We start from the raw sequence: 72089 nt of genomic DNA, 5'->3' as shown, positions 1-72089 counted from the left end.
ATAACAACACATTTCGATTCAGCAGATTTATGATGTTATTAGTGCTATAGCTGTCAAATATCGAACTATTCTTTCTTATAACTCCGGGATTAGCACTTTAAATTTAATTAGATACTTCCTTCGCAAATAATAAAATATTCTGTATGCTTTACAGTAAAAACCAAACCGTCATTGACAAGAGTTCATAAATGGTAGTTTATTAATGGACAATCATCTCCGGTAATTGGTATGGAGTTAGCTGTCATGGGCTGGATTAGTTATAAGAGCGATAAATGATCTCCCCTTAATTAAGTTAGTATCGGTGACATTTGCTCGATTTTTTACCTCCCTTCATCAGTCGGATTACAGTTGTTTGTTCATTTATAGAAATTTGTGAAGAAATGTAGTATGGAATGGCATGTTTGAACTCAACAGATGGTGGACGGCGTATGTTTCTGTATGTATGTGCGTGCGCGTCTGAGTGTGTGCTTGTGTGTGTATGTGTGTATACTAGCTACTAGTATTAGGTTAAAGGTGATAGTGACCTAAGCATAAGGTATCAAACATTTACTTTATAGATATCGTTAGCAACCCTCTCAGAAGTATGAATAGCAAACAACGGTATTTTTAAATAAAACATTCTAAAATATATCTTTAAACAAAGAACCAAAATATTCTTCAACAAAGTAGGGCATACTTGAATGTGTGCTTTAATAAGATATCAAAAAGCATGCTTCTACAAAGCACTTGAATTTATGCTTTAGTAAGAAACAAAAATGTATTTAAAAACAAAGTTTAAAAAGTATGCTTCAATAAGAAGAAAAAACGTATAATTCAACACATGCTCATGCTTTAGCCTTTAGCCCTGAAAAGGAAAATTCACTCCCTTTCTTTGGAAAGCTTTATTCAAACACACAGCCGCAGGTAAATCCATGCATTCAAAGTTTTTCACACAGCTCCAGGTAAGTCCATGTATTCAAAGTTTTTAAAATATGTATTTTTATTTGAGTTCTATACATCACTTGAACAACATTCTATTGATCAGAATAAACCAATAATCGATCACTAGCCTACACATCGATACAAATGAATCGCACCGTGTCTTTGATCCCTTAATAAACCCGATCACTATCAAACTTCACGGCGAGTCACACTTATGAGACTCAATGATTCATGTACGGGAAACTTTTACATTAGACTTGTACGGGTAGAACTAGAATCTTATAATTAGACGATGATTGGTAGTTAGTGGAAAAAAAAAAGTAATTAATGATGTATATTGAACTTGAATTTATCTCCAAATAAAAGAAATGTGCAGATGTATACATCATTATTATAATACGAGGATACAGGAACGATATAAATTTCATCTTTTTATAGCGAGGACGTAAAGATTAAGGAGAAATGTGTATTGGCCGAGGCGACATATAAGGTTATTTTTACAATAGTTTTTTTTTTTTATTTAAAATAATGCTAGAGCGAACTCTGTGATAAATTGAAATAGCTCAATATAAAAGTTTGCTATCTGTAAATTACGAGATAACCCACATTAGGCTGAAGATATTTAAATAAAGTTGTAGCAATGTTAACAGCTGCATTTAAAAACTAATGATATTTTTTTAAATTCCACAATTACTCATGCATTTATCTTTTTAAAAAAAACGATTATTAAAATATATCTGGGCATAGCGCTGACCACACTATCCTTTCACATGACAAGGTCTCTGAAACAGATGAACTCTACTTCGTCTGCCCCATGAATCTTGGGCACGAACTTGAAAAGAAGATGATTTAAATATATCTCAACATGCAAGATCTTTTTTTGGACCCGAATCAATTTAGATTAAAGTTACATTCCTGTATTTATCTAAGTCTATACATCTTTTCTGAATGAAGATCGTTAGGAAAAAAAGTTTATTCACATCATACACCATTCACTCCCAATTTGAGATCCTTTAATCCAACCCTTACTCTTGGCTAACCTTTAATATATCATCCAATCCAAATTTCCCCTTTTTCAAATGCTCCCTCTCATCTTAAACACATCCATCTTTTCCACGCCGTCCACCCAGCCCCTATCACGTGGGTTGTATAGATTTTAAACCCCAATTCGACTTCCCTGGTCACGTGGGGTGGGTATCGACTCGAGATCGCCAACATTTGATGGAAGCATCATGGAGAGGACACCGCCAAAAGATCGGACAAAAGCGAGAAATAGATTTTTTTTTCTCTATCCCGCTGGTCTAGAACTCCATGGCCAATTACTGGAAGGGGAGACTAAACGCTAGATCAAACCCATGTCGTATTGAGCGCGAGGATTATCCGAAAGATGAGAACTATTAAAAGGGGGGAGAACTCGCGAACACAAGAAAGGGGCGGTAACTCGGGGAGTTATTCTTTATAATTGATCTTTGGTTTAAAGATGTCTCGGGCTCAGTTTGGTGTGGTGATAAAGTTTTTTTGAGCTTCAATTATAAATGAGATAATGCGAGACCATTTCTTTCATACAGGTGCTATGATTTTACCTGTGACTTTATAGCTAGATTTCAAAAAGCTCTTGTCTGTATACATATTATATATATATATATATATATATATATATATATATATATATATATATATATATATATATATATATATATATATTGTTAGTGATAAGGGCATACTGTTTGTCGGTTAAAATGTATCTTAAGCCCAAACCTAAACCACACATTAGGCGGTATGGTGTTTGTAGCTATTATTAATTAGACTTTGATTAACTGAATAGTGACCGACATCAAGGTTAAATAAAAAGCAAGCGTGCTCTCTTAAGTTCAAGGTAAAACATACATTCTAAAATATTTAAAAAGTGTGAGCCAAAGAATGTTCGTGTCCATTTTTTTATAGATTTGCACTAAACAAATTAAAAAGCAATTACTTCTCTTAATTATTATTTTTTAAATACATAATAAAAATGACATAGTATAAAAAGGAAATGTATCAAAAACTAATAATAAAATAAATCCCAAAAACACATGAAAATAATCATAAGGCGAGAAACCATTACACATACAAAGCTTTTCTGCGTCATATTCTTTTGACCGACTTGTATATTAGGTAGAACTATGTCAGACATTAAAACAGAGAATTTCAAAGCAGGCCATTAGCACACACACAAATTATGTGATTTATCATATTTTAATTTAAAATAAAAACAAAGAATTTTTACTATTTTTCGAATTTCGGTCAAGCCCGTATTGAGTATTCTATGTACGTATTTCGTATATGTATGGGGCCCAAATTTTTTTTTTGCGGGGTGGCCCTTTTTTTCTAGTTCCGCCACTGAGTCTATATGAAGAGACAGTCTTAGTAGTCTATATGAAGAGACAGTCTTAGTAGTCTATATGAAGAGACAGTCTTGGTAGTCTATATGAAGAGACAGTCTTCGTAGTCTATATGAAGAGACAGTCTTCGTAGTCTATATGAAGAGACAGTCTTAGTAGTCTATATGAAGAGACAGTCTTAGTAGTCTATATGAAGAGACAGTCTTAGTAGTCTATATGAAGAGACAGTCTTAGTAGTCTATATGAAGAGACAGTCTTAGTAGTCTATATGAAGAGACAGGCTTGGTAGTCTATATGAAGAGACAGTCCTTGTACTCTGAAAGAAAAGACAGCCCTAGCAGCCCACCTATAGCACAAGACTTCATTTTCGAGATTTGTTTTTTATCTCAACATGAAAAAGTGCCGGCATGACTATTCCGGCTGAGAACAATTGATCGCCCTTAGATTAAACCCCCGACCATTTTTTTAAACTCCTGATTTAACTGTTCCCAGACAGGAAAGATCACGAGTTCAAAGACTCGATTGAAACTTGGCACTACAGGATTTCTCTAAGACACAGCCACAGAGAGTCTTTAGAGTTTGAAGATTCTTTGAGGATAAAAACGTGCGAGTTAATGTGTTTCACTTGGTCATAAGTCAGGATGTACTTATGTTTTAAGACTACGCAAATTGGAGTTGTGAGATGTTAAATGATGAATGGTTCTCCTGGGGACTGGTCAGTGGCGAAGCTAGGGGAGGGTGGGTGGGGCGGCCGACCTGGGCGCCTACCATTTGGGAGGTGCCAAAAGGGCGACACCAAAAAGTAAAGAGCTGGGTATAGAATTATACCCAGTCAAAGTTAACAAAGTTAAGAAAGTAAGATGGTATTACAACAAAAACTTTTACGGATAGTGACTGGTAAAATGCGACATCAATCTTTCCAACTATTGGGGTGGGGTAGGGGGCTTTTTTCACCAACTTGAATCACTATATGTATTATATGAATGGGCGGGATGCAAAATTGCTAGTTCGCCCCAGGCGCCGTAATTGATAGCTACGCCTCTGGAACTGATTTTTGAAAATTGATAAATCACATAAGCATAACAGTAGCCCAAGGTTCGCATTGCACCCAATATCTGCAACATAAAAAGAACAAAACATTAAGGTAATAAATTTCAATCAAATATTTAGCAGTAATCCTGAAGACATTGTCGCATTTATACAATGAAACATCCAAGTCCGCTGCGAGAAATGTCTTTATTTACGAGTTCTAAATTACCGGCTCGACTAATTTGTAACGGGCATTATTAAAGTAAACGGAAAACGTTGGTATCAAATTCAAATTATGTATCTCTGTAGTGTAACATATGTATTTTAATGTGTCGTTTAATTCAAATGCTGGTCCAATGACTAAAATAGATGGATATGAACGCAGAAAATGTCCCGTGTTCCTAAGAATGAACACAGAAATTGACATATTATATTCCTCGATATGTATGTTGAATTTATCATAATCTAACAACATCATTTTGTAGACACACTCTGTGGTGTCAAAAGCATTTATTAATTTTAATGCTAGGCGTCAAATTCTGACGCTATGAGGCCACAAAACATATACTCCACGACTCTTACATTTCTTTGCCGTTAAATGTTGACGCTGACTCACTAAACTATTTTTACGTATCAAATTCTGACGCTGCAAATTCAATAAACCTGATTCAATATAGAGATATTGGAGAAGATCGGACTGACTTCACTAAAGCGAAATTCCAAACAATTAGACTGTTTTACTAAAATATACAGTAAAAATCCAAAATAGCTGACTCTTTACTTCATTATACAGAAATTCCAATCCGACTCTTCAACTCCAGAGGAATCCAAGAATATCCAACTCCGCCGCTCCGTAAAATAGAATTCCAGAATGTCTGATAACGTTCCGTAACCCCTGGCATAAACACATCACCGGGGTGCCGGTTAATTGAAGCCGGAAAACGAGAGTACTCACCGTACCAAGTGGCCGGTTGCCGGTCTCAGCCGGTCGAATCAGGAGTGCTTGTCCACTGTGTCTAAACTCCCAGACACGTGTAATTGACCGCGCTTGACCACGGGGATGGCACCAACGTGGGGGATTATCCTAAACCATCCAGATAAAGGCCGTGATTGGTCGGAAAAGTGGAGGGAAATCTGGCCAGATTTGTGTTTCTACGTCATAACTGTTTACTTAGTTTGGAGGGTAGAAGTAATGGAGACTCTGACCGGTATCATCGTCTTAAACTTAGTTATGTTAAGGTCAGTTTCGGATTTTCAACCTACCTATAACGATTCTTTCAAGTAGGATTTAGTTTCGAATTCACAATTAAATAAAACTACATGACGTCTATTTTACAACATTAATTTCGAATCCTCAAACATAAAGCTAGTTTCTAATCTAAAAACACTTTTTAAAGAAAAAGCATAAAGGAATGATAATCATTTTATTTACGTATATCTAACGACATTTTGTTCACGTATATCTAACGACAAAAATTGCAGGGTGTAATAACGAGGCAATGGGAAATAACTTTCCCTAACAGGCTTTATACCCTTCAAGATGGCGGTTGGTTCAGTGTTGACTGATGTTTCACCAGTCATTATTAAAAGCTGGAATTCGAATCCATTTTCTGGGAAATCCTCAAGACCACTCAGCTTTAAATAACTTGCACCTGACGCCGGTCTAAGACCTGTCGTAGCTTCTAACAGACGACAAATCGATACGATAAGCCCTGATGTATGTGTCATACTCACCACCTATAAAAGCTACTTTGCTAATATTCACCTATTTCGTGGATGTCTTGTTGTCACTGAGCTGATTCTAATCTTTTGCGTGACTTGAGTACTTGGTCATTGTCCAACTACTGTTTAGTTGTGTCAAGTCAGGGTATGGTCAATGTTAAGTCTATTTTAGCTCCACGTACAGATAATGCCTATTCCATACAGTCATTGTCTAGTCAATATCCAGTCAATGTCTAGTCAATATCCAGTCTGTCTAGTCAATGTTTTCACAATGAAGACTCAGTGTCCTGTATTTTCTCTAGTAAATGTCTCTTCCAGTGTATTTAGTCTATGTCTAATCAATGTTTAGATCAAATAGAGCCAGTGTCTAGCCAATGTCCATCCAGTGTCCAGTCAATGCTTAGTCGATTCTCAGTTAATGTCCAGTCAATGTCCAATAAATGTCCAGTAAATACCCAGTAAATGTCCAATCAATGTCCAATCAATGTCCAGTCAATGTCCATTCAATGTCCAGTCAATGTTCAGTCAATGTCCAGGCAATTTCAAGTCAATATCGAGTAAACTTTAGTGTTAAAATTATTTCAAAAAACTACTCAATGGCTAACCAATCCAGTCAGTGATATTTTGTGAACTCTGCTCAGTGAGGTAAACAAATGTGGGTGGATTTGATATTAAGTTTTCAACACCCCAACCTTGCGTGTGCCGTGTAGATCTTGGCCCAGCAAGCCAATCGCCGTATCAGTTAAACACCTCGACTCAGTGAGTACTCAAACCTTACGTATTTATCTTCTGCTCAATGTTTGAATAGCGTCTCCGTGGAGGCCGACTAGCCAAGACCAACCAGGGTACGTGTGGGGGATGGGGGAGGGGGTGAGTTGGAGGAGGGTGGGGCAGGCCCTTCAAGCAGCCGCAGGGAGAAGCGTTCAAGTGTTATTAATTTCAATATTTGTCGGCGCCCAAGTGTCAATAATATGAGAGTTTATTCGGAACACACCCCCACTTCTCCCCCCACCCCCATCCTTCTCCCGGGGGGGGGGTAGATGTGTATCTCTCCACTCTGACATCAAGATATAGTTTAAACAGAAACCGGTCTGTATTCCAGCTCTGCCTCACCCAACCCCCCCCCATCCACCCCATCCCCCTATCGCTCCTCTCCCCCACCCCTCACATACCCTCAGCCTATTATCAAAAGAGTTCACAAGTCTTCCCGCGCCCCTGGTATACATCTGTTAAACTTAATTCCCCACGCCGCAGTCAATACCATCGTTATAAAAATATCCTCAAAAATTGTTCCCCTACTGTCCAGACATATTTGGAAAGCACTTTATGAATTTACCCACAATCCCATTCCATGGCTCCGGACCCGATTCAATATTGTTCCAAAAATGTGAGGGAAAAAAATTTGATTGATTCCTTTTTTCTGTCTTTGGTGAGATGAAAAAAATGTATACTACTCGGAAGGGAGATAATATAATTCAAAATAAATGAGACGTGTGCTGTGTTTTAATGTGTGCATGAAGTTACTTCCCCTTTTTACGATTTCTTTATGATTTACATAAAGTCAATAATTTTTTTTTTTTTAAATAAAGAAAATTTATGTTTTAGTTTATATTTCATGAAGTATTGAAAGTGAATTTTTATAAAGTGATTTCTATTGATTTGTTTATTGTGGCCTATCGATTAGACTGTATGAGGAAACTAGCTGACTCGGTTAATATATAAATTTAACCCTGCCTCCACTTATAACGTAATATAGCATTGACCACCATTTAATATATAACATAGCTGAGCACCCAGTCCCCTCCCCAACCCCTACAATTCAGGTGGGTGCTAACAAAATCGATTACTTTTTTAGGTTCATAGAATCAGATCAATACAAAGAAAAATCAAATATTAGCCAAAAGTAATACTATAATTTAACTCTTAAATGTAGTGCATTACTTTGTGCTAAAAAAACAAAAACAAACACGTACGAATAGGCTGACTCATATATAACTCACACACACACACACACACATATATATATATATATATATATATATATATATATATATATATATATATATATATATATGTGTGTGTGTGTGTGTGTGTGTGTGTGTGTGTTTGTGTGTTTGTGTTGTGTGTGTATCTATATGTGTGGGAGTATACGCCAGTGTAAATTTGAAATAGTTTTGGCCGACTATGGATGGTGTAGCCCTTCCTAGCGTTCTCTGCCTACGCTACTATATGTAACATTCCCACAGTAGAATAGACAGAAGTCTACAGTCCACGGTAACGCCAAACACCCTCTCTATTGTATTGTTATCCTGTCTCATATACTCACACACAACCGTTGTTTAAAAATATAGAAGAAAAAAACATCCTCTTTCAGCACGCCGTCCACTTTAATTAGCCGTACATTTGATGGCAAGTCCCCCCTCCCTCCCCTCCCCTGCCTCCACATCAGTAATCACTTGTTAAAGAAGATGATTGGAGGCTATAGATTAGACTCAAGACGCAGACTAACAAGACTGTTGATAGAGAGGAAACAACAGCTGATACGAGATGTTTTTTTGGGGAATCTCAGCCCGCTAGATCAACTCTCATTCTAGCGCTCTCTCTAGTGTACAGAGGAATCTCTCGAGAGTATTTACTTAACTATGAGACAGGTAATTATGTAAGTAACAAAGTTGACGTTATAGTGAAAGTAAACGTTTTAAAAAGTTATATAGTAAAGAAGACCATTGTTTTTTATGTATAACCCACCGTATCTAAGAGGCAAAGTAAGTTGTACTTTTAAGACTAAAAGATCCTAAGGGCAGGTGAGGTAGTGTTTATCTGTTTCTGTAACATCAATTTACATAGAACTTGTGTGATCAAAAGTTTGTTAACACAGTCAAGGGTGTGAGGTACGTTAACCATCCTCCCCCCCCCCCCCTTTCCCCCCCCCCCCCCCCCTCTCAAATCTTACCACCACGATCAGGAAATAACTATCTACAATTGAAAAAGCTGAACAGATTACTAAAACATCACAAATAGGTTTTATTAAAACATACCATTTTATATATATGAAATACAAAGACTTTTAATTATTTTCAATACAATTACAGATTTCTAAGTTTCCCATTGTGATAGACATAGCGACAAAACCTTGACAAAAATGTGTAATCTATGTGCCATTTTCCATTTAAGCATTTTTCAGAAAAACTTTAATCCCCTACTTCAGATCAAATTTGTACCAACGTGTGAGTCACAACAAGCAAAAAAAAAATTTAAAAAAATAAAAATTGTAGTTTAAAATTCAGAAAAAAAAGAATGAATGTAAAAAAAATTCGACGTTAAGGAATTTAATGCGTGAAAGCTCTGGCTATAATGAAAGAAATGAGTTATGTAATTTTTTTTATGTTTTAATTAACGTCCCGAAGTGATATCAAGGGACTGCAACCCTTCTCAACTCAAACACAGGTTCGCATTGATAAAACGAAAATCCCTGACGAACAAAATCGTTTAGAGTGTTAGAGAGTATAAAGCCCCAGGTAAAAAGGATTTTTTTTTCCCTTTTAGGTTTTTAATTGACGTGGTCGAGCTCTTATTCCTAATTGAATTATACGGTAGCCAGCGAATTATCTGACGGCTTAGTCATGAACCTAACGTTAAACTCTATCAGGTTTAACGTTACAGGATCGATTATCGTACAATGATTTTTTTTAATGCCATTGTGTGGGAGAGTTCCTGTGTGGTGTGGGTGGTCGTGTGGGGTTGGAGTATGTGTGAGAGTGTGTGAGAGATGTGTGAGGGCGAGGTTGGGCCCCACCACAGAAAGCAAACAAAACCTGATGCATTTGGCCAACATACTCGCTGTGTCTCGAGGCCAGTGGGAAGTGGGTAATTTGCCACCGGAAGCGCGCTATAAAAAAATGGCCGCCAGCGTTGGGAGGGGATTTCAATTTTGTCTACAGCGCACACGTAATTAGCGTGTTTATGTTTAGTTTACAGAGGGCGGGGAGGGTGTCGATATATCGCGTGAAAGAAAAAAAAAACGAAAAAATATTAAAATCAATAACTAAAAATCAATTTTTAAGAATGTTTGTAAAAAAAAATTGTAAAAAAAAAAATTGTAAAAAAAAAATTGTAAAAAAAAAGAAAAATCTATGGCACTTGTGAAAGTAATGCTGTCGTTTGCTAGAGCTGCTTGTTGTGTGTGGAAGTGACAGCTGAGATTATCGTCTGCTCTAGGGTCCGTACAAATTGTAGCTCACGTCTGTTGTGGGGTAACAGTCCTCTACTGCTCACGTCGCTAATAACCCTAGTTAAATATTATACTATGCAGTTAAGGTATTTTAAAAAAGTAAAGTAATTTTCTCTTTTTGAACCTGAAGGTCAATGTGGCAAGTGAAGTAGAGTTCTCCTGTTTTTGTGATCTCGTCCTTTGAAGGGATATCGTGGTCAGCTCGATGCCCCGCTGCCCTTACTTTTCCTGACATGATTTCGGTAATTAACAGAGATGGGTGGACACATGGATACTGACTTAAACTCGGATTTAAATTCGAGACTTTCGGGTTAACAGTCTAACGCTCTACCGCTAGGCCACGCCGTCCCATTGGTTAAAGTATATTTTTTTTAAATGTGCGCTTAGAAAAAAAAACAGGATAATCGACCTACAGGATGGCACAAATAAAAAAGGGGTTTTCATGGAAGGAGGGGGCAAGTAAGCAAAAAGTAGTAAAAAAAATAAGGGTTCTCGCTAGGGATAGATGAAGAAACTAGCTGAGGATTGAGTTTCTTAAAAGCATCTTGTATGTGAAATATGTCCTAGAGGTAGTTCAGGCTCTATCAACCTGAAGGGAATTAGACTCGGTGGTTGAAACTTCGTTTTTTCTGGCACTAACTATAGGGTTTGGTTAATTGATAAAAGCTCCAAACAGATTACTGTGTCCCTCAACATGTGATCGTACTTACACATTCTGATGAACACCGTATGCCGTATAACGATAAATATTTGTTTTTCACTCATTAGCTGATGATACTCTTTTCACTGTTGAAAAAAAAATACGAAAAAAAAAATTAAACTAAGTTGAGATCATGTTTGTAAATCTCAATGGTTACCTTTTCTACCTGCGCGGGATTCGGCTTAGGGGATGAAACATGTTTTTGCTTATATTAGCTGTATGAAAAGAAAAGGTTGGAGAACTGACACAAGTCCCATATAGCTTACATCCCTTCAGTACCTCAACAGGTCATCGTCTTTACAAATTTTGATGAACACCGTGTGCCGAAACATCCCTTCCCGCATTTAAAGAGAATACGTTATTTTATTGTTAAAAAAATCGCAAACGGAAAACACAACTAATGCAACAATTTAAGATTACTTTACATACATTTCAATGGATTTTTTCTAGCCGCAGTCCACCCATCCACCGGCTGTCCATTCAATATCCACCCACTCTACAGCTGTATGACTATTCATTCGTTAAAAAATAATTTAAAAACCCACAGGCAATTGTGTACCAGTTTTCATCATATTCATTTCTTCGTGTGCCGACATCACAGAAACAGATGAACTCTACTTCACTTGCCCCATGGACCGTCAGGTTCGAAAATGAAATTTTACTTTATTGTATTTTTCATCAGATTAAAACACGGTTTCAACATTTTAAAATACTCCAGATAATTAACACATCGATACTGCTCCCCTCTGGTGCTGTAATCGATTCCACGTGTTTGTTCTCTTGCCAGGGCCCATCAGCCAGTGTACTTCAGCGTTAAGTCACCGGCCAAAATGGTACTGTAAATAATCGATTACCTCCATCAAGCCAGCCCCCACGCCGGCTTTCATGTCCATGCGATACTGGGCTGACCAACGCTAGACTGACCAGTAAAGATCAGACGTTAATTGATCATGATAAATGTTATTTTTATGATTTATGGTCGTGATAAATGCCGAGTTATCCTCCCCTGATTTTCATAAAATTTTGCCCGATCTTCCATCAAAGTCATGGGGATTTTTCTTTTAACCGCGTCTTCGTTCCACCCCCACCCTTTCCCCCCCCCCCCCCCCCCCACTATGAACTAGACCGGAAATGGAATTCTTGTTAATTGGGATGTTCCTGTGTAAGAAGCGTTAGCCATGATCTAATGACATGCCTGCCAAAATATCGCCCGGCAATTCAAATTGTGTGCCGGTCTTTTTTTTTTTAATACGAGGCATCGCGAAAATAAAAATAAAAATTGACGTGAATTTTTTTTTTCTCTACACAACCCACCGGAGATGTTTGGTGCTTTGGAGCCGGTCGTGTTTGGAGCCGGCATAACTACCAGCCGGTTTTGTTTGGAGCCGGCACAACATACAGACGACTGTGTTTGGAGCCGGCACAACATACAGCCGGTTGTGTTTGGAACCGGCATAACTAGAAGCTGGTTTTGTTTGGAGCCGGTATAACTACGAGCCGGTTGTGTTTGGAACCGGCACAACATACAGCCGGTTGTGTTTGGACCCGGCACAACATACAGCCGGTTGTTTTGAGCCGGTATAACTACGAGCCGGTTGTGTTTGGAACCGACACAACAAGCCGGCCGTGTGTTTGCATTTAGTTTTCCTGCGATCAAATCTGTTTCAATAAGTGTTTAGCGTAAGATGGCGGGCAATTTTAGGTTAAGGGGGAAAACAAATGTTTTCTTTCACAATTGTCTTATTTGTATCGGGAAATCTGATACAGTTATATCAATGCAAGCATATTTTTAGTGCTGATACAGTATATCATAACAAGTAATTTTTCTACTCTAATCAGTTATATCACAAGCAATTTTTCCAGTCGGTTACAAATAAATTTTGATCTAATGTATTAGGGGCTATATTAGGTATTATACTTAATATGAAAAGACGGTTCGGGGTACGGCCTGGTCTAGTGGTAGCACACGTGCTTGCGAACTCTGAAGGTACCAAGTTCCGAACCTGGACAGGCGACCCAATTCGTCGTTAGACCTAACTGCTACACTTCGATACAATCACGTCGTAAAATTTGTACGATGTTACACAATCAATATTTGTGATTTTCGGCTGCCTTTAGTAATTTAATTCGTTTTTTACAAGCTTTTCAAACATTAAACGGTCTGTCAAAAACTGTAAATACCGACCCATTTCTATTAATATAATAATTACTTTCAACTCTTTTGTATGACTTGACTTACTATCTTATTTCTCTTTACTCCTTGTGGAGCATAGGTCCTCAACCATATACTTCCATTTTGTCCGGTCCCCGCCAGTTGATTTTGCAGCCTCCCTAAAACCCAATAAAATAACTAAATAAACAGATTTCTCTGTCTTTAGATACAGAATGTCATAATTAAAGCATTGGTCTGTGGTTGAATCTTTATAAAATATTTTAGCGACCACCGCTACAAATATTTCATGCTTTTATATCTGCGCCGACATATATTCCTACATAAGTAACCAACTCTTAGAAAACACTAAAAGTTTACAACCATATATAAAACACAAAAAGTTGCCAACCCTATATAAAACACCAAAAGTTGCCCACCCTATATAAAACACCAAAAGTTGCCCACCCTATATAAAACACCAAAAGTTGACCACCCTATATAAAACACCAAAAGTTAACCACCCTATATAAAACACCAAACGTTGCCCACCCTATATAAAACGCCAAAAGTTGACCACCCTATATAAAACACCAAAAGTTAACCACCCTATCAAAAGTTGCCCATCCTATATAAAACACCAACATTTGACCATCAGACACCAGTGCTAAGAACTGGTCAGTATCAACACGCCCCATCACGGCCACAAGTTCATCCCTTGCCTACAAATCTATTCACAAAATTGATGACAGATCTCACGATAGCCTCCCCCCCCCCTCCTCTCCCCAAACCCCCCTCTCTTTCAGCTCCACTGCCATTGGCTTCCCATCTTTTCTACTGATAGGCTTAACTGTTTCAGTACACTGCAGTACAGAAATCTCCTCAATTATATATATGCTATAATAATTAATTAAATGGCCTAGCATCGATGAAACAAACGCATCTATATATGAGCATAAGATGTATGTATACATGTATATATAACAATTATTTTTTTACTATGTTTAATCTTATGGGTATATTCATTTATTTTTCTTAATTGTTTATTATTCTATTCGAGCCAGCATCAAAATCCAATGAAAGAGTTAAGAGTTATTTATTGATTCGGGCAGATGAAGCTCGTTAGCTGGGGACAACATCTCTTCTACGAGAGACAACTCCAAACTCAAACAACTGCTGACTTGTAGTTTGTTCTTGGCTGGACAAAGACTATGGATGCAAATCCAAAAAGAAAAGCAGGCTGAAATCGGAGTCGTTGGCCTCAATTGCGCATAATCAGTTGACATGTAATACTTAATTGTGTTGGAGGTGATCTCTTCCAACCCTAAAATTAAGAACAAAGAAGAAGCTTCCATTAATTTACATGGATTGAACTCTTGTGTAAACTGTGTGTAAAGGTACACGCTCGACTAGATGGTGTACATCAATGAACGGTTGTTTTAATTGAGCACTAGTTTATCCATAGCCGCCTGCCTTTTAACGCTCATCATCATCATCACAATCATTATGATTGGCATTCCCGGTGACCCCTTGTGGAGCATATTGATACAACAACACTTCTCCATCGTACTGTTGAGAGTATGGAACTCGGTCGGTTTTTCTGTTCAGTAAACAGAACTAGGTGTTAGTACTTCTAAATTTTTAAAACCCCTCTTAAAACATTGGAATAAATGTACCCCTTACCCTCCCCTTTGTCAACATGGGAATGCTAAATCTGGCCAAACATTCCCATACAGTTGACAAGGTGAAAAATAGGAAGTCGGGCATAAGGTTAAAGAGTGCGTTACATTTGGGGTTAGCCGACATCGAGTTAATAATGGGAAATTCCCATTTTGTTGATATCGATATCTCTAGGCTAGATCGTTCTTTTTTTTTATACCTTTAAAAATGTTCGGAAGCTTTGTCCATTTATTATTTCTGTATGTCTCGTGTTTTTTTTATATTGTTAAAAATTATATCTGTATGCTTTTGACGTCCAGAAAATTTTTTTAATGTAATAATTCTGTATGGGGAGATACATCTGATCTAGATATGGGAATATGATGTATAAGTTAGGATCACATAAGCATGGGTGAGTTTATGCTATATGGTGCTATCGTATGAGATTTATAGACTTGTTAAAGGTTGCATGGTTTAACATTAGAGAACGTATACAAAAATTGTAGTGTCATTCATTTGTGTAAGTCCAGTAATAAATGCGAATTATTTTTAGAAAATGCTTGTTAGAAGAGATTCTTTTACTTGTAGTCTATATTGTGAAGTCTATTTTATGACCTGATATATCTGACATAAAAGCTTAATTTGATTATTTGTATGTGTTGAATTTTGGGACGGCGTTTCCGAGCGTTAGCTAACCCGAATGTCTCGAGTTCGAATCCGGGTTCAAGGCATCATAACGTCCGTGAGTACACCCAGCTCTGATGGGTACCTAACTCACGTTAGGAAAAGTAGTGGCCGCTGGGCATAGTGCTGACCACACTATCCTTCACGCTCTCAGAAACAGGCGACCGACAGGAAGCTCCACTTTTACATTAATGTAAATCTATCCCAGGTAACACACACTGCTAACTTTCTAACACGACGTATACATTTAGCGCCTATTATAAAAGTTAACACCCCCCCCCCCACGCTACAAACCATATAAAACGTTTTACATGAAATAATTTACTTTGTCCATTAAAGCCAACATACCCCACGCTAAATTCGCTACAACCGTGTAACATGCACATTTTAAAATGCCAAAACCACACTAAAATCTCAACGAGCATAACTAATATTATTATGGCCGGCTATGTCTAAAATTTACCTGGCACGCTAAAGGGCAACTTCATGTCGATGACGACTTGTTGTCTTTAAATAGAAGTCAAGTTTCGAAACGTGACACTTGGCTCGTTTTTGTATCGACTAATTAAAATAATGACCCGGAGATGTTTTGAGACTGAGAATATGGGAAGTTGGAGAGTAAACTATTGAATTCTAGTTTTATGCCAGATAATGTAAATAATGTAGGTAGACTTTAGAATAAAGGGGTCGTTCATAAATAACGTCATACTTCAACTTGTAAGGGGGAGGGTGCGTAATTTGTGACGATGTGTGATGAGGGTGAGGGGGGGGGGGGGGGTAACAGGCAGTGTGACGTCACACATTTGCATATTAGAAAAGTAATGTTTGGAACTGAATTTTAGTCGATATTTTCATTTTAGAAATCTATTTTAATAGATTGCAATTAGCAATTTGATTTAAATACCCTAAGTAGACGAGCCCAATCAATATTTTAGAAAAAAATCGGTTTTAAAACAATTTAACTGCAATTTTGAGAGGGGTCTGGCATTTTGTGACAATGTGTGACGGTAAGGGAGGGGGGGGGGGGGGGTAAAAATCGATTTAAAAAATTATACTGCGATTTTTACCCATTGAAAAAAATAACAAAAAAGTGTAATCATACGTCGGTAGTCTAAGTTAGGTATTTGGATAAACGGGTTTCAAAGAATCGGCCGTGTTGTGTTTTAATAGCAAGCACGGAGATAATTGTGATACAGGTAGGTTTATATAATGTAAGCGTTGGGTTTTTAGTTTTGTTATAGGTTGAATGTTGAGGGTTGGGAAAATGGTAGCTGGTAGATGATCTTTGTAAAGATGGGACATTGTAAAGTGTATAGTGGATTTCATGGAATGGGAGTATAGATGGAAAGTGAAATTTATGAATGCAGGATTCATTAACTGAAGTTTAGGAATTGGATTGTTGGAATGTGGAATTCATGTGTTTAAAGGTGAAAAAATTGTGTCGTAGTTGGAAGGAATTTCGAGGTTTAGGGAATGGCACAGGGTTTTTGGGATTGAGGCTTGGTAGTGGTGGGGATAGCTGAGTATTTAGGCGTGGTGTGTGGTAGACAGGTAGGCTTTGTGGTGAAAGGCTGGTTGATGTGTGATGGGCTTAGGGGATTGTGGGATGTGATCTTGGTTTCGGCTGTGGAGTTGAGAATAAAGTTAGTTTGGTAGCGGCACGTGCAGTGCTAATGAATGTACAATATCAGCGCTTTAGACTCTTAGCCACATTTATTAACAGAAACGGTTTAATCTTAAAGTGGAGAAATGTGTTTTCAAAATCGAAACATTGAAATCTTGAATCTGTATCTTAAGACACTAACAACATTTTTATTAACATCTTGTATATCACAATGTCTCTGTAGCTCACACTGTCCTATTTTCTATACTAGATCTTCAACGTAGTCCGTGAACCTCAATGACACGTATATGTCCATCTCTCACTGACCTTCTGTGTCCATCTCACACGGACCTTTTGTGTCCGTCTCTCTGACCTTCCTTGTCCATCTCTCACTGACCTTCTGTTTCCATCTCTCACTGACCTTCTGTGTCCATCTCTCACTGACCTTCTGTTTCCATCTCTCAATGACCTTCTGTGTCCATCTCTCACTGACCTTCTGTGTCCATCTCTCACTGACCTTCTGTGTCCATCTCACACTGACCTTCTGTGTCCATCTCTCACTGACCTTCTGTGTCCATCTCTCACTGACCTTCTGTGTCCATCTCTCACTGACCTTCTGTGTCCATCTCTCACTGACCTTCTGTGTCCATCTCACACTGACCTTCTGTGTCCGTCTCTCTGACCTTCCTTGTCCATCTCTCACTGACCTTCTGTTTCCATCTCTCACTGACCTTCTGTGTCCATCTCTCACTGACCTTCTGTTTCCATCTCTCAATGACCTTCTGTGTCCATCTCTCACTGACCTTCTGTGTCCATCTCTCACTGACCTTCTGTGTCCATCTCACACGGACCTTTTGTGTCCATCTTTCACTGACCTTCTGTGTCCATCTCACTGACCTTCTGTGTCCATCTCTCACTGACCTTCTGTGTCCATCTCTCACTGACCTTCTGTTTCCATCTCTCAATGACCTTCTGTGTCCATCTCTCACTGACCTTCTGTGTCCATCTCTCACTGACCTTCTGTGTCCATCTCTCACTGACCTTCTGTGTCCATCTCTCACTGACCTTCTGTGTCCATCTCACACGGACCTTTTGTGTCCGTCGCTCACTGACCTTCTGTGTCCATCTCTCACTGACCTTCTGTGTCCATCTCTCACTGACCTTCTGTTTCCATCTCTCACTGACCTTCTGTGTCCATCTCTCACTGTGTCCATCTCTCACTGACCTTCTGTGTCCATCTCTCACTGACCTTCTGTGTCCATCTCACACGGACCTTTTGTGTCCGTCGCTCACTGACCTTCTGTGCCCATCTCTCACTGACCTTCTGTGTCCATCTCACACGGACCTTTTGTGTCCGTCGCTCACTGACCTTCTGTGTCCATCTCTCACTGATCTTCCGTTTCAATCTCTCACTGACCTTTTGTGTCCATCTCTCACTGACCTTCTATGCCCATCTCTCACTGACATTTTATGTCCATCTCTCACTGACCTTCTGTGTCCATCTCACACGGACCTTTTGTGTCCGTCGCTCACTGACCTTCTGTGCCCATCTCTCACTGACCTTCTGTGTCCATCTCACACGGACCTTTTGTGTCCGTCGCTCACTGACCTTCTGTGTCCATCTCTCACTGATCTTCCGTTTCAATCTCTCACTGACCTTCTGTGTCCATCTCTCACTGACCTTCTGTGTCCATCTTTCACTGACCTTCTGTGTCCATCTCTCACTGACCTTCTGTGTCCATCTCTCACTGACCTTCTGTGTCCATCTTTCACTGACCTTCTGTGTCCATCTCTCACTGACCTTCTGTGTCCATCTTTCACTGACCTTCTGTGTCCATCTCTCACTGACCTTCTGTGTCCATCTCTCACTGACCTTCTGTGTCCATCTCTCACTGACCTTCTGTGTCCATCTCTCATTGACCTTCTGTGTCCATCTCTCACTGACCTTCTGTGTCCATCTCTCACTGACCTTCTGTGTCCATCTCTCACTGACCTTCTGTGTCCATCTTTCACTGACCTTCTGTGTCCATCTCTCACTGACCTTTTGTGTCCATCTCACACTGATCTTCTGTGTCCATCTCTCACTGACCTTCTGTGTCCATCTTACACTGACCTTCTGTGTCCATCTCTCACTGACCTTCTGTGTCCATCTCTCACTGACCTTCTGTGTCCATTTCTCAATGACCTTCTGTGTCCATCTCTCACTGACCTTATGTGTCCGCCTTGCACTTACCATCTCTCAGATGTTATCAGAATACCAGACATCCGTGTAGCAGACGACCATAATGTCCCTGTAGACGTGAGACCACCTCCCCACCCCCAACCCCTCCTAACGTGTTTTTTTACTCAGTACATTTGCAAAAAAAAATGATCTCAAAAAGGATTGCAGAAACTACTAGTATAATACATGTGTGATACAAGTGTGAAACGTGTGATACAAGTATGGTACAACTGTGATAAAAGTATGATACAAGTATGAAACAAATTATGATACTATTTTTAATTCAGTAGTGTGATTATAAGTGTGATTCAAAGCGTGATACCAATGTGATACAATGGTGATACAATTGTGATACAATTGTGATGCAATTGTGATACAAGTGTGATCTAAAACGTGAAACAAGGAGTGATACAAGTGTGATAAAAAGCGTGATATAAGTGTGACACAACTGTTATTCAAAGCGTGATACAAACCGTGAAATAAATAGTGATACAAATGTGATGCAAGCGTGTTACAACATGCTTAGTTTAACTACACCTGCAGAGTCAACCGTACCACAAAACACGCTATTTGAAACAGCCCTACCTGTGAGACATAGCCACCAATGAAATCAGACATATTGGTCCTAAACGGTTAAACGTCACGGTTAATTGAACCGCTGGCAACAATCTAAAACGGCGCTGATTGATTGGTTCATTGGAAACCGGAAGTGGTTTGATGAACAACATTGCATTTTATCGGTTTGGGTTTCCGGTCTTAACCTTCGTTTGATTGGCCCAGACCAAAGCAGAAATTTTAATGGGTTGTTGTCCCTGCTTCTATGACGCGTTACTTTACGCTTTGACCCCCCCCCCCCCAAACATATAAACTGCCCCCCCCCCTCCCTACCACTGCCCCTTGCGACCCTAGCAGGGGTAGGTTAACTTGTTTATGCAAGACGCTCGATACGGCCGTAACATTATAGAATAATGGGTGCGAATCGATTTCGGAGGTATCGATGATACTAAAATAATCGAATCACTCGTTGTAGAAAACCAGCCTCGATATGAGGTGTCGTAAAGATGAGGGGGGGGGGGGTGATAGTCACGATCACTGATATTTGTCTAACCATTTTATTTCCTCTCTCATAACTTTTGGGTGTGGGGAAGGGAGGGGTGAGGGAAACTAGGTCAGTTTGGTAATGGTTTTGTTTTACGTTCTATCAAATAGCCAAGTTATGTTTTTTACTCTAATGGACAAAAACAAAACAAAACGAATGGCAAAGATAAGACAAGATGGCGGTCCCTTGGTATATAGCTGCGTGAAATTGATTCCAGTGTACTAAGTCAGGAAGGGTGTTCAAAGAATAAGATGCTGTATTTTGTGAATTACATTGAAGCCAGACTACTAATTTACCGTAAGTGATAGTAAATAATGAAAAGCACTGTCGGTTATAACGTATCACATTAGTAATCTCATAAATAATGCTGTATAGTGGTATAGTATAGTTATAGACAGTACGCGACTTAGTTGGATTAACAGATTAAGAGGAAAAAACTTACGAGTATAGTTTTAATCTGGAGAAACTAGCTAACAGATGATGTTTCGCCGTGGAGTCTTTATCACAAAGCAACACTTGAATGGTAATCTCATAGTAATAATATCTTCTTCTCTCGAGACTTTTCAGTTTAGCAACCATGAGCTTTACCGACTCGACCACGCCGACCCCTACTAATAATATAAAACCATGGGTAATATTTAAGACAATAAACAATGATAATAGTAAAATAGTAATAATTAGTAATAATAATGATATCATTATTATTATTATTATTATTATTATTATTATTATTATTATTATTATTATTATTACTATTTTTATTATATTATTATTATTATTATTATTATTATTATTATTATTATTATTATTATTATTATTATTATTATTATTATTATTTATTATTTATTATTATTATTATTATTATTATTATTATTTATTATTATTATTATTATTTTTATTATTATTATTATTATTCATGTTGTATATTATTATTATTATTATTATTATTATTATTATTATTATTATTATTAATAATAATAACAATAATAATAATAATAATAATATACAACATGAATAATAATAATAATAATAAAAATAATAATTGTCTTACAGTGGGTCTGTAAGGGGCTCGTCCTTATAACGTGTCTGGGTCCACCCAGATTTGTGGGTAAGGGGCTGTAGGACGAACGGCGTCCCTGCGTCCCCCTGAGTACACAAAATGAGCTGCCACCAGTCATTGTGGCTGGGGCACGGTGCTGACCACATCCTCTTATTTTGCCTTATACAGCCTGTTTGACTATACCCTAGTATAAGGTCATTAACCGGAACAGTTTAAGAATCGAGCATTTCTGTCACGCATGTTACCAGCCACTAACCTCGTTTTCCTCCAGGATTTCGCTTCCTCCCCATATATCGCAATCAACCTGGTTCGGTCAGGGGGGGGGGGGGGGGGGGTGACCTACGGCCGACTTAACACTAGTGCTATTGCCCTTTTCGACTGACATCTGAACTAAAAAACTGTCTTAATTAGCTGGTGTCTTTTTGTCATTTTAATTTTTTTTAATATTTTTTTCGAACTCGTATGGAACTGTGGCCTCTATAAAGACGACGCCATGCTGTGTTTATGCTGTAGTTTCCTTATCTCATGATAATCTGTGATGTGGAGAGCAGAGTTTAAGCCCCTTCTGATCCGTGGTTTATTGCTCAAGTAACTCGCTCTCGTGAATAATTAATTGGCCTAAACTTCGGCGTTAAATCACTACAAACTTTAAAGAAATTGTTTCCCAATAATAAACCAGTTGAGTTTACAAAATAGCTTGTTCAACATAACCGCAAATCGATTTTCAGTTGAAGGATTTTATGATTACAAAATTTTAGAACACTTTTCATCCGACCAATATTCATTAAACTTTTCTTTTAACAAATGTTTAGTATGCCTACATTTACCATCTTGCTGGGCTGTTTAAGACTAAGAATTGATATGATTTTTAAAATGTGTTCTTGATATGACATATCATGTTAGAAACGAAAGGATAGTATTACTAAATAACATTTAGAAGCGAACCGAATAAGAAAACAATAATTGGAAACATTAGACATAATTAATGTCTTGGCCGGATGTAATTTTAGGCTATACAAACCCTAAGCAAAACAATAGAAAATGTGCAGCTGTTTTTACTGAAAAATATCAAGGAAAAATCTCTAAAAAAAATTTCAGAACAAGCTAAATAATATTTTTTTTAAAGTGATATCTACAAAGATATGCATTGTACGTATATGTATGTAAAGTTACCCTTTCGAACATGGCGTCCATGGTTCAGATGAAGCAGAGTTCATCTTTACTTTCCTAAACACGTAGATACTCCTAGATATGTGCAGTTCATTTAAAAAAAAAATGTTTTGCTTATGAAGATGATTAAATCAGAGGCGTAGCGATGGGGGGGGGGGGGGAGGGGTGGGGGGCAGGGGGGAAATATGTCCCCGGGCGCCGACCCTAGGGGGTGCCAAAATAGGTTGGAAAAAGTAATCAAAAGTTTAAGGGGTCGCAAATCGAAAGTTTGAGGGGGCGTGCAAATCGAAAGTTTGAGGGGGGGGGGGGGGAGGGGGTGCAAATCAAACGTTTGAGGGGGATGCAAATCGAAAGTTTGTCCCCGGGGCGCCGGGAAGGGCCGCTACGCCTCTGGATTAAATAGTACTTTAATGAAAATGAAGTAAATTAACCCTTTCTTATCTAAATGTCTATATTATTATGTTTTCTTTTACCTCGGCCTATGTAGGAGTAATATGGTCAATTATATGCCCAGCCACCTTTAACTTTCTTTAGCTGGTGTAAGGTACCCTTTAGAGCTGGGTAGACTCATCTTACAGACAACAGTCCGGGGTCTGAGATCGAGATATTCGAGATAGGAATCGTGCGCTCTATAATTCTACCTGACAATAGGCTAAAAAAAAATTTGCACATGCGCTTTTACTTTTACTATTAGCGAGTACAGCCAGGTACTCATTAAAGCTGAATGATCTCATTAAACTCTCTAATGACTAGAGTAATGATACTGAACGTGACTTTCTCTTAACAACTTTACAACGCCATCACTAAAAAGTAGAATAATTTGATTATTACTTAACTTTAAGCACTGACATTCAATGTTTCAAATTAGCTGTAACATTTTCTTCGTTTTCAACACAGTCACGATAAAATATACAGCAACAACGTTCCCACCCCACTCCCTACCCTCACCCACCCACGCATGTTATCTTTAAACCCCCAGATTTTTACTCCACCTCCATCCAAAAAACGATTTACTGTTTGCCCTCCTGATATGGATAACGGTGTTGTGTCCACGGCAAGCAGCCGACGTCCGAGAGAGCCAACATTTGTCCCCTGCCCGGGCTATTGACCAGCCAGTTATCAACCTGCCAACCCGGGTTGATTTGTTATCTCCAGGCTGCGCTGTGAAGTCCAGACAAACTGCCGGGCGATTTTTCATTGTCCGATGCGAACGTTGGAGCCATTTTGTTTGCTGACAGACGATTGAATTAAAACACAACGGCTGGGTGAGATACTGGGGGTGGGGTGGGGAGTGGGGGGGGGGGTGCTGGGAAACGGACCGATGGTCAATTGTGTCGAAGCATGTAGTCAAATTAAAAATTGATGATGTCAACAAATCATTGGATCAATAGCCTGATTCTAGGAGCTATGCCAGAGGTATCAACTTGGCACATTTTGGCAAAGAAATCCTTAAATATCAGTGTCGATAAGTCTCCTTACCTTCATTGCATAAATTACTGCCGAGTTTTAGGAAAAGATATTTCATCATTTCTATAAATAATTCATCTAATAAGTACTTAGTTACTGATCACATCTAAAATTTGTGTTTAAACTTAAGTTGTTTGCTCCTGCGTTGGTCTATTCCAATATATAAGTGCCTTTAATTATTTAAAAAAAAACGACCCATTCGTGTTTACACTAATGAACATCAAAATAGAAAGTGCAACCTTTATGAAAACAAAAGCAAAGCATTTCCCAAAAAAAAAAAAAATTAAAAAAAAAGTAAAAACTTCAGAACAGAGTTTTGTCAACTAAATTTGTAATTCCTGATTAGTTTCTCCCTCTCCCCCCCCCCCCCCCCCAACCTCCGCTTCCTTCTCCCCCCCCCCCCCCCCCCCCCCCCAGTCCTTTTAGTGTTCTACCATCTTTAACATCTTCCTTAATCTTAGACCCGTCCTTTATTTATAACTATCTTTACAGTTGTCTTCGTAAGGGTCTTTATAACTGTTTTGAATTGTCTTCACAACTCTCATTTAAAACTTTCTCTAATACTGTCTTTACAGCTGTCTTTAAAAAAATATTTGCGGGTATAAAAATATTCTCTGAGCTGAGGTTCGTTAAGAAAGCAGTCATGCGACAATTTAATTAAGACTTTAATTAGTTCATTTTCCGACCACTGAGCTGATTTGATTTTTTAACAAACTTACAAGAAAACACACCAAAATTATTTATTTTAGCTTTTTTCTTCGCACTTTTTGAAAAATCTGGTGCTGTGTACTTATTGTCCCAGTGGTTAGTTATTCATTAAATTAAGTGCAAAACTAGTGTGCCTTAATTTTGAAAAAAAAAATGAACTATATACACATTATTTACTAACTAGAAAATATTTTTGATTTACTTAATCATAAAATGGGTGAGGTATTTAATAAGTGAAAATACACCGAACCACTACGCCTTAAATGCCAACGAGGGCGATAATTAATTACGACCACCACTTCAAACTTAATTGCCAGCTTGTCTTACACTCAAGAGACATGCCTTGACGTGGGAAAAAAATATGGCCAGATATTTTTTTATGTCTGGGAAAGGCAAACCTCTAAGCTCTTAAACGTTTTCCGAATCTAGAAACGGTTTTTTTTTAAAGTTCAATCATTTCGTCCTTAGTTTTTTAACAACTAGAGTCGCCCAGGATTCTGTAGCGCCTCACACCATTTTATTCTGTCTTGTTCGTAAGCTGTCACTTAGATGGCTCGCGAAGTGTTTTCTCGAGATGCTGAAGTTGCTTCTGAAGAAAGTAGCACTTGGCTATCTCGCGAAGTGGCTGGGAATGTTGGGAACTTAATTACCTGCTTAGCTCGTTATCTTAATGACTGATGACGATTAACTGTGTCACTTAGAGTTCACGAGTGGCCACTACTGTCTTGTGATAATTTTTTTTTCTCGATGCTCATGAGTTTAAATTCTGATGGATCTAAACGAATGAGCTTAAAGGACACATTATGAAAGTTAACAAATCAATAACAACATGTAGCGTTGAAAATTTCGAAGCTTTAAACACAAGTGTTTAGTAAATATTTTGTGCGTTTTAAAGATATTTGACACTGTTATAAATACATGTTTATCTACCTTTTTCTGGGATTTAGAAAAAATATATTGCATTTGTTTTTGTTAGCCGGTTATATTAATGCCAATTATTTCAAGAATGCCAGTTTCTAAAATGCTGGAGTTAATCTACCTTGATCTAATCAGAAGCCGGCCAATAATGCAACGTTGTGCATGTTTCTCGATTGGGAATAATTTGTCCATATATTACTCGTAGACCGTGTCCTTGATATCTGCGATAGGATGGGACGTCCACGGAATTTTAGTCATGTTACTTCTTCTACTACTCACTTTCGAATGACATCGTGGCTAAAAGCCTGACAGCCTCCCCCCCCCCCACCATTCCCACACCCCAGCGTTCCTTCTCCTCCCCCACCTTCTCCTACCCCTTTTCCCCGCACCTCAACGTTCCTCCCCCCCCCCCCCTAAAAAAGAAATTTTACAATTTATTTATATCTCTCCTATTAGAACCCACAACTTGAAAGAAAATTAACATTTCCAGGGAAATGAATTTTTTTCCCTAATGTGATGCGAAATATCTGTCATGTCATACCCCCCCCCCCCCTCTTTTTACGTAATACGTAGATAGCAAAGACAGCACCCCCCCCTCATTTCATTCTATGCCACTAGTTATATGACGTCACATTCTGACGACCCCCCCCCCCCCCACACACTTATGCCCCCGCCCCTGGCCTGAGGGACACCCCGTGCCCCAAAGCCCTCTCTGCTCACCTACAGAACACCGCTCACGACAATCATTACCACACGGTCTCTGAGTACAATTAATAAACCGAATGTAATTAACTAAATTAATTTTTGGCCCTGCCGCGAACCTAAACTAATTTCTCGAGGTCTGCAGTGCCGATTACGTCATCAAATTAATTAATTTAATCATTCTAGCCAATCTTTTACAGTTTGATAATTAAACGAATTAAATTATGCATGTTAAATACATTTCACAAATGCATCCTAATTGCCCAAAGAGCTTTATTTATTGGGTTTTATTTTTGACCACAATGAAATTATGATTTGTCTCGCGCCCGTTTGATGCTAGTTTTTAATCTTGTTTTTTAGTTTGTCGTGTTTATGTAATGTAAAAATTGTTTAAGCTGAGTTGTGGTGTCGGGACAGGCGAACAAATGTCGCGATGTGGGATTGTGTGGGTGGTTGGGGAGGGGTGATGCGGGCTGCATCAGTTGATTAGGGCAAGTAAGTGGGTGAGCTAACCAGGTGATAATCTCAGTCTTTAGATTTATATAGTTGTGAAAAGGTGTGTATTGGTGTTTTGATGCATAGTCTTAGTTCTAAGGGTGTATTACAGTGGCGGTTAGAATGTAAGTTTATCAACAGCTCTAGTAAGGTGGAGTAAAATTTACCTGGAGCAGTAGTGGGGTGACTGCTAGTTTACTTGGGGATATAATGCGGTAAAGATACGTTTATAGGATGTGTAATGGGGTGGTAATACATGGAGCATTGATGTAATGAGGTGGTGGTCTATGGAACTGGGATATAATTGGGTGACGAATTGTGGACTAGAGAATATAAGGAGGTGGTGAACTGTTGTCCAGAGTATGTAATGGCATGGAAGCCATTAGACATGTTAGGGTGGGGTTTTAATTTTATGCTCAAGATCTGGACTTTGTGATTCGACTACTTTTACATGTCGATGTCAAAGAATTAGGGAAACTCATCTGGTTAAATATCTCCCACAATCACAGTAAAATGTCTCCAATTAATTAGCTGTATATTGCCCCAACATGGGAGCCGAACGTTTTCCTGAAAGACACTTGCCCGAATGCCGTTTGCCCGAATGCCGTTTGCCCGAATGCCGTTTGCCCGAATGCCGTTTGCCCGAATGCCGTTTGCCCGAATGCCGTTTGCCCGAATGGACACTTGCCCGAATTCGACAAATGCCAGAATGGACACTTGCCCGAATTCGACAAATGCCCGAATGGACACTTGCCCGAATTCGACAAATGCCCGAATGGACACTTGCTCGAATTCGACAAATGCCCGAATGGACACTTGCTCGAATTCGACAAATGCCCGAATGGACACTTGCCCGAATTCGACAAATGCCCGAATGGACACTTGCCCGAATTCGACAAATGCCCGAATGGACACTTGCTCGAATTCGACAAATGCCCGAATGGACACTTGCCCGAATGCCGTTTGCCCGAAAAATGTTTTTCAGGCAAACTCTTTTTTGGTTAGCATTTTCTGATTTTATCCAAATAAATCGTTGAAAATAACCAGCATATGATTTTAACAAAAGGGAAAGAGAGAACTAGAAAAAAAAAACGAATAGCCATATGTTGAGGTTGAAATTATTTTTTACTGTTTGTTAGATCGAGAATTTGTTTAATTAAATTTGTTCTTTTAGAAAAAAATAACAAAAATTGCATATATTATTCAAACATTTTTTTTATAAATAAACATGTTAGTTATTAAGAAATATATTTGTATGCCTGTGTGTGTAATTCTTTGATTAAAAAAATATGGGCAAGTTTCAAGTAGATCATAGAACACTCACATCACAACCAACAATAGATCTAAAGCTAATCAAAGGGTCTTGAAACGATCCTTTAATTCAACCTGTTTAGAGAAAAATAATACTTAGAATGGAAAGATTATTGGGAGTTCTTTCATGTGATTTTTACCTAATGACCAGCTGGTTTGCATTTTTATCAAAACAATTGCTGGTTAGATGCGGGTTATATCAGGGTTAATGGAAAGTTGGTGGAGCACAATTTAATGACGTCATTATCCTCTGAGATATGTATCTCGGAAGTGACGTCAACATGGAGTCATGGACATGAGTGTGGAGTCAGTGAAATCAGGACTCAATAACTATTTATACATGCAGTCTAGCGACGTCATGAAAATAGAAAAATAAAGAGCATCGTCACTGTCATGTAGTAAAAACTAGTAATGTCATAAGCAGTAAAATTATCCCAGTGAATACGCGAATAACTGAGCATAAAAAAGATAAACAGATTTCAGATTAGAATACATTGCTTAAAAGTGACATCATTGATTCGTGTGGTTGATTTCTCAGACTACAGCTCTGTAGTGCGCTAGTCGCTTACAACAGCTGCTTACGTCTGAGTACTCTCTAGATTGTCGTTCTAATAAGCAGCAAGCTATCTCTTGATACACCAACCCACCCTACATACCTGGTTATACGCCAACCTACCCACACCTATATATTGATAAGCCAACCCAACCCACCCACACCTATCTGTGTATAGGCCAACCCACCCCCACCTATTTCTTGATACGCCAACCCACCGCCACCTACCAGTTGATACTCCGACCCACATCAACCTATCTCATGATACGCCAACCCACCCCTACCTATCTCTTGTTACACCAACCCACCGTCACCTATCTATTGATACCCGAACCCTACGATTCCCAAACACCATCCTTTACATCTTCAAAACACCACTTAGACAGACGCACTATCTTAACAGAGAACCCAATCAAATGGCATCTATAAACAAATTATCTTCAAGCAAGGTCCATAACTCATCTCTCACCCCCGCCCCCACCCCATCCCCCTTGGCACCTAGTAGCCACAGACCCCTATAACAGCACCAACATCAAGACCCCCCCCCCCCCCCACCACCATCCACACGCGGGACATTCTAACCAAGACGCCGGGTTAGAGAGTATGCGTGCGTGTGTTACGTTCAGAGTGAGCGCTTCTTGTCGTGTCCCGCCGCGCAGTCTCCTCGCGCAGGACGTAGACCAGAGCGCGTGCAGTTTCCACCCCTCAGAAGGTGGGGCCGTGGTGACCGAACCGCTTCACTCCCCGAGTTGTTGGTCGTGTGGTGCTGTGATTACCAGTCGAACGGTTCAAAGTTGATGTGGATTAATAACCCTTTTCACTGACGGGATGTATGTATGTGTGGATGGCTCATACACATTTGTAATCCTACTGTGCTAAGGCTACGATTATCGATTCACGGTAGGGACGTTACTCATTGCTAATCTTTATATTTACATTTTATTTTGGTACAGTGGGGATTCACGTGGATAGGATGTTAGCAGTCTATAAATAAAAAAAATAAAAAAAAATAAAAAAAAAATATATATATATATATATATATATATATATATATATATATATATATATATATATATATATATATATATATATATATATATATATACATACATATATATCGCCAATAGCGACCTAATCAGCAGTATTTCCTAACCTCAACTCTAATCCTAACCATTAAAGTATCAAAACTACCGGCATTTAAATCAAACACATCTCGACAAGGCCAAATCGAGTCCGATGCAGTATTTTCATGCTTCATACGAACACTAACTGGTAATTTTTTTTTTTAAATAAATCAAAATATTAAAAACAACGAAATTTGTCTATAAAACAAAAAGTCTATTTATTAGCCCGTGTTTTCTTTTCGTGAGGCAGGCTTTTAATTTTTGTGATGTATTACTATAGAAATCCATTATCTATTTTTATTTATTTTTTTTATTCGCATCCTCCTTTATTTGAACGAAAATTTCATCAATTCCCACTTTCTTTCTATCACGTGAGACAAGAAACCCAGTTGTAGAAAATGTTTTCTGTGCCAGCATAGGTGAGAAGACGTGTAGGTGAATGATCATTTTGCCAACTTCCCGTTCTGTTGACTGTTATGTAATAGCTAGTTGTGTTTACGTTGGAGAGGTGGGTTTTAATAGCTGTGGTTGAGTTGTGGTATTTAGTTAATTAAGTGAGGGGGTGGGTATTGAGAACTCTCGAATGAGAAGATTTAATTAGTTTTAAGATTATGTTAATATGTAACAGTATGATGCGAAGTCAATATCGTAACTTATACAAAATCATAAAGTTGTTGGGGTTTTTTTTGCGTGTTTCAGTACCGTAACATTAATCCTGTCTATGATCCTAAGGCTGTAATTGGACTTAGACCCTAATTCTAACTCATATCTTAACAGCGATAGTGCCAAAAAAAAAAACGCGAAAATTAATTTCGCTGTTGACATTTGCGTAAAAACTCAAATGCTCCACACTGGTTATGTGTGGGGTAGACATTGTGTGTGTGGAAAATAGAAAATTTAGTGTGGGATACAGATGAAGCTTTGGTGTGGGTAAATATGATGTGTGAGAGAATTAATATGTGTGGGTTATAAAGATAACGTGTGTGTGGGTAACAAAGTGTGTGATAATGTGTGTGTTAGAGAGATAATTTGTTATGGTGTCAAGTTTTAAAACATACATTTGTAGTTTAATTGACGTTACAATAAATGGCCGTATGAGGCAGAAATTTTATCCCCCGTGTCGTGTGTTGCAAATATTACATCATTAATTATTCCTAAAATTATTACCAGGCATCAGCATGTTGTTTTTTTGTTTTTTTTTTTGTTTTTTTTTTCATAATTATCACCACCAGTGCCCTCGTTTTGTTATTGTTTTTTATTTTATTTTATTTATTCTGTTTTGTAATTATCGCGATCACTGCCCTTCCTACCGCCCATTGACACTGATCATAACAGAACCAAAAACAGTTTAATAGCGGTTGGCGGCTTTACCGCATCACACATACGGCGACACGCCAACAAGTGAGTGATAACAGAGGGCGTTAATGAGTGGCACCGGGTCCCACCTTTTATCCAGGTGAAATCGAACTTACCTGGGTTACCTGGGGCGACATGGCTTTAATCTTCCAGTGGGGGGAGCTTGGAGGGTATTAATACACAGTAAATTGGCTGGTAGGTCATATTTGGGGCTGGTAAACAGCTACAGCTGTGGTAGTCAACCAGCTATAGATTGAGGTGTAAACCAGCTATCACTTTCAGTTAACCAGCTACAGCTGTGTTAGTTATCCAGCTACAGCTGTGTCAGTTAACAAGCTATAGCTGTGTTAGTTATCCAGCTACAGCTGTGTTAGTTATCCAGCTACAGCTGTGTCAGTTAACCAGCTATAGCTGTGACATTTTACCAGTTAAAAATTGATTTGAAAATAAGCTATCTGGTCTGGTAAAGCATGTCCTCTGAAACCCTGTCACCATTTTGGACTTATCCAAAACTTGATGTGTTATATTGTTAGTCCAAAACTTGATGTGTTATATTGTTAGTCGTGACTTTACATCAAAGTTAGTAATAGCGCCTTAATTTGGGACTAAGGTTATGTTAGGACTTTGGTTAGGAAAATGGTATACGTTGACATAAGCAAGTAGTACATTAGTATACATCATTGCAGCACTATCTGATAATGGTATACACTATACACCTTGATGCCTAACACCCCCCTCCTTTATTAAGAAATTTAAATTTTCGATTAAGACAAGTTTCAAACTGTCGATCCTCCCCCCCCCCCCCTACCTCCACCCAACCCCATTAATAAACAAATCTTTATGCTAAGACAAGTAAAATATAAATTTCCACAACCCCCCCCCCCCTCTACATATATTACCAGGTTTAATTTTTAGGTAAGTCCCCAACTCCTCACAAAAACTAAACTCATGTCTAAATATTACAATCCCTACACCCCCCCCCCCCCCTCTTAAACACCATTAAGTTATTAAAATTGTCCTCAAGAAAAGTCAGACATCAGACCCCCCCCCCCTTGTACAGCCGGAGATCCCCAGGATTTCTCCAACCCCCGGGGTCTGCAGGCTCACTTTAAGCCCCCCCCCCCCCGTGTCTCGTGACGTCATCAATCACGTGACCACCGGTCTTAACCACGTGGCATAAGCGCGGCTTTAACTCCGGCGTCGCCCGGTCGTGACGCGGCGTCTGGGCAGCGGCGTCGTATCTTAATGACGTTGTCAGAACCTGTAACTGTGAAGGGGGAGGGAGGGAGGGGTCCCTTTAGACCAGGCAACTGACGCGGTCGATCATTGGTGGCGGGCTGCCACTTCCACTTTGGTGGGGCTCAGAACAGGGGGGGGGGGGGATGGGGTGGGGGTGGGGGTGGGGATAAATGATGGTTGTTGTGATCGGGTTGGGGAGGAGGCACCACATACTAGGTGATGGTGTGATCGGATGGTGTGACACACGGGGTGGCGATGTGATTCAGGGGGGTACATTAAGTTGGGGCTGAGTTGGGTTTCTTTCGGACATACATGTTTCATCTGAGGGGGTCATTTGAAACTTCATGGGAGGAGCATTGGAAATTTGGGGTGGGGGAAATTGTCAGAATAGTTTCTGAAAGAAACACTGGTCGGTGGAAAAAACTCAATGAGCTGATATACAATTGAGCTTATGAGAATGCCGACTTTGTGTACATTATGTACCTGGTACACAGATATTGTACACTGCTGTCCCGTTGGTACAGATGTTACAGTTACCTTTTCATGATACAAAGTTTGTACACTTAATGCTGTTTAGACACACAGCATGTACACAATACGAGGACATACGTATTGCTGAAAGCTTTCCTTAAGCATAATGTAATGTACAGGATGCATTGTAATGTGTACTAGAATGTAATCAACTTTGTTTTGATACATAAAAGCGTATATATGAGGCATCACTTATATAATACACGGTACAAAACAAAGAGCATAAGTTCCATTACTTGTATGATGCAGTATTTACAAAGAATAGCGGAAATAAGAGGTATAATGACTAAACGCGTTCCGTTGTAGTGGACTCACGGCTTATTCTAACGTGAAATTCAATGATTTGCTTTAAAATTTGAAACAAGACAAAACACTTTTTAAGGTAAACATGAAATGATGGCAAAAACCATGTACAACGAAACCAGTTAACCGATGGTTAAAACCGGTTTGGGTTTTGGAAGGGCGATATCCCTAAAAAATCTTCGAAAAAAATCCAAACTAAAATTTAAAAAAAAAACAAATATTAAAATAACTAAATCTAATACTTTAATTACTGGGATTGTGTTCCAATAAAACCATCAAAGCGACACCCTACTGGGCCTAAAGTAACGGAAATCTTTTAAAAATAAACTCTTAATTCAGGTACCGATTCACGCAGTGAGGTGTTTTCTCACCTACACGCGCGACAGTGGTGAGTACTCAACTGAATTAGGACATGAGTCGAGGGCCAGCGGGCGGCTCACTGTGAATGCCGGGGGCAACAGGAACGGTAATCGATGTTTAATTTTCTGGAGCGTTGATCAACAAATAGGACGGGGGGGGGGTGGAGTTTGTTTTGTGGTGTCATGCGTGACGTGTTGTGACGGGACTAGTGTAGATGTCTGACACCATGGTACAAATTTGTTTTGTGGTGTCAAGCGTGACGTGTTGTGACGGGACTAGAATAGATGTCTGACACCATGGCACACGCCCTAGCTGGTACTGCACACTCGACTCTAGACCCTAGAGACACCAGAGAGAGAGACTAGTGAGAGACCCAAGACAACCTAGACCCTTGGCTCTAAACCCTACACCTTGACCCTAGACCATAGACCCTAACACACTAGACTCTAGGCCCTATATAGAGACCCTAGACCCTTGGCCCTAGGCCATAGACTCAAACCAAGATCTTAGACGCTAAACGCTAAACCCTGGACGCTAAACCCTAAACCCTAGACGCTAAATCTGAAACCCTAGATCCTAGACGCTTAACACTGGAATCTAGACGCTAAATGCTAAACTCTAGACCATAGATCCAAGACCCTAGACCCTAGAAGCTAAACCCTAGACCGTAGAGACCCTAGTCCCCTAACATAGCTTTTAAGCCCTATCCTCTTACCCCTATCCCCTATCCCTTGGTTTAACTAATCCTGACCTCATTTTAATTCCAATTCTGATCCCAATTCAAGATCTAGTCTCTAACCTCTTATCCTAAATGCGCGCTAATCCCAAATGTAACTGTTTACGCTAAAAAATCCAAGTACTATTTCTTTATGAACTAACCCAAACGGACAATATTACATTATTTTAATGCAGCAAACTTCTAGAACCACATGGACTTACATGAGAAGCTGAAGTTGGCTAGAAATGTAGGGACACTGTTATGTATTCCTAGCAGTTCATAGTGAAAGCTGTGACATATAATGTCAATAGTGTCGTATGTGGATTTGTCCTTTATGGCGGTTTTATGTGTAATATGAGTGACGCTATACACGCGCATATGTATGGGCAATGACATCTGCATGTCAATAAAATATATCACGCAGAATTCACTTATATTAGGTCCTTGACACGTGCGGTATCGCGTGTGTTTCTCTTTTAAACTGCGCCTGTGAAGTCAGAAGTAACCCTAAACATGTACTCACCCTCCTGTACCCTCCATCCACCTATTACTCACCTACACCCTCCCACTACTGCAGCTAGCCCTCAATACCCTCACAGATGTACTCACCTTGTCCGGGTGTTTTAGAGTTGCCGGCCCTTGTGAACACAATCACACCCTCGCTCAACGTGAGCAGATTTATGAATATTTATACCTCACGGGCACTCGTAGAAAAACGACGGAGAGACCTGGGACTAAGATGAAGGGTAGTTTAGAATGCCAGAGAAAACACGATTTGCTTTCATAAACCCTAATCTTTATCAACTGATGATATATACGCTAACCCTTACAAATAAATGCTTTTTATAAACCCTTATCTTTCCCGGCTGATTCTGGCAAATAGCATAATGCTATTCTACTTCCAGATTCTTTTAAATCCCTAACCATTACAAACTGATAATTTTATAAAACGAACTCAAAGATGTTCTTTTATAATATATTCAGAGTTTCTTCCAGCCATCCCTTGGGGAGGGGGGGGCTCTACCCATACCCCGAAGGAAGTCTACCCCCCTGAACGAAATGAGATTTATATAGAAAATATATATTTTAGTCCGCCCCCCGACAATTCAATTGCCCCCCCCCTCCCCCACTCCCTGGAGAAAAAAGTCTGGAAGAAACACTGAATATATTAGGATATATTTTATTCTGCTTTGCTTTATTTTAAAAATTCCTAAAATGACATCTTCATTGTTTTTATTTAAACTAAACAAGTTATAATAACAAGTTATAATACTGTTGATGTTGATATAGAATTACGAATGTAAGATTTTCATCTTTCTAAGACAGTAGAGTGAACTTCGCCCAACTCGAAGGATGAAATCTTCCTAGTTGAGTCTCATCCCACGATTGTGTTGCATAATGTATGTGAATTGTTAAGATTGTTATGGTACAAGGACCAACAGAAGAAACAGACTATGTAGTTGGTAGTTCTTTCTGGGATCTTGTAATTCGAGTTTGGCTTACGTTTGATGGGATTAGCCCAGTTAGACCTTTTCGAGCGGCTATCATATCCCATGTGACTGGCAGATAATCCTTGGAGAAAAATTGGATCTTTAATTAGTGTGAACAGCCAGACGCGTAGAGAGACAAGACATTATAGAGACCAGACAATAGGGGGCCAGATATTAAGGGGGTCAGACATTAGGTGGGTCAGACATTAGGGGGGTCAGACATTAGGTGGGTCAGATCTTATGGGGGTCAGACATTATAGAGACCAGACATTATGGGGGTCAGACATTACGGGGGTCAGACATTATGAAAACCAGACATTATGGGGTCAGACATTATGAAAACCAGACATTATGGGGGTCAGACATGAAAACCAGACATTATGGGGGTCAGACATGAAAACCAGACATTATGGGGGTCAGACATTATGAAAATCAGACATTATGGGGGCCTGATATTAAGGGGTCAGATAATAAGGGGACCAGACAGACATTAAGGGGGTCAGGCATTAAGGGGGTCAGGCATTAAGGGGGTCAGACATTAAGGGGGTCAGACATTATGAAAACCAGACATTATAGAGACCAGACATTAAGGGGTCAGATAATAAGGGGGTTAGATATTAATAGGTTCAGACATTATGGGGACAGGACATAAAGGGGGTCAGATATTAACGGAATCAGACATTAAGTGGTTCAGACATTAAATCCAACCAGTCATCAAGAAAACCATGCACCAGGAGATCCGTAAATTAGACGGCCACTTAATAATAAGGCAAATAATTGTACATTTGATACAGGCAAATAACGGTACATTTATTACAGGCTGTATTCGTGCATTTGATACAGGTAAATAATCGGACATTTAATACAGCAAATAATCGTACATTCGATACAGGCTGTAATCGTACATATAAACATTCTGGAATTAAGAATCGACCATAACATAATCGCGCTCTCGTCTTGACCCTTGACCCGCCAGGATATGTAACTGATTGCCGACCTTCAGTCATAACCGTATGACTTCCCCTTAAGTCATAACCGTATGACTTCCCCTTAGTTAGGGCCCGTGTTCTGATGTAAGGGCTGGTCGGTCGATTCCAGTTGAATGGGGAGGAATTATTTTTAGCACAGCGAGTCGTCTTGGTTGGGTAGTTGTTGGTTCAACGTTCGGTTTGTGTAGTAGAGAGGTGATATTGGTGAGAGGTTAGGTCTCTGAGCTTAACCGTGATGTTATGTACCGCTGAGCTTAATGTTAGAGCTTTTGTGTTAGCCATCTTTAAAAATAGATTAGTAATGCAGCTTTATAAAAATCTTAAGCTCGTGAGCTAAATTTGGGGGTAGTTTAACTCAGAGCTATAGCAAGATAAGTTGGAACTATGAACCTATCGAGACGCACCAAGTGTAGAAATCTAAGTATGAGAGGGTTCGCATTGAATGTATCTGAATTCCTAGTAGTGTTATAAACTCAAGTGGGTGTTTTGTAAATATTTCAGAGGTTTCTGATCTCGCAATTTAAACTTATTTCAAATTTCCACACGTATAGTGCAAAGCTTTCCAACACAAGAGTACACATATTATACGACAAGATAAATGGCCCGTTGAGGGAGAAATACAACGAACGCTAGGTTGATAGTGTTTTCTTTTTCTCTAAACCGAAACCAAAACCAAAATCACCACCTCAACCACAAATGTAAACAGTCTTTTATCCTGAATCGGCATTTTAACCGGATCAGGAAATGTAACTTGAAATAAAACACCTAATAACCCAAACCTCAATCCTGATACTATCAAAACAGAATTTAAATAGAAAATATATACTTTTACCAATGTCCACCCCCACCCTCCTTCTCCGGAAAATTTAGTTCACCCTTTTCCTCCCTCCCCACCCCCTCCCGTCGAAAGCTTCAAGTAACCCCCACCCCACCCCCCCCCCCCAGAGAAAATAGTCTGAAAGAAACACAGGTCGGATTTGTAGATCATACAGACTAACATTTAGGTATCCAAATAATGTTTTGTCTCCACATAAATTACCATTCCTGGTTTAAATTTTGTTCCTGGTATATTTCCGGTATCGGTTTGAATGTTTAGATTTTGGTTAAGGTGAGGATATTGGTTTTGGCGTTGGTTCAGAAAAAAAAAACTATCAGCCTAGACCCCGTTGTATTTACCCCTTCAACGGGATATGTGGCCGTGGTAAAATATTCACACTACACTGTTACACGATGAGCCACTTATGGCATCCATATTATTCTACATTTAACCAGTTACTAGTTTAACGGTATTAGTTAACCATATTAACCATGTTTCAAATTACATGTCCCTCAAAGTTGAAGGATCCAAAATTTTGATTATCTATATACTACTAAAAGTCAAGTTTGTTTACATGTTTGAATATTTATTTGTTTGTTTGCCTGATTGACTATTGTGATATGTTCCACTCTATCTGGAAAGCTGTAAAATAGTATGTAGGTAGAGAATAATTTTTGTTTTAAGACAGACTGTTAATCACAAATTTATTTAAAGACGTTAATTAATTTATTGATTTATTCATAGTTAAATTAACCGTATTTTTTTAAAAATGTTAATACTTTGAATAAACTTTGTGGGGATAGTGACGTCCCTTGATGTGTTTACATTTTTGGTACAATAAAAATGGCGGACCCCATCATAGACTTTGTGGCCCATTCAAAAGTTTCACGCGTTACAAAGCTAATTTTCTGCCGGCTATAACTTAAACAATACGTCCGTTTGCTGTATTTATTACGTTCCAACACTTATATCAATTTTCAACTGTCTTTTTCATTTAGTTTGTACGATAAATTTCTCTAGATCTAAAGATCAGCTATCGAAGGAAATTTATGAATCTAGCCTAGATCTAGATCTAGATCTAGCCTAGATGTAGGTCACTAGATTCAATGTAAATTCTACATATAGAATCTATTTCAGGCCTTAATTATTTTATATAAATCTTTGTTTGGCTTATTTAAGATAAAATTTAATTTGAAAGTTAGTACTACTAGACTTATTTTTAGATCTAGATCTAGAATCTATACGCGTAAATCAAGTTGCATAAGGAGACACATAGTATAGTATAAAAATTCACTTGTGACGTCACGAGTAAATAGCTAAAATGGTAGCGTAGTCAGCTCTCATGCAGGAGGCACGGGTTCTAGACCAATATGTCAATGAAATTTTTTTTTTCAATTTTTTTTTTTTTAGATGTGAATGATAACGTTGCCTATCTGAACTTGGCAAGATACAGGGCAGGTGAAGTAGAGTTCATCTGTTTCTTTGTCCTAAGCATATGAAAGGATAGTGTGGTCAGATACATGCTCGGCTGGAATTGTTTTTTTAAACGATAAAAACATGTTGTCTGAGACTTGGCAGGACACTGGGCAGGTGAAGTAGAGTTGAGTAGGTCACCTGTGACGTCAGTTTATAAAGGGATAGTCCGAAATCGGTGTTTTCGGTGTTTTTAAAAGATAAAAAACATATATTTGAATGTGGGGTCTGTTTTTTGTGACGATAAGTGACACTGCAGTAGCGTACCGAGGAGGGGGGGGGGGGGACGGTAGGGGAGGGGAGGCGGGGGGTGGGGAGGGGAGGCGGGGGGGGGGGGGAAGGGGAGGCGGGGGGTGGGGAGGTGGAGGGGGGAAGGGGGGGACATATGTTGGGGCGCCAAAATGGTTTGGAAAAATAAATTGATAGGTTGAGGGGGGTTCAAATCGAAAGTTTGAGTGGGGGGGGGGGGGGGGTGCACATCAAAAGTTTGAGGGGGGGGGGGGTTCAAATCGAAAACTTTGTCCCCGGGCGCCGGGAAGGGTCGCTATGCCTCTGAGTGACAGACGTGATGTTTTTTGATGGATGACCCCCGAAACCCACAGTTATCCAACGGATGACGGGTATTCTAGTTCCATTTAAAGAGTATACTGGTATAGGTTAACATTAGTTATAGATTGTGAACGATATACACTTGAAATATAGCTAATGTATTTGATGTTATGTACAGTTCAAATTAAATATTTAAACTAAAAATATTAAATAATTAAGTATATGTTTTAATAACAACTAAATATTTCTTACAAGATGATAAAAAGCATTTATAAATAATTGTTATAATTTGAAATAAATTTCCATTTATTGATTTAGCGATTTTATTGTGAATTGTTTCCCTTTAGTTAATATTTTTATGTGTGTTGTTGCTTAAAGATTATGCAAATAAATCAATGGATGTAAATATCGTGCTGAAAAATCGATTTGATATGCCCGATGTGCTTCTTTAGCTTAAGACAAATTATTTTATCTTCTTTGCTGCTACTACTACTACTACTACTACTACTACTACTACTACTACTACTACTACTGCTACTACTACTACTACTACTACTACTACTACTACTACTACTACTACTACTACTGCTACTACTACTACTACTACTGCTACTACTACTACTACTACTACTACTACTACTACTACTACTACTGCTACTACTACTACTACTACTACTACCACTACTACTACTACTACTACTACTCAGGGGCGGAACTACAGTGCCGCCAGACCCCGCAATGCGGGGGGGGGGGGGGGGGGGGGGCCAGGCCCTTTAGGGGCCTACAGCCGACCATAATTTTTTTATAGTTTAAAAAAAAATATAATTTACTTGCATTTTTGAATCCATGGTTGTTTTGAAAAAAAAATTTACCATAACTGCAATTGGATTATCTTTATTCTATAGACACCACCCCACGCTCTTGTATATTCTTTTTCCCTTTGTTTTTAAACCACTGTGAAAGCCGTCTTCTTTCTCCTACAATAAAACTTATCAACGATTAGCCGACTTCCATGACTTATTTCCCCTTTTAAAATATTCAAATAGGGGTGCTCATAAGCTCCTTTTAATAGCCCCCCCCCCCCTCCGAAATTTTTTTATCGCCCCCCCCCCCCCCCCCCCGAACAAAATGAAATTTATATAATTTATATAGAAAATATATACTTTTAACAGTGTCCGACCCCCCACCCCCGAAGAAAGTCTACCGCTCCCCCGAAAATTTCAAGTGCCCCCCCCCCCCCCCCCACCGGAGAAAAAAGTCTGGAAGAAACAGTGCCGGGGGGGGGGGGGGGGGCTCTGCACGCCACGCAAATCACTTTTAAGATTAGACAATTAGGCGGTAATGTCAGTGTTTTTATTATAGACTGTCGATGACGTCATTACTATTGTGTATTTTTTCGGCATTGGCTTTTTAATTCAATGTTTACTCGAGAATCAATGACGTTATTTTATTGCGTGTACTGTCGCGGCTTTAGACTCTTTCCTACTATATGTTCTATGTGACGTCACGTTTCGTTTTTCGTATTACTATGGATGTTTTTACTTTCCTTTTGCTTTCTCTATAGATCTAGCGTTCCCAACAGATAGATACATAAATAGACAGATACACAGACAGCGAAACTGTTATTATAGATTTAAATAATTTTCTCTCCTCTTTTTCGTCCGCGCTTGTTGCGTCAAAAAGTCTCAAACCCAAAGTCTGACTACATAAACTTTAAGTGGATCTACTCTGAAAGTTCCAAAATAGATACGGGACAGGATTTCGGCGTGGATCTAACAATACCATCTCGAATGTTAAAGTTAGACACGAACTTTAAGCATCCAACGGTACCGTTTTGCCGGACCCGGTAAATGATTTAATCGACCGTGTATCGATCACTAAGAAAGGTACTTATTGACTAGGTGAGCCAGTGCAGAACAGAAAGGGTTAAACTCTACACATGCAGCTGTAATTAGAGTACATTCATGCTATTAAGGTCTTGTCGCCAGCGCTTGATCACAGATAGTTTATCGGTTTAATAAATAAACGTTGTATGTCAAAGTCACAAAATGGTTGACACTTTTTTAGGGTTTTACCAATAAATCAGGTAAAAAAATAACCGCCGTGATTTTTTGTTGTTATACAAGAACTGCTGTTTGGTTCCTGTGGTTGATTTGATTTTGCTTCGCTACATGTGTAATTATTTGTATAAAAAATTGTGAACAAAATATAAATACATTTAAAATACAGAAAGTATAGATTTTTACAAGATTTTCTAATGCTTAATAATAGTTTTTTTTTTTTCAAATTTAATGCTAGTTGCATAAAATCTTATTTTGTATCATTATTCTAAAAAAAATGTTTTTTTTTTTTTTTTTTTTTTTTTTTTCAATGTGGCGAGAAATATTAATTTTAAATTAACCTTGAAAATGTTAGTTGGTTTTTTTTTCTCGTGGTGAGAATGAGGAAGTGCAAGAAAACTTGAGTTTTCTAGCACTATTTTATTCCCACAAAAGAATCCAAAGTGTATGAGGTTAAAAAAAGGGATTCTCGAATTTCTCTGTAACATGATCTAAACCATCTAGGAATTATTGCCTACCCTATCTAATATCCAGCTGTTTTTTTTTAATTATTATATAATTTTTTTAAAATAAACTTTCTGATGAAACGCGTGTTGCTGCTCTAGACGTGGTTCAGTGGTAGAGCGTACGATTGATCACCCACAAATCTCGAGTTCAATTCGCGGAAGATCGTCCATAATGCTCTCCATCCAGCTTAAATTAGTACCTAACATAAGTTAGAGAAAATAATGTGAGACGTTAGGCTAACCACACTCTCGTTGTCGAGGTCACAGAAGCAGGTGAACTCTACTTCTTCTAACATGTTGACCGGCAGGTCTGGAATTCGATGCAGAAAACTAGTTTGAGAACCTTTAGAAACGATGGCTGTATCATCCTGCGACGGTAATTAACTGGCATTAAATCCGTGCTCTCTTAATGATAATGAAAGTGGCATAAATCGATTATTCCAATCTTTAAAAACAAAATTAAATAGAGCTTTTTTTTTCTTGTGTAAAGTCTAACATTAAACATCAAGAAATCATTTTTTTAATCTAGCAATTTAATTGTACGACTTACTTCATTGAATAATCCCAAGTTCGATAACTGTAATCACAAGCAGTTATTGCCCTTCATGCTCTAGCAAGTTTTTAATCGATGTTTCGTTAATGCAACGTTTATGTAGAGTCGTTTCCTTTTTTTTTAATGATAATATTTTTACTTGACTGCTTAATTGATTTATAAGTGGGAGTATTGATCACTTTGAACCTTTAATTAAGGTAAGTAAATATCTTTGGCAAACAAAAAGTCAGCTGCCGCTATTTTAGTCGATTACCTGGACCCGTCAAGTCATTCAAGGATTAAAAAAATGTTCCTATTTAGACCAACGATCCAATTGGCAGAAAAAGTAGAGTTCATATGTTTCATCACCTTGGCATATGAAGGGATAGTGTGGTCAGCACTATGCCTAGCCGCCTTTACTTTCCCCAATCTAAGTCAGGTACCCACCATAGCTGGGTGGACTCGGGAACGTCCTAAAACAATAATCTGAACCGCGATCCGAACTCGAGACTATTCCCAGCAGTCCAACGCTCAACCGTTCAACCACACCGTCCGTTTCCATGACATACGTGTCTATACATATATGTAAATGTAAACTTTGTTTTGTTTATTATTTTCTTTCGTTTTCTCGCAGCTATTAGAAGCTACATCTTTTTTTAAAGTAAATAAGGTGCAGGTAATTTAGAATTCAAACAATCCATAGTGCAATGGTCGAAAGTTTATAATTCAGGTAAACAGTTAATCTAATGTAAACAATTCAGATAAACAATTATAGTGCGGAGAAATGTAGTTCTCTTTTTAAGACTAAACTTTTTTTTTTTGGGCCGGTTGAGTTTAGAGCATCTGTTTTTTGAGATGGGCAATAAGAAAATAATAAGTCTTCAACACAGTGCCCAACCGTTTTCGTCTCCCCCAATTTATGTTAGGTACCCATTAGCGCTGAGTGGACTAGTCCTGCTGAAATGACCCCGTGGTTCTAGGAGTTTAGGGTTAAAGGTCGCGCGCTTTATTGCCCGAACATGCCCCACCTCGACAACACCGTCCTAAAAATTGTGTGATGCATTTTTTAAAATATATATTATAATATGTACCCTTTCTAATCAAATGGTCCTTGAGGTAGGTGAAATAGAGTCTCAGCGACCAGTGAAGGGATAGTGTTTTCAGCACTATGCTCAGCCGATCTTACTCTCCCCAATTTTAGTCAGGTACTCATCAAGGCTGGATGAACTCAAAAGACGACTTACGAACTCGAACCAGAGATCTGAAGACGACACTTCAAAATAAATAATCGATTACAACAGCGTTTAAATGCACATTTGTATCATTTTTATGAATTATTTATTGGAATAGCTTTTTAATATAAATAAAAAGCATTATTATTATCAAATACTTTATTTGATACACTTAAATAATATTATATTGTGATCTTTCATTAACACAATAAGGAATAAAGTATGAGCTTTTTAAAAAAAAAATATCGCTTTATTCTGATAGTTGTATCGATACAAAATTAAAACGAATATTTTGCAGACTCGAACCAGACAATATACTTACAGCCTACCATGCGACTATTTTTTCTAGTTATCGATGCTAGCCACAGGGTATGATAACTTAAAAAGTTAGGCTAGTGTGTAGCAGTGGCGTAGCTACCGTAAAGCTAGCGTAAGCAAGGCATAGGGGCCCAAGGCAAATAGGGGCCCTTTTCGAAAGAAGTTTGAAGGGGGGGGGGCAAATGGAAAGTCTGAGGGGGGGGGGGTGCAAATGGAAAGTATGAGGGGGGGGTGCAAATCGAAAGTTTGTCCCCGGTCGCCGGGAAGGGTCACTACGCCTCTGAAGGGCCCACTAACACTTTTTGCTTAGGGGCCCAAAAATCCTAGCTACGCCACTAGTGTGTAGCCCTGTTCAGTTTAAATACGCTGTCCTTTTTCTTGCTGATTTTATTTTTAATAAGCAATATAGGTGTAGGACTACGGTAAAAAAATTGGCGAGATGCGGCGTAATATTGACCTTTGTATTTCAGTTACATTACTTCACCCCCCCCCCCCCCCCCCACCACTTCATCACTGTTAAATCTTAAAATATATTTATCTTTAAGCATTTCTGAACTGTCACATTAATAACAAAATATCAAGACGGTTATACTTCTCTACCTACACATTTTAAGCTTGCTATCATTTCGTTACGTCCTATTAAGCGTCTCTTCGTAATGTCTTTCGTGATGTATGTTTACATAATGTACCTATTTTCAATAATTTCGGCTTAGCTTGTTGAGTGGCGATCAGTGGCGTAGCGAGGTCGGGTGTCACCCGGTGGGGCACTTAATGGTGTCACCCCCCAGAGGCGTAGTGACCCTTCCCGGGGACAAACTTTCAAATTTTCGATTCGACCACCCCCCCCCCCTCAAACTTTCGATTTGCACCCCCCCCCCCTCAAGCTTTCGATTCGCACCCCCCCTCCTCAAGTTTTTCTCTATATATTTTGCTATTTTTTGCTTTGGTGTCACCCCCCTAAATGGTGTCACCCGGTGCGGTCCGCACCCCCGCACCCCCCATTCGCTACGCCTCTGATGGCAATACACATTCTATAATTCCCTTAACAGAATTTTTTTTTTTTTTTTTTTTTTATATTTCGCTTTAGTATTACAGTTTTCATCACCAGCTTGTGAGGACTGATACAGATTCACAATTGTATTATTTCTTTCTTACTTGTAGCCTACTTTCATTCATTTAAGATGATTTACTTATACATAGATCTAATAAAAAAACGTCTTATTACAATTTTAGTTTAAAAAAAAAACAACCAGAAAATGCAAATGTGTAACTAAATGATGATTCAAGGAGTTTTTTTTCCATCGGGGTGGTGGGCTGAGGGGTAGTGCTGAAATAAATTTGGGATTACAGAGAATTAAAATTACCCTAAACATTTTTTTTTTACAATGGAACATAATTTGAGTTTTAACTCGTTTTTAGCAAATTTTTAGCAATTTTTTTTACAAGGGTCCCATAAGTGTGACGCTAGCAGAATATGGGTTGGGGCTATGACTGTGGCTGGTTCTTGGGCTGGCTCGATTTCTGTTGCGTCGTCTGACACATATTTACTGTCGTCTATAAGTTGGTCATTATCGAAGTAGTTACCATCGTTGTCTAATGATATATTGTCCCTTTCCCTTACAAACGAACTTCGGCAGGCGGCTGGTCCGTGTTTGGTCGTTCCACACAGGAGGCATATAGATCTCTTACCGTTAAGTTGTAGTAACAAGGTGTGCGTTTCCCCACCGATCTCAAGATCAATGTAATGGGGTAAATTTCCCTAAACAGTTAGGGAGCTAAAATTAATTGGATTTTAATCAAACCACGCCATAAATAAAATTGAGAAATGCATTTTAAATAACATCTATACAAATCTAAAAAGTTAAGGTTTTATTTTTTAAATTTCTGCTGCATTTTAAAAGTACGTGTTAAACACAATAATATTAATAACAAATTTAAAATGCTCCTAAATATCTTACTTTTATTGAAAGTTAATATATATACATTAAAATTATGTACTACCACTTATTTATTTTTTAAGCTTCTTTTAAAAGTATCAGAATAATCAATAGAGTTCACTCCCTTGAAAATATATTTTTATTTTAATATTTTTCTAAAGCAAAGCAATTAAACATTTTACTATACGTGTACTGACCTACATCTACGACACGGATCTATATTAAATCACTGCTCTACATTCACCACACTGACCTACATCCACTACATCTACTAAATAGACCTACATCCAGTACACTGACCCACATCGACTACACTGACCTACATCCACAACAGTGACCTACATCCACCACACTAAACTACATTCACCACACTGACCTACGTCCACTACAATCACATTCATCAACCACACTCACCTACATCCACCACACTCACCTACATCCACCACACTCACCTACATCCACCACACTCACCTACATCCACCACACTCACCTACATCCACCACACTCATCTACATCCACCACACTCACCGACATCCACCACACTCACCTACATCCACTATACTCACCGACATCCACCACACTGACCTACATCCACTACACTCACCTACATCCACTACACTCACCTACATCCACTACACGCAACTTCATCCACTACACTCATCTACATCCACTACAATCACCTACATCCACCACACTCACCTACATCCACTACACTGACCTACATCCACTACAATCACCTACATCCACCACACTGACCTACATCCACTACACTGCCCTACATCCACAGCACTGACCTACATCCACTATAATCACCTACATCCACCACACTGACCTACATCCTCCACAATGACCTACATCCTCCACAATGACCTACATCCACCACACTGACCCACATCCACCACACTGACCTACATCCACCACACTGACCAACATCTACCACACTCACCTACATCCACCACACTGACCTACATCCACCACACTCACCGACATCCACCACACTCACCTACATCCACTATACTCACCGACATCCACCACACTCACCGACATCCACTACACTCACCTACATCCACTACACTGACCTACATCCACTACACTCACCTACATCCACCACACTCACCTACATCCACTACACTCACCTACATCCACTACACTGACCTACATCCACTACACTGACCTACATCCACCACACTCACCTACATCCACCACACTGACCTACATCCACTACAATCACCTACATCCACCACACTGACCTACATCCACTACACTGCCCTACATCCACAGCACTGACCTACATCCACTATAATCACCTACATCCACCACACTGACCTACATCCACTACACTGCCCTACATCCACCACACTGACCTACATCCACCACACTGACCTACATCCACCACACTGACCAACATCCACCACAATGACCTACATCTACCACACTGACCTACATCTATCACACTGACCTACATCCACCACACTGACCAACATCCACCACACTGACCAACATCCACCACAATGACCTACATCTACCACACTGACCTACATCTACCACACTGACCAAGATTCCCAGTCATGTATGCCTTGTTATCTAAATATGTGAATGATGTAACGTGAAAACACTAATAAAGTAAACAGAATAATGTTAGTTCATGTTGCCGTGAAAGTTTCTATGTTTTTATGTTTCGTTTAATTTCGTTTAAGTGGGTGGTGGAGGCTAATTCTCAGGTATTCTCCCCTGAACATCAAATAACAGATACACATTTTTATATTTAATACAAAAATCAAAATAATTACAGACAGGTCGTTGATTTTTTGTATCGTTTATTTTAAAGCTTTCTCGAGAAGGAATACACATTTCTAATGAAAATTCAATTAGCTTTAATACAACATTGTTGCTCCCTATTAACACCCCCCCCCCCCCCAAGCTAATTATTCTAACCGAGTAATAAGTCTGGACTGTTGTTATATTGTTATGTAATTACAGCTCTTGCTGCAACATTGACGACATTCCTGTGCTATGTATCTGTGTGACTCCATGGTTTGTAGATGTAGCCATAATGTCAGCTTCGTGTGATATACGAGTGACTTTCACAGCCATGCCTTTAGAGCTGTATAAATATTGATGCTACGTCAGCAACGTGCTAAAGCTTTTTTTTCTGAACTAGTACTAGATTTCCAATTATACTTTGCTTGATTGCTCCACTTTAAGAAAATATACCTTATTGCTCTATAACCGCGATCTACTTTTTGATAACCCTACTCCCTCCCCTGTTTCCCCCATCTCTGCTCCTCAGCCCCCCCCCCCACCCCAGTATTTCTCCTTCCAAAACTCCCCAGCAAGACAACTCTGGTGGATTTATACTTTTTACTTAAAACCCTCTGTGGAGGAAATCACACTTCAGTAGGACCCCCTTCCATATTACTAGTGCCGCTCCCCCTCCCCTATTACTAGTGCCGCCCCCCCCTCCCCTATTACTAGTGCCGCTCCCCCCTCCCCTATTACTAGTGCCGTCCCCCCCTCCCCTATTACTAGTGCCGTCCCCCCTCCCCTATTACTAGTGCCGCCCCCCCCCCCTCCCCTATTACTAGTGCCGCCCCACCCCTCCACTCCTGTTTCCCCCAACAATTACAATACTAAAAACTGACTTGGTTGTTTTTTTTCCGGAACCCAACACTGCGCATGCGCCATCGAGGAAAGGTGAAGGTGGATGATCAGCGATGTAGCGACTAAATAAACTAATTAAAATGCCGCGTGTAGCCTCGCTTTGATCTCTGACATTCCGTCGTGGGATACCAAAACAAACCTCTGCATGTAGGGATCTTGGGGGGGGGGGGGGGGTGTATTTTGTACGGCTCTCGGCTGTCAATCATTTTTAAATTTAATTTTTCTGAAAGTATACTCGTTTGTGGAACGGCCTGGCCTAGCGATAGAGCGCTAAACTGCAAACCCGAAAGTCTCGAGTTCGAATCCGAGTGCAACTCAGTAAAACGCCCATGAGTCCACCCCTCTCTGATGGGGACCTACCTCACGTTGAGTAATTAAAGGCGGCTGTGTATAGCGCTGACCACACTGTCCTTCATATCCCAAGGTGACAGAAATAGGTTGACCGTTAGGTTCGAAAAGGGAACTTTACTATAGCTCGTTTGAAAAAGTCATGCACATTTCTTTTATTAGACTTTTTTTTTTAGATTGAAATTAAAGTTAATATTTTAATATGTATTTTCATAATAAAAAGATCTCGCAAGCACTATTTTAGAAATCAGAATTTGTGTGTGTGGGGGGGGGGGGGGGGGGTGATGACGTAGTTCTTGAAAAAGGTGTGGCTCTGATTTGTGACCATTCGCTTCGAGAGGGATATATTACTTAAAAGAAGGGTTGAAAACCATGTGAGTTTTAAATTCAGAATATTTGATTGGTGAACTGGGGGTAGGGGGTGGAACTGGGGGTGGGTGATGTACTGATTAAACCTAGGGGGTGGGGGGGGGGGTGTTACAAGTTTTATGACAGGGATGACATAAGGGAAAATATGTTACACAATGTGACATCGAATATGGTAGACTGCCTTCATATGTGAGTTTTGGTCTTATATTATTAATTGATTGAACTGTTTTAACGGAATAAGCTCAAGCATTACTTTAGAAAGAAATAATTTTTAAAAAATAATGAATAAATGAACTAAAAAATGTGTCATAATGTTAAAGTTGAGATAAATATTGGGTTAAGATTGAGTCACGTTTAGATTAAGTGTTTGGTTATTTTATAGCTACAGATGGTTATGTTTTTTATTTGGCTTTTGGTTAGATTATAAATTTAGTTTTAAGCTAGAATATTAAATCGCAATCACTGGTAGGGTTAATGTAAGTGTTTACTTGAACTAAAGAAAGATTTAAATGATATTTGATTTTCATTCAACTTGGGATTGAAGTTTATTGTTAGTGTCAGGTGTTCGTGATTTTCCATATTCCAGGCAACGACGGGTATTTCAGCTAGTAAAACATCATCTTTCTCAAACTGCATTCATGCCTTAAATAAAACTTTCAACCATATATTGTAACTATTTTCTAAGATTGCATGAATATTTTAAATAAACCTTTCTACCATATAGTGTTACTTTAGTGTAATAATACACTAATGCTTAAAGTAAACCTTGCTACTATATATTACAACTACTTTCTAATATTGCACTTATGTCTTAAATATACCTCACCACTAAATATTGTTACATCTTCCAGTTGAAAGCCCCCAAAGACAAGCCCGTGAAGAAATTGATCCTAACGCGGAGTTATACTTAGACGAAAAACGGGTGATTAGCCATTAACTAGCGCGGGCCGCATTAGACGGACTTTATGGATTTTTGGCCGGCTTGCTAGTAACTGGGAAATACATACAGGAATTATTTGACTACATCGGTAGCTCGGTCAGGGGAGACGATTCAACACAAGGGAGGTAACGAGGGTAAGTCGATTTTTTTTTTCGCTGGTGATTGTCTGTTGGTGCGGTGGGTTGGTGTTTGGTGTCTAGAAGAGATGGGATGTTTAGTTAAGGGATGTGAAATGTAGATGTCATATAATATCTACTGAGGAAATGACATCTATGGGAGAAATAACGGAAGAAAAACGACATTTGGAAGAAATATAAATAAAATAAAACTGATATGACAGGATTACAATGGTGTGAATATTAACTAAAATTACATTTAGATGAGAAACTTTTCGCCAATAAACTCGAATGACATCTGGTTATAAAATGACTTCTCGTGATCAAATGACACATTTGATTCATACTACATATCATAGAGAAATCACATTTAAAAGAGATGGAATATACAGTTGCAAAATGTCATTTAAAAAAGATGGAATATACAGTTGCAAAATGTCATTTGAAAATAAAAATGACATTTAGACAAAACATGGCGTCTAGAAAAATACATAGTTATTTTGAGAACGCCGCCATAGCTATACGGTATTTCATCAACTTTAACCTCTATCAGAATGGATGATAGCTTAATTAAGATTTAGACACACTGTTGGTCAGGATTAACGTTAATGAAGTAAGAGGGTTGGGATACTATGAAATCTAGCATTTGTTTCACCGGTACTTGTAGTTGTAACAAACTGACTTGCGTAAATGACACATGTACGTAAATTGACATATACACGATAAATAATTTAGTATAAACTGTATCAATGAAAGAAATAATATACAGTAAATAAATGAAATCTATATATACATAACATTTAGATTGTGATATTTAAGTGAATCTCCACACGTAAATGTTGATTCTGTCTTGCAAGTCACACTCTACAAATGTGATTGTTGATAGTAGTTGTTGATGCGTATGTTGATTCTTTGCTAATTAGTTACACCTCAATGATTCAGTTGTAGAAGTTACGAAACTCAACAATTGTTTGTTGAAAATGTATGTGATGAGTTAATTACCTGCCAATTTGTTGCACGTAAATGTTGATTCAGTAGAAGTCGCGAAACACAACATTCGATTGTTGAAAGTTGTTTGTTGTTGATGCGGTGAGTTGCTTGTCTGATGTTTGCAGTCACGCGCGAACACAGTGAGTACACGAGCGTGAGTAAACAGCGATGTAATATCTCAACAGGGCGGGGGGTATCTGGTGTGAGTGATTTTACAGGTGAGCTGGTGACGTATGTCAGTTGATAGATTCTAGGTGGGCTAGCATTGTTCGCTTCAGTAATTGGGCTATAGTAAGTGGGGCTGCAGTCATTGGAACTGTAGTAATAGGGGCCACAGTAATAGGGGCTATATTAATTGGGCTACAGAAAGTGGAGCTATAGTCATTGGAGCTGTAGTTATTGGACTGTAGTTATTGGGCTAAATTAAGTGGGGGCTAAAGTAATTGGGCTGTAGTGATTGAGCTATAATTGTGGGTCTTTAGAAGTTGGGTTCTAATTATTGGTTTTTAAAATAATTGGAATCTAATCCAGGTTCAAGGGAGATAAATGACAGTTTGACTAATACATGAAGATTGTATTAGGTGGACGGTAAAGCGCTAGAGTGCTAACCCGAAAGTCTCGAGTTCGAATCCGGGTTCAAGTGAATAGAACTTCCCAACTCTAATGGGTATCAAACTCACGTTTGGGAAAGTAAAGGTGGCTGGGCATAATGCTGACTACACTATACCTTCATATGCCTAGGTCACAGAAACAGGTAAACTCTACTTCTCCTGCCGCATGAACCTAAAGGGTCGAAAGGGTACTTTACTTAACATGTGATTAAAATGTAGGTACTCTAAAATAGTATGATTAAATGTAATGACTAAGAACACTACTCAAATAAAATGCAGTGCTAAAATATTTTAAATAGTTCAAATCGATAACACACAAACGCCAACACATTGTGATATTTGCTGGAGCGAAGCTATTTAATTCTGCTTCAACTCACGATTTCAACCCACGCTCTACAACACAAACCCTCACCATAAAGATTTGTACAACCACAGTTGAGCTGCGGTGAGACTAACACACCAATCGATGGCAACAAAGGGTGTATTGATGAATGGATTTAACGCGTACAAACACCAGTGTAGGAACGAATCCAAGTGGGAACGAACCGTAAAGTTTTTTCTTGCCATCTGTTGTCGGATAACAGCCTAGTCGCAATGTGTGCCCAACATTCTAAGTTTTGTATTGATTTAAGCGTGAGGGCTGTTTGTTGTCATTACTTTGATATTTTAACAAGACACGCATCTGTCTGTTTAATGGATCTGAGCGCCTTTATTTGGGTATATCCAGTTCAGTGATTCTTAACCTGGGTTCGATCGAACCCAAGGGATTCGGTGAGTCTGTCTCAGGGGTTCGGTCAAGACACACACCGATACATATGATTCACAATCGGATTTTATCAGCGCAGACGATTGAACTATCAGAAGGGTTTGGTGAATTCCAATATAAAACTGGTGGGGTTCAGAGGCGTAGCGACCCTTCCCGGCGCCCGGGACAAATTTTCAATTTGGCGCCCCCTCGGGAGTAAATGTGCACCCCCCTCAAACGTTCGATTTGCACCCCCCCCCCCCCCCCCTCAACTTTTCGATTTGCACCCCCCCCCCCTCAAACTGCACAAATGTAGCTAAAATGACATTTTAATTTATTTTTACACCCATTTTGGCGCCCCCTAAGGTCGGCGCCCGGGGACATATGTCTCCCCCCCTGCCCCCCCCCATCGCTACGCCTCTGGTGGGGTTCGGTACAACCAAAAAAGTTAAGAACTAGCGATCCAGTTCTTAAAGTTGTGTTTGTGTTGTGGATAAGTTTTTATTTCAATGTTGATATTGGTTGGTAAAATTCAGATTTTTGGTTTGTATCTAAACCCCGCTGGACAGTTTTTGGTCGGTTCTTTTTTTTATCAGCCAAAATCACTATTAGGGTCAGGGTTAGTATTTGCATTAAAAGGAGAGCTAAGAATAGAAAAAGGGCTATTATCAGATTTAGGGAAAAACTACCACAAACATAGCACAGCAGCGAATACATCACACAACGGTAAATATTAAACTCGAACGACAAATACTATAGCATTTTAACGGATGGAAAAAAACTACCACAAAAAACTTAGACGGATGTAGAAATAGATAACACTACATTGTGGCAGAACTCTATTTAAAATTTTACCATCTAAATCCTTATTTATCTTTAGATTTACTATCTAAATCCTAATTTATCTTTAGCTAAGGTTAAATTGACAAAAAAAATCTGGCATCTACAAAAAAAGTAGAAAAAACACAGGTTATCAATAGCATCGCTCATTTTCACACAACAGCTGCGAAGGCGTTCGTCCCCAGAGACATTTCTTAAACCAATCGTTCGTAAAACGAAACATTCGTTACTTGGATTTGGGAAGCGAAGCCACCTAGAAATTGTGTTTATTAATACGTATGTCCACGTTTTCTGATAACTATAAAAACATTTTCCAAAGTATGTTATGTAATATTTATTTTAAAATTTAAACTTGAATTTCCTGATCAGTGTATGTTGTAGGATTACATTTAAAATGCAACAAATCCAAACAAACACGACATTAAAAAAAAAAATTTAAAAAAAACTCCCCGATGTTCGTCTGGAAGATTCCACGACCCCCATCTATCTTCACTGCCGCAGTTCCTGCTGATGGGGCTACTCACGGCTGATATCAATACACGTCACGTGCGCGTGTAGAGCTCACCCCATTCTTCACTGTGACTCGTCTGGTCTAATTTTAGCTGGTGAGCTCAAGGTAGGCACACGAATTAAAGTTAACAAAATAATGAGCTTAGCTGGTGAGCTCAAGGTAGGCACACAAATTAAAGTTAACAAAATAATGAGCTTAAGTTGTAAGCCCAAGGCACGCACACAAATTAAAGTTAACAAAATAATGAGCTTAAGTTGTGAGCTCAAGGCAGGCACACAAATTAAAGTTAACAAAATAATGAGCTTAAGTTGTGAGCTCAAGGCAGGCACACGAGTTAAAGTTAACAAAATAATGAGCTTAGCTGGTGAGCTCAAGGCAGGCACACAAATTAAAGTTAACAAAATAATGAGCTTAAGTTGTGAGCTCAAGGCAGGCACACGAATTAAAGTTAACAAAATAATGAGCTTAGCTGGTGAGCTAAAGGTAGGCACACAAATTAAAGTTAACAAAATAATGAGCTTAGCTGGTGAGCTCAAGGTAGGCACACAAATTAAAGTTAACAAAATAATGAGCTTAAGTTGTGAGCTCAAGGCAGGCACACGAGTTAAAGTTAACAAAATAATGAGCTTAGCTGGTGAGCTCAAGGCAGGCACACAAATTAAAGTTAACAAAATAATGAGCTTAAGTTGTGAGCTCAAGGCAGGCACACGAATTAAAGTTAACAAAATAATGAGCTTAGCTGGTGAGCTAAAGGTAGGCACACAAATTAAAGGTAACAAAATAATGAGCTTAAGTTGTAAGCCCAAGGCACGCACACAAATTAAAGTTAACAAAATAATGAGCTTAAGTTGTGAGCTCAAGGCAGGCACACAAATTAAAGTTAACAAAATAATGAGCTTAAGTTGTGAGCTCAAGGCAGGCACACGAATTAAAGTTAACAAAATAATGAGCTTAGCTGGTGAGCTCAAGGCAGGCACACAAATTAAAGTTAACAAAATAATGAGCTTAAGTTGTGAGCTCAAGGCAGGCACACTAATTAAAGTCAACAAAATAATGAGCTTAGCTGTGAGCTCAAGGTAGGCACACGAATTAAAGTTAACAAAATAATGAGCTTAGCTGGTGAGCTAAAGGTAGGCACACAAATTAAAGTTAACAAAATAATGAGCTTAGCTGGTGAGCTCAAGGTAGACACACACATTAAAGTTAACAAAATAATGAGTTTAGCTGGTGAGCTCAAGGTAGGCACACGAATTAAAGTTAACAAAATAATGAGCTTAGCTGGTGAGCTAAAGGTAGGCACACAAATTAAAGTTAACAAAATAATGAGCTTAGCTGGTAAGCTCAATGTAGGCACACAAATTAAAGTTAACAAAATAATGAGCTTAGCTGGTGAGCTAAAGGTAAGCACACAAATTAAAGTTAACAAAATAATGACTGTCTTCATGGTTATATAGACTTTAACTGATACTATAAGGCTTATGGGGTGAACAGCAAATGTAAGTATTGGTATATCTCGGTAGGTAAGTTGTGTACGTTTTCCCTATTGAACTTGGAGGCTTCATAAAGCAGATGAAAACGTTCGTGTGAGCAGGGCATATATAGCGATAGTGTGGTCATTGCTATACACCGCCGCCTATACTTATCAATTATGAACTGTAAATGTTCAGTTTAATATTTTATTAAACAGATCATAATGTATTTAATTGAACACCGATGCACAGTGACTTACATATAAATGTTCTTCGCTCTTCCTTTTAGGGCAAAACATTAACCAAACTAGAACAGAAATAACAACGACATTAAAACGTTTAGAAATGATTGTGTATTTAAATATGTATATATATGCATATATATATATATATATATATATATATATATATATATATATATATATATATATATATATATATATATATATATATATATATATATATATATATGTATGTATGTATATATATATATATATATATATATACATATATATATATATATGTATATATATATATATATATATATATATATATATATATATATATATATATATATATATATATATATATATATATATATATATATATATATATAGATGTGCACTAATACATAAGTAGACGTCAACGTACTCTTACAAGTAAACTTATGTGTACAATGTGTATAATGGAATCATTGAAAGATGCAACAACACAGTAAGTGAAACGGTTTTTTGTCGTCATCAAGGTGAGCTGTGAGACGCCTGGCACGAGAAAACTCCCAGACGAGATCTCCAGAACGCGCAGAACACATGGCACGTCATGTTGGGTGCTGCAGAGAACTGCGGACAAAAAAATAGTTCCCCGTCTGTGTTGTTTGCATTAGTTGTTTCTCAGTCCGTGGGGCTGATATCTCGGCCGACCTTATCTAATGAAAGGTGTGTGGGTGTGGGGGGGGGGGGGAGTGTGTGAGGTGAGGTTGTGGTGAGTGAGTGAGTTCAAGAACAGAAAGAGAACTCGTATCCTGATGTTATAGAAAGAACATGAACTACTCGTTCACAAACCGTTACTAAATAGTTGGTTACTTTATTTAAAAAAAAACGATGCAGGGTATTCGAGTTAATTCCCTTGATTGTATAGTTTTTTTCTAAATTTAACCCTGGCCTTAACGCGAACGACACTGGCTGACCCTAGCCATACTTATAAAACTAATAATACACTAACCTTCAACTTAACCCCAATTCTAAAAGCTAAACCCACAATATCTGATAGGTTTTGGTAAGGCAATACCGTAGATTTTATTTTATAATAATTAAAAGTTAAAAAAATATATTATAACTTATTAAATGGCTTCGTTATTTGTGTTGTGGGTAGTATGGTCTATTAATAGAACACAACCCGGAAGTAACGACACACTGTCCGTCATGTCCGAACCAGTTGATGCAAGTCTCTGGGGGGAGGGAGCAAAGACCTGAAGGAAACCCCAGGGTGCAGCTTTTGGTAACATGGGGGAGAGAAATACTTGAATTTTAACCTTGTTCCAGTCTGTCTGGCTAATCAGTTATGTTGGTTTCTGTTTATTGAAAATAGAAGACACACTGCCCAGTGTTGATGTGGTTTCAAGTGTTGTGTATAGAGTTACACAAAAGACACACCGCTCAGTGTTGATGTCGTTTGAAGTCTCGTCTGTAGAGTTACACAAAAGACACACACAAGCCAGTGATGATGTGGTATAAAGTGTCGTCTGTAATGTTACATAAAAGACACACTGCCGAGTGTTGATGTAGTTTGGAGTTTCGTGTATAGTTACACAAACGACACACTGATTGCTGTTGATGTGGTTTCAAGTGTCGTGCATAGATTTACACAAAAGACACACAGCTCAGTGTTGTTGTCGTTTGAAGTCTCGTATGTAAAGTTACACAAAAGACACACTGCTCGGTCTTGATGTGGTATAAAGTGTCGTCTGTAATGTTACACAAAAGACACACTGCCCACTTTTGATGGCGTTTGGAGTTTCGTGTATAGAGTTACACAATAGACACACTGCTTAGTGTTGATGTCGTTTGAAGTCTCGTCTGTAGATTTAAACAAAAGACACACTGCTCGGTGTTGATGTGGTATAAAGTGTCGTCTGTAGAGTTACACAAAAGACACACCAGGTCTTGTGTTGACAGATGAGTCAAGGCTCTGTCAAAACACAACACGTGCGCCGCTCTACGTCTTCCACGTCACATGCAAGATGCAGGGTTCTGTAAGGCTTCCTCACAAATCACTTTCACAAGGGTTGTTCCTTCTTCCATTTCTTTTTTTTTTCTTTTTTTTTTCTTTTTTTTTTTTTTTGTTTTGTTCGCTCGTCCCTGGTCGGTACATCACCCCGATTACGTCATAACTCTACTTGATATTTTTACGTACCTAAATAACGGTCTAGATCTAGCTGTTTCTTGCTTATATTTACTCACCAATTAAACAAATCGTATAACACTATTTCTTTTGTAAAGTTTATAACGTGATAATACTGTCACGCGTCCATTTTCCCCAGGTTAGATTAAAGCTATGAATTAATAATCTTGTAACCTAATTCTTGATTCATTTTATTCTTGTCGATTTATATTTTAATTGAGTTAAATCTATTAAAAAACAATTATTTTTCTGATAGCTCATCTCGTTGTTTTCGTAAATAACATGCAAAATAAGATCGTATCATGAAACTGTAGTCTATAACTATATTTAATGCCGTGTTTCTTAACATTTTTGGACGTCGAACCAAACCAGTTTCATACGCGTATTCATCTAACCCTATTTGTAATACTATCGTCTGCATTGACAAAATCCGAACGTGAATCATATGAGTCAGGTGTACGTCTTGACCTCCACCGAACCCCTTAGATTGACTCACCGAACCCCTGGGGTTCGATCGAACCCATGTTAAGAACCACTATCTAATGCCAACCAACCTATATTCTATCCACTAAAAATAACATGTCTAAGATCTGGAGTTCTTGTCCAGAAATAGCAACCCATTCATCCATCTGCTGATCACGTGTCAAGCATAGCCTCGTGTTGAAGATAGAGCCCGCCTATTTCTAACAAGTAAACTGTCTTTACTAAAGGGGTGATCTAAACTCTAAGCTACTATGGTCACAGTTATACTAGTGGAGATAATTAATTACAAGTACAAGAATATGAGGTGTACACATTTTATTACACGAACTGCATGTTAACAGTGGCTGCACAAGTCTCTACAAAATCTCTGTACAAAGAGTCTGAACTTTCTGACTGCACAAAATCTCTGCACATACTGACTGCACACAGTGTCTGCACATTTGGATCACACACATTGTCTGTTCATACTGACTGCACAATGTGTCTACGAACTCTCTGCACTCAGTCCCAGCAAGTTTTTGAGTCAGCCCTCTAAAAGTGTAGATTTGGTCCTCTATAGGCCCTCAACACTAATTTTGAGAAACCAATATCGCAAAGAATATCGTGAAGCCTATACCGGTCACTAAACTAAGGATCTCGAGAATGGTTACTGATAATTACGTACATGTTTCATTTAATCTCAACACACCTGAATCTCCCGGATATTTTAGCTAGGATACAACGAGCCCCATAACTGCAAACAATTGAGAATCCCTGATCTAAACGCACCCAAACGATACACGAACACACACGTCATTGTCAAACTCCAACAAAACTTGGATGTGTCGTCTGCTGGCACGTCTATCCTCCATCATCATTCAAACCCTGGCAAACAGACGTCGTTTTGTGTGCAGTTTTATTCACACACGTATCTTTTGTGTAGGTTGTGAGGGGGAGAGGGAGTGAGGGAAGGGAGGTAACAGAATGCAGAAACAAATCTCATGTTGCGAATGAAAGAATAGAACTGTTCTGAAGACGGTGTTGACTTTCATGTGAGATTTATTAACTTTCTCTCGTGGGGGTACGCATATGCTAGGATCTGCGGGTATACTTAAATTTGTTCGTTGTTGTTGTTCATACGTAATGTAAGCCATTTTGTTCTTACTGCTACATTGTGTAGCCAGTTTGTTCTTACTGCTACATTATGTAGGCAGGTTGTTCTTACTGCTACATTATTTAGGCAGGTTGTTCTTACTGCTACATTATGTAGGCAGGTTGTTCTTACTGCTACATTGTGTAGGCATGTTGTTCTTACTGCTACATTATGTAGGCAGGTTGTTCTTACTGCTACATTGTGTAGGCAGGTTGTTCTTACTGCTACATTGTGTAGGCAGGTTGTTCTTACTGCTACATTGTGTAGGCAGGTTGTTCTTACTGCTACATTATGTAGCCAGTTTGTTGCTACTGTTTAATCTAGTTTCCAACAGTTTTCTGGGGTGGGGGGGGGTGGCAGTCCCCACTCCTCGGAGCACGTCCACCGCCTTCCCCTTACAAAATAGAAAAAATATATATGTATATGATTTATATAGAAGATAAATGTCCAGCCCAGTTTCGAACCCTGACCCCGAAATTTAAGAACGCCCCCCCCCCCATCACAGAAATTTTAACCCAAGTCATAATATTTATCGAGTTTATTGTTAGTCTTTTTTTGTGTTAGTGTTACTAAAGCTATTTCTTAATCCTTTACTAAAGATATTTCTTAATCCTTCTTCTACTCGAAACTCTAGGTATACCAAGAATAATAAAAATATTCATCAAGATTAGCTATTAATGCCATGTTGTCGTTTTGTTTTTAAGATTTAATTTTATTTACTCCGATGAAGACCATGTACCGAAACATCAGTAACAATGCTCGTTGCACTCTAGAATCTTATACTTCGTGTCCTGCACACTCCATTTGACACTCTCTCCTTTATTTACTTAACACGTATTAACCAAATTCACGACGAATCTATTTTATCTAACCTTAAACTGATACCCCACAATCTATATTTCATGCCCATATCACCTCTAAAATAATTCCTCACATCAATATTTAATCGCGGTATGAAAATATATTATAAATATTTTTCAAATCGGAGTTTGTAAACTATTCATAAATCCCTTGACGCCAGTGTTGAAATCCATCGCTCTTTCATGCTGATATTATTGTATGTATGTATGTCCATCTTCAGCCTTCCGCTGGAACAATAAAGCTTGGCATTGAGTTACCTTTAGAGGTATTCGCAAGCTCATATGATGACGTCTATAACACGATATCTCTTTATAAATATTAGGTTTCCGTCTTTTTTAAGTCGAGATATTTTATTTCTTTGTGTTTTTGTCTAAATATTACGTCCCTTGATGTATCTTTATAATCATTAAGTTTCCTGTCTAAATCTTTTGTTTCTGAGTTTTTCAACCTAAATATTACGTGTTTAAATTATTGATATATTCTTTTAAAAAAAATTCATTCGGTTTATTTTTCTATCTAAATATTACATTTCATGATATCTTTTTATGAATATTAAGTTTCTATCATTTTTAAGTCCTAATATTTTTTTGTTTCTTTGTTTTTCATTCTAAATGTTACGTGTTATGTTATATATATATAGTATCTAATAATGTTCCTGTCTGTTTGTTAATGTTTTCTATGTATACATTACATTACCTTATGTCTCAATCTAAATATTAGGTTTAAATCAATTTTTACCTAAATATTTTCTTCCTCATTATTTATTTCATACCTAATTGTTGCGTGTTTCTCTCCAGTACATTTTCTACCTAAACATTTTCTTTCTGTTTAACCCTTTTTTTTCTACGTCTCTTTTTCTTCCTAAATATAATGTTTCCAGTGATATTTTATTTTCCCTGCTGTCTTCGGATATCTTATCGATGAAATCTCCCATCCAAATATCACGGAATTTTTTTTCAAGAAAAGCTTTCTGTTTTCTGGTATAATTGCAACTCTGTATGATAAACATTTGAAGTTTGTTTACAATAAAAACTCGTCTTGTGTTTAGCAGACGACAGCGTATTTTTTTGTTCTATTCCTGTTTATTCACATTTCAATTTCGTAAAAAAAAATCTTCTGGTTATACTTTAAGAATTAGACTTGTTAAGGATTTGTATCTTGGGTTATAAGTCTTGTTTAAGGAATGCGAATGGCCAAGTGTTAGAGATTACCACTGATAATAAGAAAGGCTTGAGTTCTCTTTACTGTCCAGGGAAGTCTAAAAATAGCGTGAATTGTCGATTCTCTAACCACGGTGTTGTGTGCTGACGAAAACTTTGGTCTAAAAATACACTGTACATAGAATTGTCTTTAATTTAAGTGGATAATAGCATTCCCTGTGTTAATACTATCCGTCTTGTACATTACATCCTACTGTTAAATTCTTTGACGGTTACTAACACTGATTGTACAATAGCTATATTGTGTCTGTTGAATGTTTTTAAATTTTAAAAAAATTAAAAAGTTTTTTTTTTCTTTCAATTGTCAATCGATTTTCAACCAACAATTTTTTAATCATTGACAAGACCCCACTCCTCCCCTCCCACTTTTCTCCGTGTCCCCCCCCCCCCCCTCTCACGTTTTATTACTCAGCACACTTCACTTCAACCTCATGTTACAAATCGCTAACAAAGTACTCTACAACCATTTTTTTACCCTATTTACACTTGACTAACACAACATCTTTGCCAAGTTCCATAACTCCCTTCACATTGATCTAACAAAACCCGAGTTATCTTCTCTTCGTGGGCAACCCGCTTCTCATAACGTACCACTGAAGGTAGATAACTCTCTTCAAAAACTCATCTTTTTAAAAAATCGTGACGCGAACTGCATGATGCAACATTTATCTAAGATATTCTACAGTAATTGCCTGCGCAGTTATACACAAGGGGAGTAATTCGTCCAGATGAAATGACTCCGCTTAAGAAATATATTTTGCCGGAAGATCCTTCGCTGTTTTGATGGCGTTTTCTGCTAATGCTTGATACAAAATTGATGTTCTTATTTTTTTGCTTGTTCCTGTCTTCTTTATTGGTGTAGCAAGAATTAAGCCGAGGTCTATTTAATAAATCGGCAGTCTTTTATGAAGCTTTTCTTTATTCATCCACTCTAGCATTGTCCCGAGATATATATATATATATATATATATATATATATATATATATATATATATATATATATATATATATATATATATATATATATATATATATATAATATATATATATATATATATATATATATATATATATATATATATATATAGGGGGGGTTTCTATTGTAATACTAGCTTATTTTGAGGTGTATAATATGGGTCGGACGTTTTTTTAAAGCGGATGTAAAAGATGGGATTTATTTATCAAAGTGCAAAGAGGACATTTCTAACTGGACATTTTCCCAGAGTGCATTCCTTTAAATACACGGTTTTTGGTGAGTTTTTTTTTTTTTGTTTAAAAAAAACGGTGAACATTCTATACAGATGACGTTTCAGTAATGCGTCTGTCAAAATAATCTTTCAGCAAGGGCAATAACTTATTTCTCACATATGTCTGAAATGGACACACTAAGCCCCTTGCCTTAGCCCGAACCCAAACTCTAGTTCTACTTGAACCATAGTGCCATACTAACCCTAACCCAAAAAAAAGGCTACAGTCTTAAAATAGAGAAAAATTAAGCGGCACGTAATAGTCACATGATGCTTATTTTTACATCGAACTTTAAACACCAACAACAGTTAAAACAACGGGTCAAGACAATATCGTAATAAAAAAAAAACAAATGGAAAATGTTAACCTACATTTTTCCCCTAATGTACACGTGTAGCTAATTTAACCACGTGACTTTAACACGACAAGCCACCACGTGGGTTGGGCCGTCCAATCGTCACGTCTCTATTCACGCGTGACCATCACGAATCGATATCAGGCTATTTATAATTCACGACGTGCTCCGATCTAAGTCTGCACAGCTGAGTAGCACTCGAAGCATGTACTCACCTGGGCTGTTTAGAGGGGGTGGGGGGGGGGGGGAGGGAGGGCAAAGTCACACAGCTTCGTTCTACACGAGTCCGACATAAATGACGTCATTATTCAAACTCCACCCAACCTCTTCCCACACGTCGTCACAAGAAAAAGACACGTCACTTAAATGACGTCACAAAGCTCCCGTTAAACGATATTGATTTCTGCTATGATGGATACGTTAGCAGTAATTTAATTACTTAGATCAATTTGTTTTAGAGAGTAGTGATGACGTCATTCGTAGCTGGATTACTTTGAGAGCTTGTTTTATAGAGTAGTGATGACGTCATTAATGGTTGGATTACTAAGATCAACTGTGTTAGAGAGTAGTGATGACGTCATTAATGGTTGGATTACTAAGATCAACTGTGTTAGAGAGTAGTGATGACGTCATTAGTGGTTGGATTACTAAGATCAACAGTGTTAGAGGGTAGTGATGACGTCATTAATGGTTGGATTACTAAGATCAACTGTGTTTGAGAGTAGTGATGACGTCATTAGTGGTTGGATTACTAAGATCAACTGTGTTAGAGAGTAGTGATGACGTCATTAATGGTTGGATTACTAAGATCAACAGTGTTAGAGAGTAGTGTCAGCGGTAGTTGGATTACGCACGCGCAAGAAGCCCGTGTACATCTAATTATTCGTGAAAGGGAAAAAAAGTAAATGAAAGAGGAATACTAATTAGACCTGATTAAATTAACATGGTACACCAATTACATACGTCTGCACGTGCTCACGCACCATGCAGATATGTGGGGAGATTGTGGCAGACGATTGAAAATAAAATACTTAAAAAAAACTTTTTAAAAAACCACGTTTTTCTTGTGGACTAAAAAGTAGAAAATAAATTTTTCTTTTGTGCTTCCTCGAGCTGTGCAGGTTCTTGTGATGACTGACAAAAAACGTGGGTACGTTCACCATCAAATTTCCCGACCCATCTGCCCGACCCACGTTTTTTGTCAGTCATCACTCAGTCTAATTAAAAAACACAGCTTAACTAACGTCGAAACACTACTGCCAATTTAGGATTTGTTATCCTTTTCTTAAGATGGAAGAGTTATACGACAGCAGTTTCCAATATATGAGATTCAAATTCACACACAAGGAATAATTTATATCTGCAATTAGTTAACTTAACGCCTAATTTTAGACTGTTTAGATTATTTTTCGACAACTATGTAGGCAATATTTACACCTAAAACTGTAATACTTATATTGTTTTAAACATACATCCACTGTTCATACCCTCATTACTCATAGCTGCCCCATTACTTCAATAACCCTACCTCGGGTACTATTATAAAATGATTTCCGCAGCCACGGTTAATTAAACGATTAATTAATTCCTCGTTAATTAACAAGTAATTCACTTTCTGTTAAGTTCTCTACAGGATCAATTGTGTCGCAAGAAAGCCATTAGCGAGCCCCTGTCTTAATCGCGAGTCACGGAATGGAGCTAGGGTAGCCCAAACATCAATAGCGCGCCACTTTAGACGCACCGTGCTTTACGGTACCGCTTGCAAGACTTCTTGCCTTGAGCCATGTTGGTGCGTAGTTCCGGGCACAGGTTTAAAGAAGGCTGAAAGTGTTGCAAACAATGGAATATGGTGCCATGGAGTGCACGAGTTTTAAGAATCGCTCAAACTACGGAAGAATAAATCCGGGTATAAACAAAGAAGTTCGATTATAAAGGGAGAGAACGGAGCTCAAGTTTACCTCAGTCGTAGCCCCTAGTCATGAGGTTAATTGTTTGAAGTGGTGGTAGGTGTCTAAGGGTGTGGAGGTGTGTAATGATTAAGTGGTGTTTAAGGTGTAAGGGTGTTTGAAGGTTGATATGATTAAGGGTGTGGGGGTGTCTAAGGAAGGGGGGGTGGATTGTATTATGTGACGTGGTCCTCGTCCGATCACAAGAGTTTCGATCAGGTTGGTTATCGATGTATCGATTACTTGTTTTAAGGCCATATCACATAGACTGCCGATATATCTGTAGAGAGAACTAAATTTTACACGTATATATATATATATATATATATATATATATATATATATATATATATATATATATATATATATATATATATATATATATATATATGGCATATTAGGATGAATCGAATGTAAGGTGGGAGGGGAAGGTGTCAATCCTATTTCAAGTTATTACTACACAGGCTATAATTGTTGTAACTGGACCCTAACATTGAGATTCTGATACATCATGTGTATCTAAACCCTAAGTATCTACACCACCGACCACCCATCCTCCACTATATATGCTGTCTCTTCACTGTCAGCCAAGTGTTTTAACATACACCTCAATCTGACAGTTGTCTGATAGCTTTATTATAGGGAATGTTTTTTTTAATTCTAAGTCTATTTTAAGCTGAAACTGCAGTCTAATGTGTTTTCTCATCATAAAGTAAAAAACCTGTCTATGTGATGTTTTTGTCTAAAAATATATTGTTTACAAGTATAGCTTTCAACAGCTGCTGGATTATAACTGATGCTTTCTTCCGTTGCCTCGTCCGTCTGCTTTTTTTTTTTAGTAAAGATAAATCTAATTGTAAGTGTCAGGAAAAGTTTACGTAAAACTCGCCGTGTTTTGCTAAATTACGAATTGAAATTCACGGCACAGCTTGCTGATGAAATAAAGATAATTTGTCTTTATTTCAACATTAGCGTTCACCTGAAGCTAATTTGGTTTCTTTTAACGGGAGGCAGCTGCTGATACATTTAAAAAAAATATTTTCTTGCAATTTGTTTTTTCTTTATACCTTCGAGTGTACAGTGTAAAGAAAATGTAGAGGCCCCTTGATACAACTCGTAACTTTCACAATATGAACGTTTTGTTATTCTATGTTACTTTAATTACTTTTATCTAGCAACTTTACTATACATGGAACTCTATGAACAGTTGACGGGACATATATATATATATATATATATATATATATATATATATATATATATATATATATATATATATATATATATATATATATATATATATATATAGTACCCATACCTTAACAACATGATTGCTTTAAATATTCATTGAAGAATTGTATTATTTTTATGTTAAACCAGAAAAAAATTGCAAATGCTTTTAAATTTTTTTACCTACAGATTATACAAATTAAATACAGGGATATTTTAGAGAGCGTATCACAATAGAACTGACGTTTGTATTGATGGGATTTTCCTTTTATTAAGGTAATATTTTAATTATTTTTTTTATTAAAAATATTTTATTTTTCAATACACAAACGGAACGGTATTAACTTTGGAATAAAAAAAAATTACCCGGCAAATTTATTTTCAACAAAAACTTGTTATTTTTGTTTTACATTTTAAACGTGTTATTTTTGTGTTATATTTAAACGTGTTATTTTTGTGTTATATTTTAAATCTAAAAATAACCTCCCGACGGAAATGTCGCATTTACCTGGCGTGGATGTTGCTGGTGTAATGGTGCGTGAGACTGTCTGCCATTCAATGTTGCCGTCCGACGGCTTCCACCATTTACCGCGGGTGTCGGCTGCGGAAGTGGATTGTTTGTTTGCCACCATCCACTTGCCAGTTTGGGTGAAGTGGAGCAAGTGGCGCGTTAAATGTTCAGGTCCGTGCCAGATTTTTTTGCATGTTTGCGCGTGCACTAGAGACAATGTACTCACGAGTTAGTTTGACTCCGCAGTCACGCAATGACGATAAAACGCCGGTGATGGTTTTAAACCAACCTTAACTATAACCACAAGGTTGGGTTTTTTTTTTTTATTTTAGCTGCGTTACCAATAATAAGTCGTTTTTACTTTAAATTGATAATCAATTATAGCTAGTAGTTATTAAGAAAACAATATTTGGTACTGGAAATTGTGGGTTCCTAGCTTTAAAAAAAAATTCGTGTTCAAGCTATGCTTCTCTCTTTAAAAAATAAGTTTTCACCAAAATGTGTAAGAATAAAAATAAATTATACATAGCAATTAAAAATGTTAACAGTAACAAAATGTTAATAACTCTTGTTCACCAAGGAAGAGTATACTAAAGCTGAAACAGAAGTAGACAAAGTTAGAAAACAACGCAATTTAAGGTAACGTAGCTTTGACAGCGACACCTAACAATTATAATTTTAATATTTTATTAATGATTTCTTATCTTTGAAGAATTGTGCTATAAACGTGTAATAACTACGTCTTTTTATAATTCCCCTATACCATAACTGTATCAGTAGCCTTACGCATACACTAAAGTATCTTAAAAACGCGAGTTTTCCATCAAATTCCTCAACTTCCGGTTTAATTGAAGTTATAAAAAAACCTCCAGGTATAATTGATGGCTGAACCTGCACGATCCTAGATCACGAAGTATCGAACTGCTCCACTGTACATCAGAAACTCGCGACTCGTGAGGACGTAATCGAACGAAAATAATCGATTACTGTGGCTTTATGATACAGGTCTACGCTTTGTGTTCACTGTTAACTATAGTGGAACAGGGTAGACTTTTAGTGAAATGGTTTATCGTATTCCGTTTTTTAATACTTGTTGTTTATTTTTATCTATAAATGCAAAAGGTAAGCCTTTGTTGAAAAAGTAGTATTAAACATTTCTCTAAAGTACATTTTTTACTTTTTAATATTTTGTTATTTCTTTTTTTTAAATATGTCGTATACGCACTGAATATAATCGTTTAAATGAAGAAGTAAGTAAACCAATATGCGTAATGTTTAAAAAATTCGTTTATCGCGCATACTTTTATAAATTAACAAATAAGGCTGACTTTATGGCGTATCATTTATGACGATAAAAATAATGCAAGAATTCCTGCTTGCACGTACTATACTAGTAGGTGACGATGAAATTATGCAAGAATCCCTTTTTGCGCTAAACCGGTAGGACATTGAACCACACAGACGGGGACACTACTCCCCTTTGTTGACACACCAAACTACATCAACCACATCAACCACATCAACAACATCAACTACATCAACCACATCAACCACATCAACTACAGAAACTACATCAACTACATAAACTACATCAACTACATCAACTGCTTAAACTACATAAACTACAGACTTATTTGCCAAAATTGCTATTACATGCTGTCAAACAATCGTCATTAAGTCTATGCCAATTACGTCAAAATAAAAATATACACACGTGACATTTCTACCCTGAAGGAGGCAATTAGTCGCCGGCATGTTTGTCATCGCTGGTATACAATACTAGATAGCATACATGTGGAGTAGTGCATCAAGACTTGGGGGTGGAAGGTCGGTGTTTAAAGGTGGAAGGTCAAGGTTTGAAGGTGGGAGGTCAAGGTTTGAGGGTGGAAGGTCAATGTTTGTGGGTGGAAGGTCAAGATTGGAAGGTCTTGGTTTGAGAATGGAACGTCAAAGTTTGAGAAAGGTCAAGATTTGAAGATGGAAGGTCAAAGTTTTAGCTTGAAAGGTTAAGGTTTGAAGGTAGAAGGTTAAAGTTTGAGAGTGGAAGGTCAAGGTTTTATAGTGGAGTTGTCATCCAACTCATCTGCCAAAACTACCATTAGGGAACTGCGTGTTGAGGTGCGTTTTTCAAGTTTTAGTGTCTAGCATTTATTTTTTCCCGCTAGAACAACTCCAATGACAGTTTTAGTGAGCTGTTTCACGCTCGATTGCGCTCAGCAGTACTCACGTTTGACCTTGTTGCTAATGGAAGAGGATATTTCCCGATGGTTGGAATACTGCGGCTGTCGTTCTGGTGATTCTTTTGTCCAAAACTTCACTTTGAAAACGTCACATTGTGTACACTTGCCAATTGCGTGTACGCTCGTGTTTCTTTTGATCGATGGTGACAGCTAGTTGTGAGACAGTTCAAATACAAAAACGCGGATGTCTGTGTGTACGGTTGGGTGGGATGTGGGATGATGTTGTGTGGATGATGTAGGATGTGGGATGTGTGGGGAATACTTGAGTAAACGGTTGGTGTGGGGTGTTTAGTTTTAATGTATACAGAGCATGCCATTACGAAATGACCAATACAAACAAGTGGTCTTTTTTTCTTCTTTTTTTTCACTCACCCCAAAAAAAATAGATTTGAAATACATTATTGACATAATGTATAGGACGGCGCAGGCGGATGACCTCGGGTTCGGATCCCGGGCAGGAATAAGTAGGATATTCCTGAGTTCATTCAGCTGTGACGAGTACCTGGCCCACGTTAGGGAACTCTTAGGCGACTCGACGTAAGATAAATCACATTAATTCTTCGTATGCCGAGATTTTGGAAACAGGTATCCTCTACTTCACATATAATACTGACCTTCAAGTGGGAGATGTTTCTCACACTATAAAAGTGAATTCAAATAGTTTTTACTACAACTCTACTAAGGAGTGTGCATGCGCATTTAGAACAACTTCATCACCTTGATTATCTTATCTCCAAGGCAACTGATATCTTTCATACCGAGGCGGCTTCAGCCCCTGGAAATACTACCGGTTCCATCCTACCAATTACAGCAGTTCCAATGCTAAATATTCCAGACACACACACAAAAATATATAAAAACTTTAAAAATTACTCGAAAAGCTATTTGAAATTCCCTCCCCCCCCCCCCCCCCCCCCCCCCCCCCCAAAAAAAAAAATCTCTTTGTAATTTGCTCTTTGGCAAGTTGTAAAATCATCTCCACGTGTCAGAAACGTATACCCCCCTCAACTAAACAATTAGCAGGATTAATATCAACCCCCCCCCCTGACTAAACAATTAGCAGGATTAATATCAACCCCCCCCCCTACACTAAACAATTAGCAGGATTAGTTCTATTGATACCTGACAACTGATGGAGCATGCGCGACCCGTTTCACCCCTAATTTCATCCCCTCGCCACTCACGAACAATTATTTCACGCTATTGAACGCGCTCGTGCACGTTTAGCTTACGTGATGTTTTCTCACAACCCCGAACCCCCCCCCCCCCCCCCACACACACACACACACTCCCTGACTTTTCTGCTCTAACATGGAGAGGTACTTTGTCAATGTTTGCGTGAAGAAACTTGAGATCCCTAAAGAATAGATTTGATGGGAGTAGCAAAAACAGTGTTGTACAGTAAGAGACACTAGAGGGTTTTAAGTACGGTAAAACTGCTATTTTTCATGCTCACGTTTTTAATTTTTAAACTGTATCTCACTTTCTTGCTCTCTCTCTCTATCTCTATCTCTCTCTATCTCTATCTCTCTCTATCTCTCTATCTCTCTCATATAAGATTGTGACCAGTAATACATTGAAAACACAGCGATGTACGACTTCGTGAGATACATTTTTTGTAAACATAATTTTTTATTTCTTAAACATATTGGTTAAACAATACCAGACAAAAATATGTTTTCTTTTTCGATAAAATATTGTTAGGTCATTTAAACTATAGCTTTTAAATGTGGAAAACGTACCTGAGTGCACTCAGCTCTTATGAGTACCTAACTCACGTTATGGAAAGTAAAGGAAGCTAAGCATAATGCTGAGCTGAGCACATTATCCCTTCATAAGCCGATGTTAAACAGTTGTTGAAATTCGCTTGCGAAATGGACCGTCAGATTAGAAAAAAAGGAACTTTACTTTTTTTTAAGTGTGGAAAAAATGTTGCCGAAGATAATTCGTCAATTTAAAAACATCCAACATGATATATGCGGTATGAGCATTCGTACACTAACGTCATCAGTTAAGACAAGTTGCAACTGGAATAGAAACAGCTAAAGAAAACACAAGTCGGTATCATTAGCCATTGGTACATGAACGAGAGGAAACAACCACTTGATAAAACCATTATGGTGTATGGTTTGTTGTGTTGGACTCACGGCAAAAAAACATAATATATGTTGATGTGTTGATTGGAGTTTTGAAGTGGGGGGAGGGAGAGAAGGGGGAGGCTTAAGTAAACACAAGCTTGGTTTTTTGACACCGATGGCAATTTGAGCACGCGCGCTAATTAGCGACAGAAGAACAGAAGTCGCATGCATGGCGTGGCTTCGACTCGTGAGTATTCTGACAGTTGCTCACTCTCCCTCGTGCAGGTTGAGGTGGTAATTATTTTTCTTTCGTGATCCGCATACTGTGTGGTGGGTGGGCGGACATGTGGCTAGGGCCGTGATTACGTTGTTGGCACAGGTAGTGAGAGGGTGGGGAGAAGGTAGGGAGAGGGTAGGGAGAATGTAGGGATAAGGTATGGGAGAAGGTAGGGATAAGGTATGGGAGAA

At 38.3% G+C, this 72089-nt stretch overlaps 1 long non-coding RNA gene across 1 annotated transcript; it reads left to right on the top strand.

The window, feature by feature from the left end:
- Positions 1-29501: 29501 nt before the first annotated feature.
- Positions 29502-67068, top strand: LOC131957255 (uncharacterized). The gene is made up of 3 exons (XR_009389070.1): positions 29502-29683; positions 50547-50769; positions 66982-67068. It is a non-coding gene; the product is annotated as an uncharacterized LOC131957255 (long non-coding RNA).
- The last annotated feature ends 5021 nt before the right edge of the window (positions 67069-72089 follow it).

Source organism: Physella acuta, unplaced genomic scaffold (assembly GCF_028476545.2).
Source record: "Physella acuta isolate Inbredline_101_S28 unplaced genomic scaffold, ASM2847654v3 ptg000080l, whole genome shotgun sequence".
Taxonomy (NCBI): domain Eukaryota; kingdom Metazoa; phylum Mollusca; class Gastropoda; family Physidae; genus Physella; species Physella acuta.
This window is presented reverse-complemented; position numbering and strand designations above follow the sequence as displayed.